This window comes from Protomyctophum bolini, assembly GCF_963924005.1.
Source record: "Protomyctophum bolini genome assembly, chromosome: 4".
NCBI classification, from domain to species: domain Eukaryota; kingdom Metazoa; phylum Chordata; class Actinopteri; order Myctophiformes; family Myctophidae; genus Protomyctophum; species Protomyctophum bolini.
In genome coordinates, this window is record NC_137865.1 from 32,434,260 (window position 1) to 32,506,348 (window position 72,089).

The window sequence follows — 72,089 nt, forward strand, 5'->3', positions numbered from 1 at the left end:
TTGTGCTTCTTATATTGTAATTGACACAAAATCATATAGGTTGGGGTCCTGGGGAGAATCTTCATCTATAGCTGTATATTCTCCATTTCCACCCATTGATATTAATGACATAAGTAGCCTACATTATGGTAGTGTATTTTGGTCAACACTATTTTTAACCAGTACAATAAACCATAATTAAAATGATGTAATCATCCAACAAATCCCGATACCATTGAATCCAATCTTGTATTGGATTCACCCCCTTCCCGGGATTACAGCCACATCCACAGATCAACCGCTGCGAAGACCATGTTGGCAGTGGAATAAAGCGTCCTTAAAGGGTTTTCATGGTATAGCATCTAGTTAGTGGGCCATCTAGAAAGGCCAACTAAATATTTTTGAATTACAAATGATACATTGATATCATGACTGACCCTCAAAACTAACTATTGTAAAGTGACATTGGTTTTATGTGATAAGTGAGAAATATAAATAACTTGTATCCACCATGTCCATGTACTCTGTATGCTCCATTTAAAAATATAGTACAATTGTACCAAACCATCTGAAGAGATAAAGTATATATAAATTTGTGTTTTGCCCTGGGATTAAGATTCAAAACTGTCATGAACTTGAAGCTACCGAAACGTCTTCAGGTTGAGATGATTATTCAATTTGCTAAAGTTCTATAGTAACATTTTAGGCAAGTTCTATATGCTGTTTCTCTGTGATTGTAGTCTCAGTTGTGGAATTGGATTGTGTCCAATCCTATAGAAAGGATAATTGGCTCCTGTGCTATCAGTGTGTTATCTGCTGTGTTCACATTGGCACAGTATTGTGTTCAACTTGCCCTAATGATTGCATAACTACTGTAGTTTCCGAAACCCCAGAGGAAATTTAATTCAAGTCGCAGTAAGGTAGGAACAGGAATGTCATTTGGGAAACCCAGCCATTAACTGTATGAGACCATTCATCACATTCAGACAGGTACTGACCATACAATGAACTGATAATTTATGTTCAAACTTCAAGGTGATTTATCGGACACAAACGGTAACATACACATATCGCTTCACTGAGTGCATTAAGAACTAGGTCAGTGACGTATCTCACACACCTGCCGTATTCTCTGGTATTTGACCAGGTTTACTATTCCAAACATGCAAAATCTAGGTTTCTCAAACAGTGAGGTTAGGTAATATGATAGACAAGACAAAAACAATCACTAAAGCAACTTACTATGTCAATGCTGGGACACAGAATCACTGGAACAGAGTGCCTTGGATCCTCTTCTTTTAATGTTATCACTTAAATGTATCTTGAAAAATATATAAAAGATTATTCCTCTCTTTATTTCAAGGCCCAGATTTATGATTTAAACGGGTAACGCACCATGAGTCAGAGCGCGGTGGTCACAAAGAAAAGTGAAAAAAGGCCCAGATTTAGAAATTACCTCCTTCCACAAAAACATAAATGGGTCCTATCATTCTTTGAGACACACACGGCCTGTGTATTTCGGGCCGTGGCCAAATCCGCCATTATTAGGGACTCTGCACAATTGGAATTGTATTACGGAAGCTACATTTTATGTTTTTTCTTTGTCCTACAGCAACACTATGGTCAAGTATTGTAGTGTCGGGGAACTGCAAAAAACAGCAGCAACATCTATCTATAAATGCACCAAGTCTCTGTCTGTCTGTGTGTAATCCACATAACTCAAGGACCGTTCGACCCACCGACTTCAATCGACATACGCGTGCCACACCACCGCAGGGGGTGCAGTGGCCGGTGTCGAGTCGGTCGGAACCACGGCTGCCCAGGGTCCATATATGGAGCTGGCCTGTTCTGACATCATTCTGACATCTGCATATACTCCATATTTGGGCATGCCTGACAAAGAACCCCATATATGGGCATAAAAGGGACACAGACATAATAAGAAACCGGAGAGAAGAGCAACACTCATTTTGGGGTGCCAACTTTTGTTTAAATACCAAGCTAACTTGGCACGAGCCCTTCAAAGTATAGTCGGCTGACATTCATAAACTGAAAAGTCGATAAAACAACAGTTTAATGAAACTAACGACGAAAACTAGGAATTTTCAACAAAGACCCTGACTTTTGACGACTTCTGCAACACTGGTTCCCATTGTTTTCAACTGACAGTTTAGCCCTATTTCAAAATGGAACAGACCACGTGGCACATCCTGAATGAAAAGTCCCAAAGTCATGCATGTGTAGGCAAAATAATAGAGCATCTAGTGCCTGTGGCTGTGTGTATATTCTTTAGTCTATAATCGGATCCCCATTAGCTTCAGCTGCCGCGGTCACTAATTTTCCTGAGGTCCACATAAAACATCATCACTACATAGAACATACAGTATTCATATAAACTGACACTCGTCACACTATTAAAATGCCAATGATATGTGTGTGACGATGCATACAGTATGTATGTGACGATAGACGCCTGCATGACCTCAGTTTTATAACTGAGAGTATTTTTTATGACATGTTAATGAGAGTCATAAACTCATGACTCAGCGTACGCCGTACAGGCTGTTCTGTCTCCTTTCTGTCATGACTCTGCACTCTCTCCTTACATAATGCAAGTTTCAGATTTCATTCAATTGACCAGCATGGCAGTGAGTCATCCTGGCCTTGAAAGTTCAAGTCAAGGATGAGATGCGTGTTTAATTTATGTGACAATTATAATTAAACATTTAAATGTGACAATTATGCCACATCCCTATAAACTCTTGCATAACGGTGTTGCTTTACGTCATTTAACAGAACAAGGTAACAATGCGTCATGGATGGTGCAACATGTTGTTGCTTGTTCTTCAAACGACGATGACGGATCAATACGTTTGTGAAAATCAGTTTTATTTATTAATAAATAATATATAACAAAAACATAATATAACAGACAAACAATCATACAATACTGGTACACAAAAGTTCAATACAATCAACTTCACAAATGCAGTCAGGAAGACACTTTTCACTTATACACCCACAAAAATCATCCTTAATTTGGCTATCATTTTGGTAAGCTGTGTGCGTCCTTTCTTCAACCCTTTTGCTTCTTACCACTCCTCCAGTGAGAACAGAAAGTTTTCCGTGAATATAGACATGCAGTGTCAACGTTATAGTCCCACAGTCTGTCTGTGTCCCTTTTGTGCCCATACTGTAGCCTATATGGAGATATCTGTATCTGTCTGTCTGGCTCTGTCTGCCTGTGCCTGAATAGTGAAAACTGACTGTGAAAAGTGTACTGGTTAAGTAATCTATTTTCAGGTGTGGGGTTGCCATGGCAATCAATTGGCTGAGGCAGAGGCTGGTAATTGCACAGGTGAGGGGACTTAGGCTGAATAGGCCCACTGGCAAAGCCTGAGCAGAGCCTTTTGTGGTGGTTCTGGAGAACCTTGGGTCCTACCGACTCGATACCGGGCACTGCACTCCCTGCGGCGGTGTGGAACGTATGTGTTGAATGTGAAGTCGGTGGGGCAAATGGTTCTCGAGTTACGTGCATTACAACCATACGCACGGGTCGCACGCACGCAGACACGCAGAGACGTGGCGCATTTATAGTACGATATTGGCGTGGCATGGTTGTTTTTTCTCCTTGAGCCCCATCGTGTCCTTGGAGCTACAGTGGACGAGTGCAATACTGTATGTCCCAATGTCTTTAGGTGTTTAGAGGGGTCACAAATCATCATGAAGTCGTCAGGCGCAGGGATTCTTCATAGAAGGGCTGGCGGTCGTGGACCAGGGGTGTGCTCTCTCCCAGAACAGCCTCCGTGAAGTTGTCTCGACTCCATGCGTAAACGATGCTGTTCAGAAAGCCATGCAAAGACATGAACGCCGCCTGAAACACACCAAAAACAGAAACTTAATCGAAATAAATCATCTTTTGTTTGCTTTTTCCCTTTTCTATAACCCTAACCCTTTGTTTACAGTAGGCCTATTGCTATATGTTCTTAACTAGAGGTTCACGCGCCTTTGGTTCGCTACTATATGCTCACATCTAGTTTTAAGAATACTGTGCTCACATCTAGCTTCAAGAATACTGCGCTCACATCTAGCTTCAAGAATCATTTTTAAAAAAGCAAAAAAAAGGAGAGTTCCTGTTTCTGGGCCATTTTTAAAGGCTGTTTTCTCAGAATATAGGCTGCATCCGCGGTGACTGAGAGAAATAGACTTTTAAGACGGACCGAGTGAGTAATGGCGGCTTTCAGAAACTGAAGCAGGCATGATGTACGTACTATTTGCAAAATTAAAGTAAATAAAAGAAGGTGGTGAAAGGAGTCTATGTTGGTGCCAGAGCACAGATCAATGGCGTGCGAGGGGTGTGGAGTGCCGTCACATGCAATAGAACTGGTAGAATGCAAACTGGCACACATTTTTCCGCCCGTCTCAAATGTGTATTTATAGATGGCAAAGTTCTCACAGTGCATGTGTGTGTGAAATGTTGTTCACAACTACCTGTATGACGTAAAAGACAAAGAGGATCCATTGTTGAACTTTGACCCATGCCGTAAGGTTAGACATAACAATAAGGACAAGTACTGTAAGGAGAGAGGAACATACGTAAGACATTTCTTCTTGACACAAAGGATCACCTACAGTATACTGTATATCCCATGTTCATTTCATATAAAAAAGTACTTCCAACTTGAGATCACTACAAGCCAAAGAGAAATATCGGTTAGCCTAAATCTATCTCCCATAATGTTAAGTAGGCCTATTAAATGTGCCTGGGCCTATGTTTTCCATGTTTCAAAATACACAATAGCCTAAAGTATAGTATGTATACTGTAAATGTACTAACTGCACTTCCAATTTCCAAAACATGTTATGTTTTGCTCATTTTGTGTACATTTTGAAATATACTAACTATATTCAAAGTCTATTGGCGTGTGTTTGCTGTACTTGTACGTGTGTTTACTGTTTTTACCTGGTGCCCAACATATGATGATTACTGCCACCATTTTACGGGTTGTGGAGAACAGGGATCTTAGTCTCCTTCTAGAGCGTCCGTCCCTCTCCACAGGAAAATATCCTTCCTGTTCATGTGTGTATCTGTGATACCAACTGCTAACCTTATAGTAAATGACCTGTAACAAGGGCACATGGGAAAGAAATTTAAATGTACACCTTTTAGCACGCACGCACGCACATATGTATAACTGATATCCTTAATCGCAAATATTTGTGAATTGCTAATGTGAATTCATTACTTACTGAGCAGTACATCAACACTGGTATCACAGCCAGGAAGAGAAAAATATTGACAAATATGTCATGCCATGTCTCCTAAAAACCAAAACGTGACATTTAAGTCATATGGAAGTTTTGTAATTGCAATATTGCATTTGCTTGTTGAAAGGTGCAGCAGCCTGTTGTAACATGGTACTCACATTAAGTTGGCAGGTATCCAGATGATGCCAGCTGTGCAAGAACAGAATACAGCTGGGGAGGCAAGCAGACAATCAAAAGCGTCACAAACCAAATCATAAATTTTTTATAATTTACTCCACATCACAATAACTTCTTAAAAGAGTGACTACACGTCAAAACAAAATGCATATTCACCGGTTGCTGCAGTATTCGCTTATTTCGTCAGTTCTGTTTTCTGCCACAATTTGTAGTGGTGGAACCAGCTGCACCGCGTGCACGACATTTGTAAACACATATGCGATGTACAATGTAATGGGTATAAGCCTGCGTTTGATAAAAGGGCAGAGAGAGAGAGTGTGAGTGTGACAGAAGCAGAAATATAGAGTTCACTCTTTTAGATGGGGGTGTAACTGTACCAACTATGGAATTACTTACCACACAAAGGCATACACTGGTACGGCTAATGTTCTCATCCGACACTGGGCCTGAAAGCCAAGACAGAAAGCAGGTGGAGAGTATGTTAAAGAAGGAGGAAGGGGTTTGTTCATGTATTAAGTATGATTTATAATATAGTATGTATCTGTTAATTTCTGTAAAATTGATTCTCAGTTTATCGCTGGAGAGGTTAAAAAACTTTAACCTAATCTAATGGTATAGCAATAAAAGAGTTTGCAACACATGTGTGCATTCTGACCTCGTCCCGCACATTTTCTCCCTGTGTTCTCCATCCACCCATTGGACCCATGGATTTCCATGCATAAACTACCACCAGCAGAAATGAAACAAAGTAAAATGTCTGGAACAGAAAAAGAGCGTGTGCGCTCACACACACACACACACACACACACACACACACACACACACCACATCAGTTGCATAACAACCCATGCAATAAATCACGCATAGTCGAAGTGAAATGTCTGGTAGGCCTACTGAGAGCATTATGATTCAGATACAGGCACGTACAGTAGTATGTCGTTTGCAGGGAGCAAAGAACCCATACTTATTATTAGTATTTCCATTCAGTATATGCCAAAAGAAAAGAAAATAATGTCCACCATCCATGCAGTTGCTTTGACGTCAGTAGTTATGAAAATCAGTATCAGCCTATTGAAAACAGCTGCTCATTATATCTTTTTCAGTTCGCCTATAGCTTTAACAGAGGTGAGATAGAGAGATGGTGGCCATAGCCATCCATGGTACATAGAGGATCCTGCCTCATATGTACATATTTTATTTGTAGATTTTAGTCCAGTATTTAATACGGCACAGCCACATTTGTTTATATATAACATCAAATAAATGTTAAAAGCTTTATTATACAGTATAATTTATATACCATAATTATTTAAATATAAAATATATACACTGTATACTGAATGAAGTGCTTCTGATTCTGAGACTTTTATCTTCCAAACATAAACACTCAACATGGGAATGAGATAACGTTATCTCCACACATGGCCTTTGTGATAACTGACACATGTTTCACGGCTTTGCTTTATAGAACGAAAGAACCCAGTGTTCTTGTTTTACCTCTATAAAACACCTATTATGTTTTATAGAGGTAAAACGAAAGAACCCAGTGTTCATTCGTTTTACCTCTATAAAACATAAAACGAAAGAACACTGGGTCGTTTTTATTGATAAACGGACACAGACATTCTCTGCTCTACAGGGATTTTCTGTGTCTCGTTAAAGGAAAGAAACAAGTAACTAAAAAGACATTTTCACTATGCAATCACACAATTGCATTTTATAAGACAGTGATAGTCCCCAAACATTTCACACAGTTCACTGTCGAAATTAGGCCTGCTTTATAATTTGTTGCACAGCAGAGCATAAAGTTGAGGTGTGACCATGTGAGGTAAACCCAAGTTTGAGCAGCTTGGACTCCTCATGCATTGAAGGAAGCATGAGGTCAGTCCGTTGCTCTCCCCAGGTTGGCAGAGGGAGTGTAGATCCCAGGATTACATCGATTTTTTAAAGAAAAAAGTTAAAGAAAAAACACGGCCACCTCACAAGGGGCTGTGTTTCTTCTTTAATTCATTTATTTTCCTTTTTTTGTTTATTTGCGACACTTCTTGTTGTGCCCCGTGTTTGCTGTCCCGGTCCAGTGGTTCGGAAACAGAAACACTGACCTTTGAAAATAGATTTTAAATTGATGAGAATCTGTGGCTCACCAATGACAGAGGCAGGACACGTTGACAGATGCCTTTACTGTTGATGGATAGCCAGGACTGGTCAGCTGTTATGTTCATAGCACTGGTGAACATCAGGATGAGGCCAGCCAGAAGGTCTGCCAGGGCCAACTGGACTAGGGGCAGTACCTACACACGCACACACGCACGCACACACACAGTTTAAGTTGATTTTTCAATGGTAAAAATAGCAGTATAGGACAAGATAAGCAAAAGCTTCATACTCCTTTTCGAACAATTACTGTTATTTTATTGGAATTCAAGGGCGTCATTTGGAGCACCAGGGGATGGCAATTTAAATTCAGTTATTTTATGCATATTGTCCCCAACTCTGAATTGTTTTTGCAGATTAATCTGATTTCATCACAATCGATGCCTCTCCATCTACATGTAACGTATTTAAGATAAGCGTTTCAGTGTATGCAACCATTAATTCATTAACCACCTTCAACATGGCATCGTTTGGAAATGTTATTATAGGCGAACATTCTTTTTCTTTTTCTCCCCCAAACAAATAGCAAACATATCCCAACGGCAACGCTCTCAATGCGTCGCCAAGCATCATTTGGAAATTACACCTATGTTGGAATTGATTATTAAGAGCATACCTCCACAGAGCTGCGTTAGCTCACCTGTCCTTTTTACCCTGTACACTAATGAGTGTAGAAGTGGCAACCCGAACAATTATATCATTAAATTTTCGGATGATACTGCCATCTTAGCCCTTCTGGATAAGGATAGGGATTTAGCTGACTACTTTTCAGAGGTACAGAACTTTGTTAAGTGGTGTGACGACAACCACCTTATTCTTAATGTTAAGAAGACACAGGAGATGGTGTTTGACCCCAAGAGCATTGGTGACCACAGGCCTGTGGTCATCCATGACTCGACCATCTCACAGGTCTCCTCATATAAATACTTGGGGATCTGCATTGACAACTCAATGACTTGGAACACACATGTGGACAGTCTCTGTAGTAAACTACAGCAAAGACTGCACTTCCTCCGACGTCTCAGGGTTCATGGTGTTGACCAAAGATTTATGTTAGTGTTCTATCGAGCAGTCTTGGAAAGCCTGGTCAGGTTTGGCATCACAGTTTGGTTCGGTAATCTCTCAGTGCAACTGAGGTCCAAACTGTTAAGATTGGTGCAGACTGCAGGGAAGATCATAGGGGTAAGACAACTCCCCTCTCTTCAGTCTATCTATGAGCAGGCTACATTAAAACAGGCTCAAAAAATTGTCAGTGATGTTACCCATGTTTTAAATGGCGAGTTTGTACTTCTGCCCTCTGGGAGAAGATACAAAGAACCAAAGTGGAAGTACATCAGATTTAAAAAATCATTTGTATCAGCATCAACTAAGATGCTGAACGAGGCTCTGAAACAGCGGTAACTTCGTGAGGCCTGATAATCCACATAATGTGTGCAATTATGTAATGTTGTGTCTTCCTCTGTAATGTATTTGTGTTGTCATTGATGTTTTATGTGTGGCTGCAGCTGGGGTGAAAGCCCAAGACAAATTTCCCTTGTGGACAATAAAGTTTACCTTGACCTTGACCTTGAGAGCAAGCACTGAGTAAACTGAGTTATCAAATACTATACAGGCTTTTAAAAGGAATGTTCTGATTAGTGTTTTCTATGAATATGCACACACAAGTGCACGCACGCACGCACACACGCAAACACTGCAAATGCACCCTCAATCACCTGTTGTTGCAGATGCCTCCATCTTGCTATTGAAACCACCAGGACAGAGGAGCTCCCAATCAAACTGCAATTCAATATAAGTGTCATTAATATGAAATACTAGACTCTCTGGTGTCAAACTATATAAATATGCAATATGGGGAAAACAAGGTAAATTATACACACACAAGGCAGATTTTTCAGATAAGAATTGTCTTTGCCCTGATAAACACGTGACTTCAGTATAAGAAACTGGTAGTAGCCATCTTCACTGAGCTGAGGTGAAACACTATACCCATGTACCTGTCAAAATACTTCCTTAATGTCAACTAGTCCACGATCACAACACCAGAAGGAGTTCCACAAACCACATTCAAACCACATTCGGCTCAAACAAGGGTTTAAATTAATTTCGCTCCTATGCCACTACAATGTTGAACGCCCTACCAACAGTCGTTAAGAAATGGACTAGACTCCTTCAAAACCGCTCTCAAAGAGCACCTACAGGCGTCTGCAATTCGAAACCGGCCCCTGTAAAAAAGTAAAAGTCCCCCCCCCCATTTTTCTATAGGCTACTGTAGGCTACATGGTTTCCCTGTTTTACTACCTGGGTATATGATCTATTATTTTATTTGCAGAGAAGTGTATATTTGTATGTCTTTAAATGAATGAATTTAGATGAATTGAAAATGGACGACCCTTATGTAAACATTTAAGTCTTAGTGCTAAGTAGCGTTTTCTTAGCAGATTTTGTATTGACCTGTAGCCTACTTTCGTTGAACTGCACCCATTCTACAAACTATTAATAAAATGTTCAATCAATCAATCAAAGAATCTCATGGGTGACAGAGAGTAGACATCATTCCAAATTGTGCGCGAGAACATCTGTTCTATACAATTACATGCTGCAGGCATGTGACATACGTCACATACTGTTCCACAGGGTTCACATTGACAAATAACTGACTTTTGTGTCACATAGAACATAACCGGCATTTCAGCATACATGTAAAGATTGAACAAGTTTATAAAATGTGGAAGCATATATTACCTTGGACTAAGAGACACTAAGTATACAGTAGAGAGAGCACGGATCTGCAATAGAAAATGTAGCAAGTTTAAGAAATGCATTGTTATCTTCTAGCATTATCGTGTTGTTATTATGTCCTGATGATACATGAAAAGATTTGGGTGAATATATTGTACAACAGTGTGGTGCCTACCTGATCGCTACTCAGTGTGCCGTTTATATCCATGGTGAATATCCAACAATGGTCAACAACGTGGTATAAACTTATGCTGGGTGTTAGTGAGGGCAGAGTGGCCAGTGTCCACCTGCCCACCTTCATAAAACTGTCTTATTACCAGAGCACACCCTCTTCTGCACCTTGGACCTGAAACGACGTCACATACCAAGTCTATAGCCTAGGTGTAAAGCCTTTGCTCCACCTGTTTGGTGTGTGTGTGTGTGTGTGTGTGTGTGTGTGTGTGTGTGTGTGTGTGAGCGCGCGCGCGTGCGTGTGTGCGTGCATGCGTGTGCGTGTGTTGGACTTTAAAAAATCTGTGTGGGGTAGGATTTCCCCTGATTTGCCTGAATGTAAAATTCCAACAAAAAACCAACATAAACTTAGCAAGGTTTTGGGCTACCACAAGCCGCCAGACGGGCTTTAGTGCACCATGGCATAATTAATAGTCTGTGGACCTCTACTGGAGCGATGGAACACCATTCTAAAATAATATTCCCTAATGTGCTCAAACTTTTTCATGTCAAAGACCTCCAAAATGATGTATTTGGCCACGGATCCTTCACAGTTTTAAAACAAATAGCAGATCTATAGCAAGCTCATAGCTATATGAGCTTGTTGTAGATCTGCTATTTTTGAATAGCCACCGAGTGGCGTGCTATGAACTTGTAGGTCTGCTATTTTTGAAAAATCGTTAAAATGTGCCTCAAATCTTTCACAAAATTGTCATGATTTAGAAAACATTGTTTTTAAATTTCGACGTCAGGCCTAAATGGGTTAACAACTTTTGAAACAGATGCTTTTAATGGGTTAACACGTCAGTCAAAAGCCGTCCACCCAGCATAACAGAGCCACCAGACCTGTTCGTTGTGAGGGTGAAACCTTTGTGCCTGTTCTTGGTTGTCCCGTGTTGTATGTACAGTATGCTCTACAGCCAGTACAGTGGTTCCCAAACACTGGGTCGAGACCCATTTTGATGGGTCACGACACGAGTAATGTACATTTGTCTGTGGGCATGGTGGGATATACTGTATATTGGTTGTCTTTGTGTGTATCTTTCATCATGAACAATGTGGTCTATGTTCATATTTGTTTCCAGCTAATGATAACATTGTACTCCATACCATTGTACCTCCATAAAGCTATCTATCACTGAGTAAACAGAGTTATCAAATATATGGGCTTTCAAAAGAAATGTTCTGTTTGCCATGAATATCCACACATTTTCAGTCCAGTCATTGTATAATATTATGTTTCATAAATGAAAAAAAAATTCAAATACTTTCTGAAGAAGTGAAAATTGTAGATCTACGTCTATTTTCACTATCCCATGGAGACCTCAAATGTCTCCTGGAAGGAAGGAAGTGAAGGATGACTCATCTGACCATCACGTTTTCCCCACATGTCCACACATGACCACTGCTTCCTATGCTAGTTGCATGTAATTTTTCCTTTGCAATGTGTGGTTTATGAACCGTAACCCTACTATAATACTATAATATGATTAATATCCCTCCCTACTGAGCATGTGATATGTGGTTGTTGATGACACGCCTATTCTGTGTCAAAGACAGCTGACATTACATGACTCTGCAAATGCTTTTCATGGGAGGAGAAAGAGAGACAAATGCATAATGACTTGACTTTAGCTGCAGAAGTTACTCTATTTCAAAGTGTATCCATGTAGACACAAAACCCTGTCTTACATTTCCATCATGTGCCAGGAATTGGAACTGCATACATTTGTCTTCTTCTTTCGTGTATCATCAGATGGCCAACTCAGTGTCATGCAGTCATGCCCTCGTCTCCGGTCCTAAGTCAAAAAGGCTAGCTCTGAAGGTGGGCTCAGGGCTGTATAGGGGGCAGCCTAGCCTGCAGTGCCGTCGAGTTCTGATGATCCTCATGGGGGCTACCCGCAGCGGTGGAAAAAAATAAGTTTATGTTTTCACTGGTACTTTGGGTAGGCTACAGAATTGCGTTGGGGGGGGGACTGGCGCGGCCGAGCGGAGTGAGGCCGCCGCCGCGGATTTATTTATTTCCCAAATGGTCTAATGGTCTGTAATGTTAATATAAAATGTCCACGAAAATCTTCATGGGGGCTAAAAGGGGCTATTTAATTCTTCATGGGGGCTGTAGCCCCATAGCCCCCACAGAGTCGACGTCGTTGAGCCTAGGTGATGATGTGGTCGGCAGACTGTTCAGGCTCGCCACACTCGCATGCCGCACTGTCCGTCGTCCGATAGGCCCCACTTCTTCATAGATGACTTGAAGCGTCCCACGGCCACAGCGCAGACGGTTCAGCGAGGTCCATAGCGTGGCATGTCTTCTCCTTTTACACCACCTGCTGGGTCCCGGATGTATTGTTGGATCCGGGAGGGCCCGGCCGTCTCCCACGACTGTTTCCAGGATGCTGCCAGCCAGGCGTCTCTGGACAAGTCCTCAGGAATCAACTGTAGCATCTCTTGAGCTGCCTCGTTGTAGGGATGAAGAGAGTTGAGCCTGCCGGTGTTGTTGTGGCTTTGTGCAGGATGTGCCAGTCGTACTTCTGGGCTTTTCTTGCCAGGGCTACATGTTGTAGTATTGTTTTGTAACCATCAATCTTCCGGAACTTCCTTTTCCCTCAAACCGATTTTTCTCAATAAAAGCTACAGGCTACAAGAGCTTTTATTGTTATTCTTCTGGTTTGAGGGAAAATGTTTGATTGTTCCTGCCTGATGACTACAGAACAATACTACCGTCATCATCCGTTCCAGACCGGTTCACACAGCACTTTTGGAACAGAGACCAGGCTTTCCTGAGTTTCCTCCGAGGTGGAAAGCCTGGTGAGGCGAAGTTAGGCCCGGTCTAAGTGCACGCACTGTCGCTTAGCAACGGCCGCTAAAACACTTTGAACTTATTACAATAGAATATGGAAATTAACTGACATTAATTAAGATGTAGATGTAGTCTACTAATCTTTGTTTTTTAAATGGTGGCTTTCTTCTTCTTTTATTAAAAATAAATAAATTAGGCTATATTTAATTGTGGCAAAAGCCAGGCTACAACTGGTTTGATAGTACCAGTAAGACGCGCAAACGCGGGAAGCGAACGCAGCTGAGACCCTGCAGATCATGTCTGTCTGTCTGTCTGTCTGTCTGTCTGTGTGTCTGTCCCGCTGTTACTGTATATGTGGACCTGGCCCCTTTTGTGCCCATATATGGAGCTGAGTGGACCTGGCCCCTTTTGTGCCCATATATGGAGCTGAGTGATTGCTGATGCAACACACTCCATATTTGGATAGCGGGACAGACACACAGACAGACACACAGACACACAGACATGATCTGCTAGGTCTCATAGTAAGTGCTCACTGCGTTCGCAACAACTGGTTTGATATCAACTCCAACTGTACTTTTCTTTCAGCTGTTTTTATATTTTGACACTTGCTTTGGCAATGTAAACATATGTTTTCTCATGCCAATAAAGCTACCTTTAATAGAATAGAATATTAAACGCGCAGTGTCCACATATTTCCACCAGGAGGCAGTACTGTGGGGAATTCCAACCTTACCCCCATTCCCTCAGTCCCCTGCATGAAGCTGTCATCTCTGCTACACTGTTAATAAAGATAATTCAAATTGGATGACGTCACGAGTTCCACGTTGGCCCGGACGTGGCAGTGCGAGAGGAGACGACACTTTAGACTCAGATTCCAAAATACCTAGAATAAATAATACACCCCGACGGACATTAAACATCCACACAGCTTGTTGTTTGTAGGTGCGAGCGGCAAGACAACAGTTCCACTACAGTGTTATAAGAGAATATAGGCAGTCATGGGGCTCACTATCTCGTCGCTGTTCGGCCGGCTCTTTGGAAAGAAACAAATGAGAATCCTTATGGGTGAGTTTGGCTAAAGGTTAGCATTAGCTTTACTTCATTTTTTTTGCCGTCTAATGAAAGTAAATAGTTTTATTATTATTAACCTTTTGCACAGGAGCCTTGTTAATACATGTTGAACTATCCGCAATTTGTCGCGCGTGAAAAACAAAAATAAAACATTTGTTTATGACAATGTGCGTTGCTTTCCAGGGAAGTTTTTCCAAGCACTTAAGCTAATGCTAACGCTAGCTCACTTTGATGCTTCGGTTTCTTTACTAGCAACACACTGAGTTTAATAACTTAAGTTATGTTGTTGTCATACTCGGAACAATTGATTGTATTTTGTATATAATTCGTTACATTGAGCGTTAATTCCGTGTATATTTATATAGTTTAGCATGGTATCTAGACTTAAAGTTGAGCCACAAGTTATCACTTACATGATGCATTGCTTTCCCCAAGAACACATAACATATCCGGTAAACATTTCTAATTTAAAACTTAACAACTTTATTGGGTTTACAAATGTCATTAACTTGTCGTCAATACCTTTGTACTCAACCTATGTATTATTTATGCTTAATAAAATAAATTGTTGTGACATTGATAAGCATAATCAGTAGGGTAGTTTTCTTTGAATTTATCTCTCTGCTGTCTTCGTCTGGTTAAGCATTAAACATCTGTGAGATAGGCAGGAAATGTGACATTGTGTGATTTACACAAGTTTAGTAAAACAATTTTATTTTTTGTCTGGGGGGTATTTTCTGATGGAAAAATGATTTTGTTCAACCGCAGCTACATTTAAATATGAATTTAAACCCCATTTGATTGACTTGCAGTTGGACTGGATGCTGCTGGAAAAACGACCATCTTGTACAAACTGAAGCTTGGCGAAATCGTAACCACTATCCCAACCATTGGTAAGAGGTGTTTGGTCTGGTGTTATCTATGGTCAAATTAATTTCCATACATGTATATTTTGTTTTAACTTTCAGGCACAGTATGAAGTGTGGAGTATGAAGTGTAGTGCAGTGCTATTAGCATAATTAAAGTATATACGCTTTGGTGAAAAAGTATCAGTGTGACTTGTCACCTGATGTGTATGAATGCTTTCTTCATGTCTAGCCTGATCTCAAAATCTGTACATATTTTATTACACTACTACTGTTTTGACCACAGTGGAGGCGTGCCATTCACCCCATTATCTCACGTGGGGCAAATGCGTGCCCCACAACATTACATTGCAACTCAGACGGTGGTGGCTCTCGTTGCTCAAGTTCCCTTGAGACGACGCCCCTCCGTCGTGGTCAATGGGACGATTTCAGTGTAATATTACGGATTTTAAGATTTTCTAGTAGTGTGTGCGGAATTGCCAATCCGTGTTATTTCATCGCGTTTGGGTGAGATCAGGTTGTTGCACAAGGCACATCGCTTTTTTGTCAAAGCATAAACTATTCTTGATGGTAACATTCTCCTCCCTTTTGCGCTTGCGTAGGTTTCAATGTGGAGACGGTCGAATACAAGAACATCTGTTTTACTGTGTGGGATGTGGGTGGCCAGGACAAGATTAGACCCCTCTGGAGACATTACTTCCAGAACACACAGGTACGATATGACCACTGAAATGCACTCATGGAGGTGCTATACCTGTGCCACATGCTGTGTTATGAGCATGCGACTGCAACGATGACCGTACTGACATTTTCACGATTAAAAAAAATAGCAGATCTTCAAGCTTGTGTGTGGCACAGAGTGCCGCGAAACGAGGTTGAAGATCTGCTATTTTTCAATAGCCAAGTATAACATAATGCTTGGGTTCCCGTCCTGAATGGGTTGACCCGACCCTGGCCCCTGTTTCCTTTTTCTCACTTATACTGGTTTCTCAATGGTACTGTAACACATCTGCTATTTTTTAATAGCCAAGGTATAAAATCATAACCCGACGCTGCCAGATCCAAGAAGCTTGCTACACAAATTGGTACCCAATACCGCCCCCATCTGGCAGCGTCAGGTTAATAAAATCATGCTTTTCAGCTGAATATCTAAAATGACAGACTGTCTTAATGGGTTAAACAGGACCTTACCGTATACCCAATTCATCTGCCAAGTAAGTTTGATTCAAATCAGATTCAAATGTATTGCTGACCATCTCTGAGACAGACACAACTCTAATCCAAATTACAGATGACTCCTTCCACATTTCAACATCCAAGACAGCTTTTACTTGAGTTCTAGTTGAGTTGAGTAAGGAGAGGTTTATAGTTCAGGGAATACCGTAGTTGCATTATATCCTCCTAGCAAATGTGAAACCTGACTTGGTAGGCAGGAATGAGGAAACACAGTAACTGATAATTATGTAACCCAAGTTTCACTTGTTCCCTCAATATAGCACTTTTATTAATACAATTTTAGCATTTATTTACGTTTGAACTAAGTGTAGGTTCTTATGTAGACTTAGATAGTATTTTAGACAGACTTATAACTTTTTACGTAGACAGCACTAGAATTGCATTTTATGTAGTCATAGCACTTTATAGTACACATGTATAATATATAATATAGTATGTATAGTTGACATAGATACTCCACTGTTACGTTCTTAGTTTATACATGATTCATGATAACTACTTTTTATATATGTGATGTATGCCATGCTTTTGTTTTTGCTTAATGTAAGTCGCTCTGGATCAAGAGCGTCTGCTAAATGCCTAAATTGTTCTTCAGAAGAGTTTTATTTTTTATAATTTTTTAAGATGAGACTACTACCAGACTTGCAATAGAAGACTTAAATATAGAATGAGGCACGCTCATCCTGTATTTACACTTGTGTTTCTCTTCATGCCACTGAGAAAGAAAACTACGAATGTACTTTCATCTTGTTCGTCGTTCACACTTAAGTGACACTTAAGTTAAGGAATGGAGCCCGAAAATCGGGTCCATTACAAACCCGGTTCGGCATTTATCGAGACCCGAGTATCAATAAGCGTTTGGCTTGTCGAGCCTCTTATAGGGTGTAGCTGCAGCGGCTGACATCATGGGCTGCTCGCTATAAAGGGGGCTGGGACACGACGGGTGGTTGCGTGGTTCGTCATTGTTTGCCGTGGAATGGGTGAAAAGTTTGGTAACATAAAGAAAAAAGACAAGAGGGGAGCTAAATGCAATAATGTAGCCTACCACAGTTGTTGCATGCACGAAAGGGAGCATTTCAACAATGCATAGACATCTGTCCATAATGCATCGTATTATACCCAAATGCGATACCTTTGCATGTCTGCACCGAGTCAAAACAACATGGGAGCCGTAAGCTGCTGCAGCGGAACAACCATCCTCCTCTTCCACCCAAGGCATGTTGTGCTTGCTGCCCAAGCACGGTATGACGGTGCCATAAGTTATTAATCCAATTCATAATAATACGTTGGGAAAACTCAAATCTCCCTGCCATAGTTATAATACTGTATCTCCCGTGGATCGATTGAATAGTCTCACATAATAAACAATTAACAGTTCCCTCTGTCTGTTAGAAAGGTACTGTATAAGGCCCTAGTACAATGTAGTGCAAAGTGATGTCATGGTTGGTTAAAATAGAGATTATTAAAATATAATATAAAAAATATGCATGTTCTCTGTGTGTGTGTGTGTGTGTGTGTGTGTGTGTGTGTGTGTGACTGTGTACCTACACCTTGTGTACATACACTGTGTACATACACCTTGAACTGTTTATTGGCATACCACCTCTCACAACTGTCCAATAAAAATAAGGTTCTGTTCAGAATGAATTGTCTCCCGTCTTTCCACAAAATAGCAAATGTTCTATAGTGGGCTCGATAAGGACCCGTCTCGTTAAGCCTGCTCGATAAGGTGATCGTTATCAATAAAAATGAACTAGCGCCATCCCTACCTATAATCATGGTACTGTATTGGTAAACATATAACTGGTTTGACTTGATTCTCGCCATGTAGGGTCTCATCTTTGTAGTGGACAGTAACGACAGAGAAAGAGTGACTGAATCGGCCGAGGAGCTCTCCAAGATGGTATGTATTCATTCTATTTAACATGATGCTTAATACTCGATGGTAAAGCTCCAGCCCACCACCATGAAAACTAGATGCCTCTGGTGCATCCGGCCTGGCCGGCAGAGATACTTGTCACTGCACCTTGGCGTCTCCTACACAGTTGGTCAGGGCAGGTAGAAGAACTAGGACGTGTTATTCAGGCTTTGAAACAAACATCATAACGAACCTCTGAAGTTGCAGGCTATTTTCAAAAAGTAATGAGTAATTCGCCAATTTAAATGTCAATACAGGCGTTACAGAGTCAGAAAAAGTAACTACGGTGATTAGGTGTTACTTTGAAAGAGTAGTTGTTGCATACAGTAACATGTTACCTTTTTTAAAGATTTGTTTTAGGGTATTTTATGCCTTTATTGATAGACGGTAGAGAGACAGGGAGTGACACGCGGCAAAGGCTGTCGGGACCGGGAATCGAACCTGGTTTAGCAGCCTAGGTGCCCAGACGGTTGAACTAACCGTTCGGGCCATAACGTGTTACTTTTTTTTTTCAATAATATTTTTCTGATTTGGGGCAAATTTACTGATGTATCCCAACACCTTTTCAGTGACTACTTTTATTTCTTATCGAATTGTCTGTTTTATTGAATTGTCTCTGTCATGTCAAAATGCTGACCTGCTGTAACCATTTTCAGCACCATGTGGTGATTCTTTTTGCTAAATGAATCGAGCCCGATCTCACCCAAACACAGATTGGCTTTTGCTTTAGCTCACTTGGTGGTGGCTCTCATTGCGCCCCTCAGTCGCGGCCTGCAAGGTGGATTTCAGTGTAATGTGTACGCATTTGGGGTTTTTCTAGTAGTGAATATGTACGGAATTGCCAATCCGTGTTATTTCACCGTGTTCAGGTGAAATCGGGTTGATCAATCATCAAATCTGGAGTATCCTAACGAGTCCCATGGCTTCTGTTGATATTTGAACCCTCATTCTCTGTCCCTCCAGCTGCAGGAGGACGAGCTGAGAGACGCCGTCTTGCTGGTGTTTGCCAACAAACAGGACCTTCCCAATGCCTTATCTGTCAGCGAGCTCACCGACAAACTCAGCCTACAGAGCCTCCGTAACAGAACTGTAAGTCCCAGTCCCAATTCCATATTTTTAGCTGCGACCACACGGTTAATACAAGTCACTCTGTCGGCCTGTTTGTCCGAAGTGCAAACTGAGAGCTGGTCACAGATTATCATGGATTACACTTGTTTTCTTTTACTTAACTTCACTACATGGTACAATTATTCAACTGATAAACTATACATTTTGTTATAATTGGGAGGATTTTATTATAATGATGGCAGATGGTCTAATAACTGAAAGGTTGTAGATTTTATGCCCATTGCTGAAACGAATATTACAGCTGTAATAAAAACATTGAATTCATCCCATGTACAGTGGTTTGTTCAGTCAACCTGCGCCACACAGGGCACGGGGCTGTATGAAGGACTGGACTGGCTGTCCAATGAGCTGTCCAAGCAGTGATGTGGGACTGACTGGACAGATGAGCGATGCAGACGGAGTGAGAGAACACCGGAGAACAGGAGAGAAGACTGAACCGTTCACTTTAGAAACGGTTTGGTCTTCAAACACCTGTATTCAAAGGACAAGGCTGGTGGACAATGCAATCAACTTAATTGGAACATCCTATTATCCTTATTTTACACCTTTTATTTTACATTATTATTATTATCCCTTTACATAGTCTCTATTCTTCTCCCCTTTGTTCCCAACCTCGATATTATGGTCTACAACAAGTTAAGTTCCACTTTTCAGTTGATGAGCAAACGGGGGGGCCATTCAAGGAAGTGTCCTGGAGACGGCAAAGAGAATCACGAGTTATATTTTTTGTAAGGCCTTGGCTCCTGCTCAGCCACTGCCACAGTTGGTATAAATGGCTCATAACCACTTCCAACAACATTGGACATTTTCACAGCAGAGGTAAAGGCTCATAACCCTGAGCTTTAGGTTACAGACAACTTGTTGGCTACCTCAAGCTGTATGCTTCCTGTTGCCTACCCCACAGACATTTAACCCTTGCAGACCTGAGCTTTGTAGAATGAGATGGAGAAAGATAAGATTGCAGTGATTTTGCAAGGAGAGTTGTTGCTTCCCCCCCTTTCTGGTAGTACAGAACTACATGGACCTTTTTTCTTTTTTTTAAGTTAATGGAACCAAAAAGGATGAGGAAAGCTGTGCCTTCTGGTCTCTCATAAACAAATCTGTGTAATCCTTTCTTAATCTCATTCTTAGGTAGTCCCTTTCCTCCCTAAAGTAGCTTTAGTATTCATGTTTTGTGTTTTTTTTCTTTTCTTTTTTTTTGTAAGAAAGATTCATGCGATATAAGAAGACATTTCCTTCTGTGCCCCGATTGAAAGCTGTGGTGAAGCCAAACCACGGTGGGAGTGTGCGTGTAAAATGCTTCGTTCTAACAGAGTACGAACCCCAACCAGGATGTTGGCTTTGTTGAATACCTATCTGAAACACTCCTCACCCTCTCTTCCTTCCTTTCTTCCATATCTTTTTTTATAACCACCATGGACAGAATAATTGGATTGAAAACTCTTTCTTCTATTCTCAAAGTGTCATAAAAGATAAACCTTAAAAGAAAAGAGGGAAGATAGGTGCTGTTTTCAGTATTGGCACTGGGTCAGTGTGATTATAGATAAGTGGCATGCTTCTTTTTTTTTCTTCCTTAGATTTGGTAGTGCTTATTGCAGTTCTCTGAAGGCTGATGCTATGTGCTTGATCAATCTTCTACCCCTTCATCTCCCACAAAACACGCATACACAGACAAACCTGCCCACTAACATGGCTGGGCATACATTCCAACCTATGCTTTCTGACGCTGCATGCAGTTGCCACTCTTTAAAACAATGTGCTAACTAATGTTTTACAAAATAAAAAGTCTAAATAAATCACTGTTTTAAAAAACAAAGATGCAACTCCTGTACTCGACTTATTGTTGAAGACGAGCAATGCCTCCTGAGGCAAAGTATTTACTTTATTTTGTACCGTTAATTACTATGACCTTAATGTAAAGTGCTACACTTCAAAAAAATATATAATATCTCAAATGAATTTAACACTTCATGTTCACCCTGGACTTACTGGTCAGTAAAGGTTTTCAGCTGCTTTGCTACCTGTAGTCTTACATAGCCAGGCGATCAGAGATAGAGCAGTCTACTGATCTGTCTGGGGAAATCTAAACTAAATTCAACGGATGGGCTTGGATGCTAGAGAAAATCAGTGGTATGTGCCACTAAAGATTATAATGTATTGGTTTTTAACCACTGAACACATCCTGTTATTTACATCCTCTAAAATATACCCTGGGATGCATCAGGTTGTGTGCACATTAAAAGTGTAATGCATCTGTAAAACAAATTATGGTAGTTTGAGAAAGCGCTTAACAGCTGAAAAGCTATTATTCCTTACAGGCTTGCAATATAAATCTACACCAGAGGGCTGTATTTGGTGGCAACAAAGCATTCACTGGCAAGTAAATAATTTGTTTGTTCAGGAACAGGGTTCTTCCGGCTCTCTGCTCTTGATTGAATAGTTTATTAGAAATGTAAAACAGCAACATAGCGCAGTCAAAATTATGAAAAACGGCTTGCTAAAGTATGCCATCCGAGACCATGGGCTATAAATAATGAAAAAGACGAAAATCACACCGAGACCATGGGCTATAGTCTTTTTTCAAAACCTCAAATTATTTCCGTCACGCTTTTTTTGGGTATGTGTCAAAACCTGTGTAACTAAAAAACATGTGTAATGTCTCTTTATTTAGAAAAAAATATCTTACTTTTAATGCTGTTGGAACACTTCACCCATTGTCAACATTATCTTCTTATGACTAATGCTCACTCGCTCTGTGTGTATGTTTGTACAGTTACACACACACACACACACACACACACATATATATACATATACACGCGTACACACACAGGTGCTGGTTTAGCCCTAGATGTGTAGTGTTGCAATGCTTTTTTTGTGATTATTACTTAAAGATGATATTGAAATCGGAGTAAAAAAGACTTGTAGGTACATACAGGGTATGTGGATGTGGTGGGACGTTTATATGGGGCTTATAATGATTTGTCCGTTCCAATTAATTTATGACGGCTAATCAGGCTTAGTGAGGCTGTTTATGTGTGTGTGTGCGCGTGCATGCAAAGCATCCTGCTCAGTCAGCATTGTGGACATACTGTATTGTGCCTACGTGTTTATTCTGCCGTTGCTTCAAAGTGTTCTCTTTCCTTTCTTGGATAAATTTTGATTAATGTAGATATATTAAAAAAAGATTATGGCTTGACCGTGTCACATTATTACAAAGGTGAGTGAGAAATTAACTATGACATTGTATATAATCTACAGTCTACCTACCTACTTACCTACCTACTGTATCTATACACATAGATATTATATATATATATATTTTGATGTATTTTTGCATCTGAAGCCTTACTGCTCTTTATTGCAGTACGGCGAGGAATAAATTATAAACAACTATCATTTCTGTTTGGATATCACATTGATGGCAGAGAACTGACACTTTACTGCTCTACCTTATGACTAACAGTTGTCAATTTGATGATTTCAGCGGTACCATTTTAAAGGTTCTTCAATCATACATAGTACGTGATGGAATGAATGTGCCATGTGATGTGGCCCATTCGGAACAACATTTCCCAGCATTTCTTTCGGATGCTTCAACAGGCTCACAGCTTGAACCACAAATAGGACCTACTGACTGTTATCAACATTCGGTCTGTTCACGTCCACATCCACACTTACAGCACGTCACAGTGCAGTATCAGACTGATCTGGGGACAGCGTTGACCGTCCGATACAATGACCCTGCCGTTGTTACCGGTGCCTCGGCCCTACTACACCCTGGCCAGGGAGAATCTGGTCAAAGCCATCCCACACAGGATCCTCTGTGCACTGGGTTGTAGAGGACCGCGCTGTCGCTATGAAAGCCCTGCCTGCTGGAGATCCAACCAGCAGGCAATCCTAGGCCTCTTCTCCTCCTGGTGAGACTGCTTGGCAGGAGTTTGTTCAATGACACAGCATATAGACTACTGTCCAGTGTCCAATGCATATATATATATTAGAGACTATATAATGTTGTCTTTAACTTTCTTCTTGCCACTATTTGTATATAGCCTACCTACCGCTTATCTCCAAAACAGACCTGTACTGTACATTTCCGTTATTTAGAATATTTACTTGTCATTTGAATACAAACATGAATATTAATCTCCCGAATGTGTTCCCATCCCAGGGTGACGGACGACATTGTCGCCATGACACGGCCCGCCACGCATCTGATTGAGAAATTCAACATCATACAGCAGTTTCACAGGTATCACTTGATAGCTGTTTCCGCTTTGGATGGTTGCGTTATGTCACCACCATGCATGTGAGAATGCATGCACGACTGTACACAAATCTTCTCTGTCATAATGTGTGTGTGTGTGTGTGTGTGTGTGTTTGTGTGTGTGTGTGTGTGTGTGTGCGCACACCCCTATTTCCCCTGTAGGTTGAAGATCAAAAGCATTATCAACATGCAGCTCCCTGGAGAACACCTTCACTGTGGCCCTGAGCAAGACCCTGAAAGTGGCTTCACCTACTCTCCACAGATCTTCATGGACAATGACAGTAAGATCATATAATGCAGTGTTTCTCAACCTATGTTATAATGCACTGTGCTGTGTAGTAGGCGACTGTTCTACAAACACGTTACATGACTTTGTACCATTGCATGATAGTTTAGCTTTACCGTGTGTGTGTGTGTTGTGTTGTGTTTATTTGCAGTTTACTTTTACAACTTTGGGATGCCAGATTATGGTGTGTCCTCCCTTGTTAACTTGTTTGATGGAGTGAAGGTCCTGGCGTTCGCAATCAAGGAGGGAAGAGTGGCTATACACTGCCATGCAGGCCTGGGGAGAACTGGTAGGAATATCATTCTGGAGCCCGCACACCAGGTGTGCGGGCTCCATCCATCGTCTGCTGAAGTTTCTTTAGCCCAGCACCCAGCCTGTCGATATGCGTGTTCTACGTCCGCTCTAGGAATATCATTCATAACATAAGATGGGTTACAGTACAAGTGAGAAACCAGTACAAGTGAGAAAAACTCTCGGCCCCTTTCTTTTACTGGTTTCAGTAACACTACAGTAACATATTTGTACTAGATAATATATCATGAACATGGCCGTGCGTACTAGATAATATGAACAGTACTGTATAGACTATAGATCATATATAATTTTAACATTATGTAATGCATACTACTAGATAATATATATATACAGTAATAACATGTATAGAAGAAACAGAATATGAATAGTATGCATGTAGAAACATTATGAACTGTATGACTTTATGTACATTTATCCTGAAACGTAAACAATCAAAATGTAGACAAAATTCAATTTAAATGTACTGTATACATTGTCCTGAAGGGGAACTTTGTTTTAGATTCTAAATTAAAACAGTATGCTGCACAGTACTGTGCTATGTCTAAAATGTAGATGCAGCCCTGCAGCACAGACACAGTAATACGGAGAGGAAACACAATAATATAAACAGCCTCACACACATATAATAACCTATTTCAGCTATAGATCTTATACACGTCCTTCTGGCTTTCTCTGCAGGTGTTCTGATAGCTTGTTACCTAATCTACACCCTGCGCATCAGTGCTTCCGAGGCCGTCCACTATGTTCGTATTAAAAGGCCTCGTTCTATCCAGACCCGGGGTCAGATCAGTCAGGTGTTTGACTTCGCCCGCCTGCTGGTCACACAACTGACCCAGTACCCGGACATCAGCTTACGACACGGGGATCCCTTTACCCTGCAGCACTACCTGAACCGCCAGACACTATTGCTGCATGGGCAGGAACTGCGCACCCTCAGACACACACCTAAGGTCATCTATCAGAAGCTTTCAACTGGTTTAATATGTAGTCTACAGTACTGTATATGCTGCTATGAATAGAGGGTATGCGCATGCATAAAACGAGTGGCAAAGTGAGTTTAACGCCGTTTAACAGGACTTTTATTTTTAATAGGACTTTTCTGTATGGATGTATGGGCCTTCAAGGCCAGAAAGTAGTGTTTTGCCACTCAGTATAGCGTTTCTGCATAACTTCCGGGTATGATGATGATGTCACGCGCATACCCTCTCCATCTCTACTACTGATGTTAACTAGTTAAGCCCGATTAAAAATGTTCACATATAGCTCATCTACAAGCTCACAGTGTGTTGCATTGTGAATTTGTAGTTCTGCTTTTTTCACACTTTTTGAACATTTTTTTAAACGCTTCACAAAATTGCCCAAAAAGGGACGCCATGGTGAAAGTGGTTAATATCAATAAACTTTATTTATTCAGACTCAGGTCCAGTTAAAAACATAAAGTACTACATACAAACAGGAACACCCCTATCCCTGCAGTTTTACAATAAACAGTCATACCAGTGCTTTCAAAAAGCAGACCGATACCTATATACTCAGGCTGGGGTTCTGAGACTCATTGAGCCAACACATACATTTGTACATCAAATTTCTCAGTAATGCTAACTCCCCCCTGTCAGGTGTAAAGGAGCAACTTGTACACTCAGGCATGAGGGAAGCATGAGTTCAAGTCCGTTGCTCTCCCCTTGTCCCCCATATATGGGGACTAGGTTGGTGGAGGGTGTGTAGAGCCCAGGATCACATTAGATGATTGACACAGGGGTGAAAAATGGGTTACAAAATCGTGGGATAAAAAATATATTAAAAAAAAAGTTTCTCAGTAATGCATGAAAAGTATACACACCCACATTACAGAATAACAACTCACTTGCACTGCTCCACCTTGGCTTTTTCAACAGTATACTCATGCAATCATAAGCAACCTGCAGTTTATACATGCTCGCTTTCCTGAACTTTGTTCCACAAGGGGGCAGTATACAGGGGAGTGCAGTATGCTCTGAAAATGGCGTTGGGCTTCACAAACATCCTCCCTAACTCTCACAGACCATTATCATCACGACACTACCCCATTCCTTAGTGCGCTGCAGTGACCAGGTCATATTCCATGCATGTGCTAATTTAATAGCACAGTCTATTCAGAGTACATGAAACCTAGCGTCCTTATTCAAAGTATTAGTAGGCAAACATTCAGCGATCTTATGCATTCCCGCTCTTAAAGGAGCACTTGACCCATATCCAACCTTATCTTCATTATAAGACGACACACCACGACTGCCCTCTCTCAGGGATGGCCTGTTCCAAGCTAACAGAAACTATACAGCCTTTGACTTTCCAGGAAAGTGAAGGTTGAAATCTAGTTTGAAATGATCAAACCCGCCTACCGACGATGACACGGGTAGGCAGGTTTCTGACCGGACCACAGCCCTCCTCTGAGACACAGTGAATAGACAGAAATGGTGCCATCTTATAATGAGCATTAGTGAGGACTGACTATTTTCAAGCTACGAAGATAGCTTGAAAATGGGTAAAGTGGTCCTTTAACGGTAATCATCGCTTTGCCGATCAGCTATTTTCAGTGAAAGCTTTCCCCACAATAACAGAAAACAGAAAAGACACTAGCATAGAGCCCTGGTATGGGGGACTCTACTCAACCATATATGGGTATAAGTGGTTAATTTGATGTTTAATGCACTTTACTAGGTGGTGTACCTTCTATGTGTGCGTCTGTCTTGCCTGTCCCTGGGACTCACCGCCCCACCAGAGTTACATGCCGAGTTGGAGAGGAGATCAACGATACGGATGTTGGGGCAGACCGTGAGGGAGACACTGGTTTCCAAACAGTACATGTCACTGTTAAAGGAGGTCGAGAGGTTGCGCTCGGGGTCTGTGTCCTCCTGGGACAAGCCAGTGGGTTCTCTGGAGAGGAAGAGAGATTTGAAGTTCAAGCGCAGCCTCAGTGACTCTGACCTCAGCAGCACCACAGCAAATAAGGCAAGTGTTAGTTGACACACCTAGACACTAATAACCTTTTCTTTTATAGCGTCGATTTTTTTGTTTGTTGGCTAAGTCAGCTCCTCATGACACTGGCCACCTCTAGTTAAATGGCCATTGTCCTAATTGAAAGATAGCACGCTGATCTCGCCCCTTTTAGTAAAATCAATGTGACTTAGGTATTTTTTGGGCCAAAATTTTAGTAGTACATAACTGACAGACAGTTTGTATAAATACAGTGTATTAATAGACAAATTGTTATAAATGTTTTGCTGAAATGATTAAAGGGAAATTCCACTCATTTTCAACATTTTACTATGTCATTAATATAGAGCTGTTAAAAAATGTCCCCCCATTCTGTGTTTCCTAGAACTGGAGGTCTGAAAGAAATCATTAACATTAACATCTTGATGACATCATCAAGATGTGATTCACCAAGTGTCAATCATCGTTAAGTGGTGATGGTCTGTTAATTATTCAATTAGTCAATTAAGAGTCATATTGTGACTCTGGCCGTCACATTCCTCCACCCATGGAGAAAGCCGACCAAGATAGTTTTGTTTTGGATCATTTTTGTCTTTTTCCTAAAACCTTAAAAAATGACATAGGCCATTAGTTTAAGAAGGCGACGATAAGTGAAATCAATGAAAGAGTTTTTTCACTTTTCTTTCCCGTTCTTTTTACTTTGGCTCCTATAGCATCTGAATCCGGGGGCGTACTGGATACCAGTCATGGGAGATAAAAGAGATTGGTGTGGACAGGACCTAATAAGAGCGGATTTGAGACCCGTCAGTCCCTGTGTCATCTCTTCAGCCATTAAAAAGGATCCTCTCATGTCCAAAAAGCCAGCAGATGGTGGTGTAAACACCAACCGTGTTAAGAGGACAAAGTACAGCACTGCTAAAAAGCAACCAGGGATCTCAAAATTCAACTCCATAGCTGAGGTATAACTGTAAGGCTAGTTTTGTAAAGAAATACATTAAGTGAAGGCCTGCCTGTGTTGTCAACAATGTGCCAAAAAAGGTTTTAATTTTGGATTCTGGTTCCTGTTATCCGTAGCTGTATGGAAACAAGTCAAATCTAGGAGCAACATTAGTGGCACTTTCTATTGCCAGGGCAATGGCAGACAAGGACCCACCAGGAGAAAATATTCTACAAAAGACTGCTTTGCTGCAGGTACAACTATTCGTCTTATAACATATATTCACAGTAAATGATTTTCCATCGCCATTTTAAAAGCCTGAACTCAAGCACTATATTGTTTCAACAGGAGGAGATGAACACCAGTGAATGTGGATGGGCTTTGCTGGTCACAGAGACAGATCCTCAGGTTCTAAGCCATCTGCTGTGGACCTGGCTAGAGAAACTTAAGGTGTGAATTAATGAAAAAACTAACTGGAGACACCCTAGCCCTGATACACATAGGACCCTTCAGTCCTGCAGCCTGAGGGTCCTCCTGGATCAGGGCTAATATATGGTCCCCTGATGTTGACCTCATTCTCCAGTCTTTCTCCCTGCCCACTCCTCACTGTCTTTATGGCTTTGACTATTTAAAGATTCAGGTAACCTGTGCATCAGTGGTTAAATAGATCTACCATATGCCATGTCGTTGCTGTCGGGAGGGAACCACCTAACTAAAATAATTAGGTTATAAATCAATGCTATTCAATAGCCTTTAAGTCTGTGTGTTGGTTCAAAAAAATCCAACCAATGAAAAGTGTTAAAATGCGCTTCTGACAATACCTCTTAACTTTGAGGCAGTATTTCATTTCCTGAAAATGTAACATTTTGGAGTTAGGTGGTTTCTGCCCGACAGCAGAGATATGGCAGAAATATTTAAGGTTACCTTTGTTTTTGTTTTTTTCCAGCATCTCACTCTTTCCTCTCTTCTTCTACAGGAGCCTATTTTGAGAGGTGAAGATATAGAAATGTTGATTTCTGCAGCTAACAACCCGTACCCTCTCAATGTGCTTAAGAAGGTATAGGAGAACAGTCTTCTTTCCATCTTCCAGAGTACTCAGATTTCTAGTGTACACAAACAAAGATTTGAAGTGTAGGTGAAAGCCAGACAAAGTGGCATAATAACCATACACTTTATTGACCGGGGTTCCCCCAGGGGTCTATAGGTTACTAATGTTCCCCTCTAAGCTCAATCTATACATCAACTAGAACTGCACTCTGCCGAGTGCATACTTGCTTGTTGCACACTAGTAGGCCATAAATGGCCTACTAGTGCGCAAGCAGAGCGCGCAAGTACTTTCGACTGCTGGAAAGTATCACATCTCAGTATCTCTGTGAAGGAACGTTTGAAATGTATAATCATTACGTGTAACTATTTGCTACCTAACTACTTTTTTACAGAAAAATGAATCATTGATATGTGATGAAAAAAAAGGTATATAAACTGAATTAAAATATATTATACAGTATAATTATTTTATTACTTATTGTAAATTGTCAATTGTTTTAAATGTATTTCATTTTGTACTATAGTGATATTAATACTAAATCATGATCAGAGTAATATGTGTCTCTAACTTCAATTTCTGTAATAATACTTTCAAATTTGTTGAAATATACATGATCTAAAATACTTCCGAAATCTGTAGTTGGATTTGTATTTAATTGTTTAAAGCCTAATCTTGACATGAAGGTCTTTATATTTATATCTTTTTCAGTATAATGGTCTTCATTGAAATCTCCTATTATCATAATTGTGGAAGTCGGAGATGATAGATACTTTACCATTTTCTTGAGAAATGTGTTTAATTCCGTAAGGTTTGTTTTAGGTGATCTGTACATAAGAATGATATATAGATCTTTATTTTTTACATGTATACATACGTGTTCTACTTTTTCTAATATCTCGATTTCTTTTTGAATTATTTCAATGGCAATATCTTCTTTTATAGCAAACATAACTCCCCCACCTATATCATATTCTCTGTCATTCCTGATTGTTTTGTAATTGGTGTTCATTGTTTTAAATTTAAAAGTAATGTTATTATTTTTCTTTAAGTGTGTTTCAGTAAAAGCTATTAGATCCAACATTTCGAGTTGGGAATCTGAGTTTATATCTTGTAAATGTGTTAGATAACCTCTGATGTTCAACAATCCAATTTTTAATGAATGTTTTAATGGTAATTGAGTTATCTTCCGTATATTTGGATTTTCTAGAGGTGATTGTCGTAATCGTATCATTTCTCTTTCTACATTCTTATCTACTTTGATCTTTTAGGACTAAAATCAAGTATATATAGATCTCTTATCCTTTTCACTCGACTGAATGCTACATAGGCTTGTCCCGGGTTAAAACGTGAGCCCTTCATAGATACGACAATCTCTTGTATAGTTAAACCTTGAACCTTATGAATAGTTAATCCCCAAGCTAATGTCAACGGGAATTGAAACCTATTTGTTGATCCTGTTCTTCTGCCTCCATGGAAAATTATAGCTTCATGTCTGTATATTGGAACTGCTTCTGGGTAATTTTTATATTTACTATTAGACTTCGCATTAAGACCAACATCTTTGTCTTGGAATTTAACAAGTATTACTGTAACATAGGTGTCGTTTTTCTCAAAGTCAATATACTCAACAAGTCCTCTGATACCGTTGACTAATCCATCAGATACCATTACATTAGTAGTCAACATCACTTGTGCACCAATTGCTATACTGAGTGTTGTTGGTAAACCTCCTGTTTGTGATAGTTTACTTTTTGTGCAATCCAGATCAAATAACCGTGTGTCTTTATCTTTTCTACTATCTTCTGCCTTTATATGAAAAATAGTAATAGTAAATAGTAAGTGATGACGTAAGAGATATGGTCATCTGTGTAGTCTGGTCCCAGCAGACCAGGCACAGATTTACAAATTACAAATCACATTACAACTACATACAGAGTATGTAGTTGTAATTTGATTAGCAGTATACTGTGGTTACTTGGTTCCAAAAAGTGAAGACAAGTTTTCTTCAACGGTAAATCTGTGCCTGGTTTGCTGGGACTAGTTACAACATTACGTCATCCTTGAGAGAGTACATGGTGTGTATATGACGTAATGTTGTAACTTGTAACTTGTAACTAGTCCCAGCAAACCAGGCACAGACTGTATGTAGTTGTTCTAGTTACAACTAGAACTGCACTCTGCCGAGTGCATACTTGCTTGTTGCACACTAGTAGGCCATAAATGGCCTACTAGTGCGCAAGCTAGAGTACTTTCGACCGCTGGAAAGTATCACATCTCAGTATCTCTGTGAAGGAACGTTTGAAATGTATAATCATTACGTGTAACTATTTGCTACCTAACTACTTTTTTACAGAAAAATGAATCATTGATATGTGATGAAAAAAAAGGTATATAAACTGAATTAAAATATATTATACAGTATAATTATTTTATTACTTATTGTAAATTGTCAATTGTTTTAAATGTATTTCATTTTGTACTATAGTGATATTAATACTAAATCATGATCAGAGTAATATGTGTCTCTAACTTCAATTTCTGTAATAATACTTTCAAATTTGTTGAAATATACATGATCTAAAATACTTTCGAAATCTGTAGTTGGATTTGTATTTAATTGTTTAAAGCCTAATCTTGACATGAAGGTCTTTATATTTATATCTTTTTCAGTATAATGGTCTTCATTGAAATCTCCTATTATCATAATTGTGGAAGTCGGAGATGATAGATACTTTACCATTTTCTTGAGAAATGTGTTTAATTCAGTTTATACATACAGAGTATGTAGTTGTAATTTGATTAGCAGTATACCGTGGTTACTTGGTTCCAAAAAGTGAAGCCAAGTTTTTTTCAACCGTAAGTCTGTGCCTGGTTTGCTGGGACCAGTTACAACATTACGTCATAGTTGAGAACTGGGACCAGAGTACATGGTGTGTATATGTATGACTAGCTCTCAGTGATGACGTAAGAGATATGGTCATCTGTGTAGTCTGGTCCCAGCAGACCAGGCACAGATTTACAAATTACAAATCACATTACAACTACATACAGAGTATGTAGTTGTAATTTGATTAGCAGTATACTGTGGTTACTTGGTTCCAAAAAGTGAAGCCAAGTTTTTTTCAACCGTAAGTCTGTGCCTGGTTTGCTGGGACCAGTTACAACATTACGTCATCCTTGAGAGAGTACATGGTGTGTATATGACGTAATGTTGTAACTTGTAACTTGTAACTTGTAACATTACGTCATATACACACCATGTACTCTCTCAAGGATGACGTAATGTTGTAACTGGTCCCAGCAAACCAGGCACAGACTTACGGTTGAAGAAAACTTGGCTTCACTTCGAAGAGACCAAGCGAAATGATTACTTGCGCGCTCTGCTTGCGCAAGTAACTACATACAGAGTATGTAGTTGTAATTTGATTAGCAGTATACTGTGGTTACTTGGTTCCAAAAAGTGAAGACAAGTTTTCTTCAACGGTAAATCTGTGCCTGGTTTGCTGGGACTAGTTACAACATTACGTCATCCTTGAGAGAGTACATGGTGTGTATATGACGTAATGTTGTAACTTGTAACTTGTAACTAGTCCCAGCAAACCAGGCACAGACTGTATGTAGTTGTTCTAGTTACAACTACATACAGAGTATGTAGTTGTAATTTGATTAGCAGTATACTGTGGTTACTTGGTTCCAAAAAGTTGTTACAAGTTACAAGTTACAAGTTACAACATTACGTCATATACACACCATGTACTCTCTCAAGGATGACGTAATGTTGTAACTAGTCCCAGCAAACCAGGCACAGATTTACCGTTGAAGAAAACTTGTCTTCACTTCGAAGAGACCAAGCGAAACGATTACTTGCGCGCTCTGCTTGCGCAAGTAAAAATAGACAATTACAAGCTCACAATCGTTCCAATCAACAAGCATTGTGAGCGTTCACATACGTAGCTTGACGTAGCTTTCAGTCAGATATTCTTGAGCGGCTTCATGCTATGCTCAAAGGCATAGGGGGTAATACTCTGCAACAGTGTTTGCAAGACCCACATAGGCCCATATGCTGATGTGGCAGTCAGCTGAGCAATTGGGCGGGGTATTTAAGCTCACCTAGACTGCATGCATTACAATTTACAATTTACAATTACAATTTAGGCATTTAGCAGACGCTCTTAATCCAGAGCGACTTTCAATGTCTGCCAACGACTTCATTAACTGATTCTTTAGCAACCCACAGCGCCAACGACGTCTTTATCGTCTTTTTCAGATGTGTATAACATTGGGCAAAAATAAATAAAAATAAAATAAATTATAGAAACTGGCGCTCAGGGACTTTTTGGCACCCCATAGTGGCGAAGAATGAGTTAACGCAGATAATTTAATATTATGGCTGATTTCCGACATTGACTGCAGTACTCTATTTGTGTTTTCCAGGCTCCGCGACACACCATCTCATGTCTGTTGAGCTGTGTGGGTATGGTAACCAGTCTGTGCCCACATAAAGAGGATGCAGTGCTGCAACGTATGATGCGGTCACTTACCAGGGTAAGTGTGTGTGTGTGTGTGCGCGCGCGCGCGTGCGTGCACGCTTTGGTCGGTGGTTCTCAAAGTGGAGTGGGGACCCCCAGCCAGGGGTCCTTGAGGGGGTTCCAGGGCGTCCCCAGCAAAATGTTTTCATACAGCATCCAGATGAGTTTAACCAAAAATTCTGATCGACAAGCTCACAACTTAATTTGTTTTAAAGAAATTGTAATATTTTTGAAACACAAATCTGACACAAAATATTTTCAAATGGGGGTCCGCAGCCAAAACATATTCATTTGGGGGTCCTTGACATGGCAAATTTTGAGAACCGTTACTTAGGTCACAATTGGGGGAATTTAGTCACTGACTGTACACACCGTAGGTCGCAGTTTACTATGAAAATCTGCATCTCACAGGTTCGACTCCCGAGCCAGACGGCCTTTGCCACGTGTCGGGGTCACTCCCCATCTCTCTCCCCCTTTCCGGTCTGTCTACTGTTCCCTATCAATAAAAGGCATAAACAAGCCCCAAAAACAAAAAAAGAAAAAAGTCTTACTGGTATGTACTGTATAAACTAACTAATGTATAACTAGCCTGTTTCTCTGTTAACCCAATAGCACCACCAAGAGGAAATAGAAAGCCTCACAGCTTTGATGAAGATCTTCAAGAGCTGCTTCAGATACACACTCCACAATTAGACTTCCCTCACCAGAGCCTGCAGCTACATGTATGCTGTCACTGTCACTGCCAAGACCACAGATCAAATGATCATGTTTTCTTTTTCTGTTTCGTATGTCAGGGGTATGTCAGGGGTTCGTAGGTATGTCAGGGGTTCCCACATTCTTTCCACTCCAGATCCAAAAGAGAAATTTGGTGAATCCCAGAAAGCCAAACATTTACATTATTAATTGTTAATCCCTATTTAATAGTGAAAATAGCTAACTAGCTACTAGCTAAACGCATCACATTGTGACACGTTGTGACCTTGTAAATCTGCTATTTTCATTTATTTTATGAATTTTTCTTTATTATTTTTTAGAAAATTAATACGTTTATAAATATATATATGTTTGATTACATTTTGTAAAATGTATAGGAAATGTAACGCATAGAAATGGTTGTCCACGAAATGGTTCCTTACCATATAGGTCCTGTCTCATTGTTTACTATAGGAAACACTGGTTCTGACAGTGGGGGAAAAAGGAAATGTGGTTTGACAATTGGGTGTACACAGTAGGCTTATATACAGTATTATAAAAGTTGCAACAAAACAAAACAAAACAAAACAGCTGACTGGTGACTAGGCTACATCAAATGTGGGGTTGATACATTTGAAAAATATATAATATCATCTTGATCATTAACAATGAATAGGCGCCTTTTGTTTTTCAGTTGATTCTTTTATACACTTTGGTTCTGTAGCATTAGTCTACTAATACCAAATTGTGTCTCAAACATTGTGACTGACTAATTCAGTGCAGTAGCCTACTCTCAAGATAGGGATAGGCCCAGAGGTCGGTAGCTATTAGCCTTAATAGCCTACACCTCACTGTGCTTTTGTTTATGTTTTCTGTGCTTTGTGTATTATTTGAGTGAATTGACTATATGGACATTTCAATAAAAAGTTTTTTTTAAGTTCACATATAATATGCCTTCTTCAGTATTGTTTTTAAGACTTGGCTGACAACGTTTCCATAGTGATGGTAGGCTATCTGACTTGGCTGAGCTTGTCAGGTAGCCTACCATCACTATGGAAACGTTGTCATAGTGAATTTGACAAGTCTAACAATCTAAGTTCATTCACACACTGAACAGCATGCACCTGTATAGGAGGACACAGCCATAACACCGGTAAGTCACTAAACTATCCAATCAAGCCCAGCATTATGGAATGTGTTTGATTATATAATATAACAACTTCATTTCAGATTATATGACGCACAGGCAATCACAAAATTCTCGTTTTGGCACTTGGTGGATATGGTTTATTTTGGTGTGAGCGAGTGAGTGTTTGCTACTTTCAGCTTATGCCTGCACACAAATGTAGGCATAGGCCTTTTTTAATCTAAAGGCATGAAAGGGGGCATAACTATAGCACAGCGTCATGCCTGCACAAATGGTAACCAATCTGGGAACATCTACTGTAGGTCATTTGGTCAAAATAAAGAAAGTGTATCTGTCTGACTCTTGAGAGATTATAGCCTACTAGCCTACAACATGCATGTGGCATATCAATTTGAACTAAGCCTACTAATTTGTTTTAGCCTATATATTTTATAAATCTTGCTTAATGAAATCCTGGAAAATGTTATAATAAAATAATATAATGTACAATGCATGTGCTCTCTCTCTCTCTCGCTCTCTTTGTAGTTAATCATGTCAGTCACTAATATTTGGGTTGGTTCCTGGAGGCCCCATAAACCCAGAGGTCCCATAGCAGCTCACTACAGCAGCCCAGGGCCAAAATATGCTCTACCTGGGTCTACAGGTAACCACAAATGTACCAATGTACACAATGCAATAAATGTTCTTCTTTAAAAAATACTGAAAAGGCCCTGCGGTATTCTGCTCTGCTAATGTAATATAGGCCTACCTGCAGTACTCTGTCCTCTCCCTATAGGTGTTAACTTTCACGACCCCACAAAACGGAAATTGCCAGCATTCAGTTTTGGGACACGCCATTGCCAACTCAGATCTGACAGCTCCCCTGGACCGAGATATCTGGTCCCTTCCAACGTCACCAGAGTTGGCCGAGTTGGTACTCCTGCATACTCACTCTATGGACGCACCCGGGACCCGCAGCTGTTCCAGACCCCTGGGCCAGGTTAAAAGAAAGAAAATGTGCTCATAAGTTGGTTTAGAAAAGGCTGTAGGCCTATCGGCAGATTTTAAAACATGAATTAAATGTAGAAAACTTCAAAGGTAGGCTACTGGTGGTTTCTAGACGTTCTTGCAGTAGGCCTATATTCCTGGAGTTGTGTGTGTGTGTGTGTGTGTGTGTGTGTGTGTGTGTGTGTGTGTGTGTGTGTGTGTGTGTGTGTGTGTGTGTGTGTGTGTGTGTGTGTGTGTGTGTGTGTGTGTGCGTGCGTGCGTGCGTGCGTGTCTGTCCTTCACACATCTTGAGAGCCATTGATCTGATCGACTCAACACTTGGCTGGCTTGTGTATTACTAGTGTAGAGTATAAGGAAGTGTAGTGTTGAGTTGAGTGTGAACTGTGATTTGATTTATGTATTAGATCCCCATTAGCTTTACTGTGAATCAAAGCAGCTACTCTTCCTGGGGTCTCAAACACATAATCAAAAAACATTTATTTCCATATTATTACATTCATATACTATACACTAGTATACATTCATACAATACAATACAAATCATCAACTCATGATCCATCTACTACATTTGATAGCTAGCTCTACAGACTAGTACAATCCAATCTTCAACATTGACATCAAAACAAATATATTATAATGGGTAGCTCATACGTATGTATCTCCTTCACATCTGAACAAAAACAACTTCAACTTCTTCTTAAAACTCATATAGTTAACCTCATAGTCTAAAACAGTATAGGTAATTAGTTCCCCTGTGAACTCACTGTGAACTGGTCCACTTTGAATTTGCACACGTTCTGAAAAGTCAGACGGGCACTGCACTAGTCCTATATAACCAGCAAGACGCCCTGAGCGCATCCGCCTGGGTGACGGCAGACTGCTGGGCGAGCGCTGGCACTTTGGCATGGGGTGTCAGATCAACATATAGAATGAATTCTGTACTAGCTATATATGGAGCGTGTCTTGAGTGTACAGGGTTTGATGAGGTCAGATCAACAAGAGATGCTGGCCGGCTCCACATATATGCAGATCTAGGTGATGATCCAGTATTCTCCATATATGGTTATCCAGGGTTAGATGAGGTCAGTGTCGTGATCTTCATATATGGACATGGCCATGGTGGCGTGACGTGTCACGAGGCGTGATATCATGAGGCGTGGCCATATATCGAGGCGTTAAGGGTCTCCATGATGTCACGTGATGTCACAAGGCATGATGGATTGGCAACCATATGGACGGACGCAAGATGCAGGATTTCATAGTAAATGCGACCTTCGGTCGCAAATACACATTTTATCTATACTAGAATTGTACCATTTCAGCAGTGTGGTCAACATTTCAATAGGCTGATGAAGAAAACACTTTGCTTGGAGTGAATGAAACAAAGTAAATGAAAGGTTGTGTTATATTGGACAAAGATAATGTTTTTCTTGGAGTTTTTACAACACATTCTTTCATGTGAATTTATAATTAAACTAGGAATACAGTAGGATGGTTAATTTAGAAATACTTTTTATTTCATTTATTTTTTACAATTTACACACATTATGTTCATGCAGTGTAGCACAATCTACGTTGACTGATAATTTGTCTGGTGTTTTAGATTGCTACTCCACGGACAACTCTGGAAAATCAGTTTACCACTGTGCTCCTGCTTACTCTATATTGGGCAGAACCAAGGAGTTTCACAATGACCAAACACCAGGTAATTACAGAGTTACACTGTTGAGCTAATTTATACAACAACAGAAATGCATCACATTTTCCAAAAAAATATATTTTGTTTTTGTCAAGTGACACAGTTGTGCAACAAAATGTAAATTAGGCTTTACACTGAACCACTGAAGGAAACTACAAAACGGTTACTTTGCAGGATTCAGATTCAAAATTAAGTGAGGTGACGTGGAAGTTTGAGATGTTTCATCTGGTTTCCAGGCTAGAACCCCAAAAAGCAAAAACAATTACGATTTCTACCGCTGCTGGTGTGAATTGGACGTTACATTATTCTAGTTTTCGATGGGATTGTTATTACACACAATTACACAAAATACTGTGGCGTGGTGTGGGACAGTAATGCTTGTCATTTGTCCCTGCACTGTATTTCTCCAAGGCCCTGCTGCCTACCTTCTGCCTGCCGTGCTCGGGCCCAGAACTGTGACCAAGACCACTGCTCCCAACTATACTCTATGTGGGCGCAACAAGATTGGCAGCTTCCATGAGGACCTGCAAAAGGTCAACAAAACATGGAAAAGAGTATCTTTTGCATATAGTCTACTTTGGTCAGGAGTCAGGACCAATATCTTATACTGGATTTGACTACTATTAAGTGTGATATGAGTGACTTTGCATGATTTAACCTTTGCAATACTGTCCAGAACTGAGAGCTGAGAGCTGCCTGTCTTTGTAACAGGGATGTGGCATCCCTGTGACAGGCCTGTGAATTGTGATATCATACTGATGTACGGGCACTGTCTAGTGAGCTAATCTAGTGAGCTAATTTAAGGCTTCCGGTGGACGATCTCTTCAAAATAAGAGTACCTCTAGAGTATTGAAAAAAAGTTTAATTTGCACATTAAAACTACAAATTAAGCATTTAAATGATGCTATAAGACACACATTATGTTTCTGTGTAAAAACAAGTAATTAAATAATAATAATAATAATAATAATAAAGTTATCTAAATGGATAAATGCTATTCACTGGAGTGCATGGACTTCATAAAGTGGACACTGGACAAAAGACGGCTCCGCGAGGCAACTATCTGGACATACCCACACGTCCGGGGAGATGTCCTCTACCACACCCCACTCTCCGCTAAGCGGGAGAGGTGTAAAATTCAGAGCAGCAGACCTTCTATTGGGGTCAACACTCAAAAAAGTGCCGTTTCCAGACCCAGAATGGACACTGGACAAAGAGGCCTCCGCGAGGCAACTATCTGGACATACCCACGCGTCCGGGGAGATGTCCTCTACCACCCCACAGTCTCCGCTAAGCGGGAGAGGTGTAAAATTCACAGCTGGAGCCTTTCTACTGGGGTCAATGCAAAAAAATGTACCGTTTCCGGACCCAGAATGGACACTGGACAAAGAGGCCTCCGCGAGGCAACTATCTGGACATACCCACGCGTCCGGGGAGATGTCCTCTACCACCCTACAGTCTCCGCTAAGCGGGAGAGGTGTAAAATTCACAGCAGCAGAGCTTCTACTGGGGTCAATGCAAAAAAAATACCGTTTCCGGACCCAGAATGGACACTGGACAAAAGACGGCTCCGCGAGGCAACTATCTGGACATACCCACGCGTCCGGGGAGATGTCCTCTACCACCCCACAGTCTCCGCTAAGCGGGAGAGGTGTAAAATTCACAGCAGCAGAGCTTCTACTGTGGTCAATGCAAAAAAATGTACCGTTTCCGGACCCAGAATGGACACTGGACAAAAGACGGCTCCGCGAGGCAACTATCTGGACATACCCACGTGTTCAGGGAGATGTCCTGTACCACACCCCAGTCTCCGCTAAGCGGGAGAGGTGTAAAATTCACAGCAGCAGAGCTTCTACTGTGGTCAATGCAAAAAAATGTACCGTTTCCGGACCCAGAATGGACACTGGACAAAAGACGGCTCCGCGAGGCAACTATCTGGACATACCCACGTGTTCAGGGAGATGTCCTGTACCACACCCCAGTCTCCGCTAAGCGGGAGAGGTGTAAAATTCACAGCAGCAGAGCTTCTACTGTGGTCAATGCAAAAAAATGTACCGTTTCCGGACCCAGAATGGACACTGGACAAAAGACGGCTCCGCGAGGCAACTATCTGGACATACCCACGTGTTCAGGGAGATGTCCTGTACCACACCCCAGTCTCCGCTAAGCGGGAGAGGTGTAAAATTCACAGCAGCAGAGCTTCTACTGTGGTCAATGCAAAAAAATGTACCGTTTCCGGACCCAGAATGGACACTGGACAAAAGACGGCTCCGCGAGGCAACTATCTGGACATACCCACGTGTTCAGGGAGATGTCCTGTACCACACCCCAGTCTCCGCTAAGCGGGAGAGGTGTAAAATTCACAGCAGCAGAGCTTCTACTGTGGTCAATGCAAAAAAATGTACCGTTTCCGGACCCAGAATGGACACTGGACAAAAGACGGCTCCGCGAGGCAACTATCTGGACATACCCACGTGTTCAGGGAGATGTCCTGTACCACACCCCAGTCTCCGCTAAGCGGGAGAGGTGTAAAATTCACAGCTGGAGCCCTTCTACTGGGGTCAATGCAAAAAAAATACCGTTTCCGGACAGAAAGTTAGAAATAAATACCTTTTAATTAATCATTCAATCAATCAATTCAATGGAAAGAAAAAGGCATACAGTTTGCTTACGGTGTTTCTCATTCACTGTTACACGAAGAAGAAAAAATATTTGTTCACTCTTCAGAAATAAAACGCTCATTTAAAAGTTTCCAAATCCCTACAATATTTGTTTTTAAACATCACAATTTGTCTTAATGTGGACTGAGAAGCTACTTTAATAGTTTAGTAGTCACAGATTTGATCAATTTACTGCATGTGTGTGCGCATCTGTGTTAATACAGCAAACATTATTCAAACACATGCAAAACATGCAAAAACTACAAAGTCAATCAGTGCAAACATCACTCAAAAGTACGAAATGGTACTATAAGTGCAACGTACCTATAAGTGCATACATTACTCAAATGTATAAAAAGGTAAGACGTGCAATGTACCAAGTGCAAACGTTACTCAAATGTATAATATGGTACAACATGCAATGTACCTCAATGCAAACGTCACTCAAATGTATAATATGGTACAACATGCAATGTACCTAAGTGCACACATCACTCAAATGTATAAAAAGGTATAGTGCAAAGCATCACTGCAAATATAAAGTGCAAACATTGTACACACACACACACACACACACACACAAATTGATCAAAAGTTAGATGTACTTTTAAAGCAAAACCAGCTCAGTCTAAACATTTCAAACGTTTGTTTTTAGATGATCACAGTAAGCACTATTGGATTAAATCACGTGGGGAGGTGTCATTTGGCGTCCCTCGCATCCTCCATTGGCGGCGAAGTTCTCCTACAACATAGATAAAACAGAGCCTTTTAGTGCAGTGCAGTACTTAAACTATGTACTCATAGCAATAATCTTTTTCCTGTCAGCTCATACAATATGATATCTCGCTTTTCAGTCTCTGTTTGGAAAGTGTTGAGACTCACATCAAACAGAACAGCTTTGGAAAATAAACAAGTGTACAGACCACAGCTACTGGTATCAGTTTGTGTTATGAAATGAGGGCAACTGTCATAACACTCATATCTAAATGTGATATTCATACCTCTACCATGAATTGCAAAATACTGTAAGGCTAAGTATTTTTGCAGTGGACCAAATACATTAACCAGGTCTTGTTCATACCTACGGACTGAATCCATTAGAACAACATCTAAGACTATGCTATCACCCTCCACTGTCTTTTTAGAGAAATCTACGACAATTGCTCCCCAATGAGTCTTTTGGAGGTTGACTGGCAATATTACCAACTCATAGCTCCACCAATTCTGTGATGTTCTTGGTACATCTGGTAGTATGCTGATGTCACCACAATAAAGACTCATTAACTGTTGGCTTACAAAAATGCTGGGACAAATATATGCCCTTTTGTCAACAGCAACAGATAGCAAGAGCTGATGGTACTGATCAATTGTCTTATCACACAGCCACCCGTTAGCTTTCTCTACGCAAGCTAAGTCAGGTGAAGGAGTTACCTCTAGCTTTGGAATGGGTGTCACTTGTGTGCGTTGATTGCATCTGTCTGTGCATTTATGCATTTGTTTGTCCTGACGAAACTTGATTATTTCTTCACTTTTTATTTTCTCGTATGACACGACATAGAAACTACTTGTGCCTAATGTATCTGTGTGCTGTTGAGCGGATGCTCTTTGCATCAGCTCAAAGGTATAGCCTGCTGTGTCATTCGATTCATTTGTCCAGATATGCCATTTAGCATCTTTACGGATGTACAATGACGCATATGGTGGCCTGTCGAAAAATACACACATACTGGTCAAAGCATACTTATTTTGGTGGTACAGACAGGATAAATTGAACGTAGTTGGAATTTTTGTGCCAACTCTTAACAGGAGAAGTAAGGTCTGTGGGCTGTTAATTACTTCATATGTTGATAAGCTCTTTTCCTGCTGACATGTTTCACATTGTTCAGATTGAGCAGGTAATATTTGTGCAATAGTGTCTAAGATGCCTTTTTGTGACACGTCAAGTGGCTGCACTATGAATTGTGACATGTTCTTTGTAGATGGCAAGGCCTTGTCACCACATTGAGTACAACTATACAGACTAAGCAATACAAGCAGCTTGTACTATTGTACTTGTTTGTTGTAGTGTTTTGGCATTAACTAAAGTGCTGAAGATGTACATAGCCAAATTATACCTCTTATCTCTGTGTATGTATTGTTGTTTGCAAATGTGACTTGCCTGTTTCATCAAATTACTTTTACATGCCCTTATGGTACAGAAATCTAAATCTTTGTTATCTGCCTTTCCTACCACTATTCTCCAGCAGCGTAACAAGTACATACTCATGCTATCTTGATTGAAGATACGCATACTGGCTTTTAAAAGCACTTTGGACCTGTCACTATTAATCTGAATCGGTGTTGTGTTTGTACCAAATATCTCCTTCTCTTTGCATCTCAATTGTGTGAGTAGTTCCTCTATAGCCGATTGAGTATGTTCTTCAGAGATCATGAATGCAACAGGAGTTGATGAATTAAACGAACTTACTATAATTTCATAATACAAAATCCTTTTCTCTGTTAGTTTAGTCTTAATGATCCCCCCTGTGGCATCCCATGACGCGGCACATTGTGCGGTCGCATTGTGCCACAGTTTCACTCCTGCTTCACTAAAACATATAACCTTAAGGGGACTAACTTTAATAACTTGAATGAATCCTTTTACAACAACACTGTCTGTGTCTTTATCCTCCCATTCTTTTTTAAGGTCCATCAAAGCTTTGATCTCACTGTTATCCTTCCATCCTAGTTTCCGCTGTTCATATTTGACCTGCCTGTACAAAGAAGTGTCTTTGCCAACTCCACTACGATTTCCAGCTATTAAAGACCTTGGGTCTGCATTGTTCACTGCCTCAATGTAAGCATTATGTGCAAATCGGTTCTTCATTTTTCTACCCAAGTTTGCACGCTCTGTGCTTCTAATATATCTACCTCTCAATTTGTCCTTTGTGTGATGTATGTTGCCAGTGTAAGCTATATGAAATATGCCGTCTTCGAATGAATAGAGATGTATTTTAAAGGTCATCTCACATGAAGTATGCCGACAGGCGCCAATGATTGTCAGACATGGCTTGCTTGATTTTCTAACGACAGCGGTAGAAAAGTAGTGATTAACAAAACGGATTATACAGTATGGATTCGATTCCTTGACTTTGCTGGCAAACAGCTCTTGCCATTCATACATCTTCAAATATTTATTTCCTTTGACTCTTAAGGAGTTTACAGTGTCCCATTCTGAAGACTTCAAAGTAAAGGTAGTAGGTTCAATGGCACTGTGTTTGAAGGGTCCTAATGTAGCACTAGATAGTCCCATGACACTCTGAACAGTACCATCATCTAGACTCAGAGTCTGTACAGACTGATGTACAGTGCTATACGAGTGATCTATTTCTACAGCATCTAGACTCAGAGTCTGTACAGTGCTATACGAGTGATCTATTTCTACAGCATCTAGACTCAGAGTCTGTACAGTGCTATACGAGTGATCTATTTCTACAGCATCTAGACTCAGAGTCTGTACAGTGCTATACGAGTGATCTATTTCTACAGCATCTAGACTCAGAGTCTGTACAGTGCTATACGAGTGATCTATTTCTACAGCATCTAGACTCAGAGTCTGTACAGACTGATTCTGTACAGTGCTATACGAGTGATCTATTTCTACAGCATCTAGACTCAGAGTCTGTACAGAATGATTATGTACAGTGCTCTCATGAAATGCGTGGTGCACAACAACTGGCTTTATAGGCACATGAACACTGCTGGTTTGATTTAAATGTGATTCATCTACACTAGTGCTGTCTTCCTGCACATGAACACTGCTATTGTTCTAATGGATTCAGTCCGTAGGTATGAACAAGACCTGGTTAATGTATTTGGTCCACTGCAAAAATACTTAGCCTTACAGTATTTTGCAATTCATGGTAGAGGTATGGCTATCACATTTAGATATGAGAGTTATGACAGTTGCCCTCATTTCATAACACAAACTGATACTAGTAGCTGTGGTCTGTACACTTGTTTATTTTCCAAAGCTGTTCTGTTTGATGTGAGTCTCAACACTTTCCAAACAGAGACTGAAAAGCGAGATATCATATTGTATGAGCTGACAGGAAAAATGTATTGCTCTGAGTTCATAGTTTAAGTACTGCACTGCACTGAAAGGCTCTGTTTTATCTATGTTGTAGGAGAACTTCGCCGTTTTTGCATGTTTTGCATGTGTTTGAATAATGTTTGCTGTATTAACACAGATGTGCACACACATGCAGTAAATTGATCAAATCTTTGTCCAGTGTCCATTCTGGGTCCGGAAACGGTACATTTCTTTGCATTGACCCCAGTAGAAGCTCTGCTGCTGTGAATTTTACACCTCTCCCGCTTAACGGAGACTGTGGGGTGGTAGAGGACATCTTCCCGAACGCGTGGGTATGTCCAGATAGTTGCCTCGCGGAGCCGTCTTTTGTCCAGTGTCCATTCTGGGTCCGGAAACGGTACATTTCTTTGCATTGACCCCAGTAGAAGCTCTGCTGCTGTGAATTTTACACCTCTCCCGCTTAGCGGAGACTGTAGGGTGGTAGAGGACATCTCCCCGGACGCGTGGGTATGTCCAGATAGTTGCCTCGCGGAGGCCTCTTTGTCCAGTGTCCATTCTGGGTCCGGAAACGGTACATTTTTTTGCATTGACCCCAGTAGAAGCTCTGCTGCTGTGAATTTTACACCTCTCCCGCTTAACGGAGACTGTGGGGTGGTAGAGGACATCTTCCCGAACGCGTGGGTATGTCCAGATAGTTGCCTCGCGGAGCCGTCTTTTGTCCAGTGTCCATTCTGGGTCTGGAAACGGCACTTTTTTGAGTGTTGACCCCAATAGAAGGTCTGCTGCTCTGAATTTTACACCTCTCCCGCTTAGCGGAGAGTGGGGTGTGGTAGAGGACATCTCCCCGGACGCGTGGGTATGTCCAGATAGTTGCCTCGCGGAGGCCTCTTTGTCCAGTGTCCATTCTGGGTCTGGAAACGGCACTTTTTTTAGTGTTGACCCCAATAGAAGGTCTGCTGCTCTGAATTTTACACCTCTCCCGCTTAGCGGAGAGTGGGGTGTGGTAGAGGACATCTCCCCGGACGCGTGGGTATGTCCAGATAGTTGCCTCGCGGAGGCCTCTTTGTCCAGTGTCCATTCTGGGTCCGGAAACGGTACATTTTTTTGCATTGACCCCAGTAGAAGCTCTGCTGCTGTGAATTTTACACCTCTCCCGCTTAACGGAGACTGTGGGGTGGTAGAGGACATCTTCCCGAACGCGTGGGTATGTCCAGATAGTTGCCTCGCGGAGCCGTCTTTTGTCCAGTGTCCATTCTGGGTCCGGAAACGGTACATTTCTTTGCATTGACCCCAGTAGAAGCTCTGCTGCTGTGAATTTTACACCTCTCCCGCTTAGCGGAGACTGTAGGGTGGTAGAGGACATCTCCCCGGACGCGTGGGTATGTCCAGATAGTTGCCTCGCGGAGGCCTCTTTGTCCAGTGTCCATTCTGGGTCCGGAAACGGTACATTTTTTTGCATTGACCCCAGTAGAAGCTCTGCTGCTGTGAATTTTACACCTCTCCCGCTTAACGGAGACTGTGGGGTGGTAGAGGACATCTTCCCGAACGCGTGGGTATGTCCAGATAGTTGCCTCGCGGAGCCGTCTTTTGTCCAGTGTCCATTCTGGGTCTGGAAACGGCACTTTTTTGAGTGTTGACCCCAATAGAAGGTCTGCTGCTCTGAATTTTACACCTCTCCCGCTTAGCGGAGAGTGGGGTGTGGTAGAGGACATCTCCCCGGACGCGTGGGTATGTCCAGATAGTTGCCTCGCGGAGGCCTCTTTGTCCAGTGTCCATTCTGGGTCTGGAAACGGCACTTTTTTTAGTGTTGACCCCAATAGAAGGTCTGCTGCTCTGAATTTTACACCTCTCCCGCTTAGCGGAGAGTGGGGTGTGGTAGAGGACATCTCCCCGGACGCGTGGGTATGTCCAGATAGTTGCCTCGCGGAGGCCTCTTTGTCCAGTGTCCATTCTGGGTCCGGAAACGGTACATTTTTTTGCATTGACCCCAGTAGAAGCTCTGCTGCTGTGAATTTTACACCTCTCCCGCTTAACGGAGACTGTGGGGTGGTAGAGGGCATCTTCCCGAACGCGTGGGTATGTCCAGATAGTTGCCTCGCGGAGCCGTCTTTTGTCCAGTGTCCATTCTGGGTCCGGAAACGGTACATTTCTTTGCATTGACCCCAGTAGAAGCTCTGCTGCTGTGAATTTTACACCTCTCCCGCTTAGCGGAGACTTTAGGGTGGTAGAGGACATCTCCCCGGACGCGTGGGTATGTCCAGATAGTTGCCTCGCGGAGGCCTCTTTGTCCAGTGTCCATTCTGGGTCCGGAAACGGTACATTTTTTTGCATTGACCCCAGTAGAAGCTCTGCTGCTGTGAATTTTACACCTCTCCCGCTTAACGGAGACTGTGGGGTGGTAGAGGACATCTTCCCGAACGCGTGGGTATGTCCAGATAGTTGCCTCGCGGAGCCGTCTTTTGTCCAGTGTCCACTTTATAAAGTCCATGCACTCCAGTGAATAGCATTTATCCATTTAGATAACTTTTTTATGTTATTTAATTACTTATTTTTACACAGAAACATAATGTGTGTCTTTACAATAACTGTAATGTAATAATAATACTAATAATGTAATGTAATAATTATTTAATTAACGAATTAAATAACCTTATCTTATTCTGAAGGCAACCGGATGTCTTAAATTAGCTAGCTCTCAGACAGGAAGTTCTAAATTAGCTCATAAGACGGAGCCTGATGTACATATCTTTGTTCCGAGTTTCCGACGTACTAACAGTCCCACACTACTTTGGTCCGACGTCCGACTCCTTCCCCAAACCCTAACCTAATCCTAACCGCATGCGGAAGCAATGTGTGTGTCTTCTTAACCGGCCAGCGGCCACGCATGTGTCTTTACCGGCCACACAGAGCCACGGGTGAGTCTTAGCCAGGCACGCATGTGTCTTGTCTTGACTGGAGCCACGGGTGAGTGTTAACCGGCTAGGCGGCCACGTAAGTCGGACTGTGTACGTCAGACTAACGTCTGCCCCCCACACTGATGACTGATTACTTGATACTGAGTTACTGACACGACTCATCGGTTTTATGAGATTATTACATTTTAAGAATAACCTTAATGATAAACACTGTAACTTACAACAATTTTTGGTTCATTATGTTTAATGTCTGATTTTCATTTAGATTCTTAAATTATATAATAATACATTATAATAATAAATAATTATAATAATAATAATAAATGTGTTGATAATTTGGTTGATGATTTATTCTACTTAGTACTTACCTTTGTGCACTTCATGTTGTCCTCTCCAGACCCCTGGTCCTGGGACGTACCAAGTGGTGGACCCCTGCATCTACAAATACAAGCCTCCCCACTACAGCATGACAGGACGCAACATTATGCCTGGCGACGGCACAAGAACACCTGGCCCTGGCTCACACCACCCTGAGCAAGTGAGACATTTCATACAGAATCATAACCATCATTCACTTTTTAAAATAAAATAATTAAGATGAATGTTCTCTGCAATACACATGAGTGAAAGGACACATTCGTTGTGTGTGTGTCTTTGGTTCTTTGAAAAATAAAAACAATGCAGACATATTTTATTTTATTTCTCCATTTCACAGTATTTTCAGTGTTTTTCTTCATTCACTAACTGAAACTTTTTGTATTTAGGTGACTTTCACAAAATTCAAAGCACCGAGCTTCACCTTTGGAGTGCGCCATTCACAGTATGTTGCACCTTTAATTGAGGATGTGGTGGAACGAGCACTTTGAAGCCTGATTCATACTTCATTGCACAATGGTGTTGCAAGTCAAAAATAGCCTACTTACTCTACAACAGGGGTGCCCACACTTTTTTGACTTGAGAGCTACTTTCACAATGACCATCTCAACAAGATCTACTCACCCAAAAAAGTATTATCCCATTGCTGAAAACAGCAGCACTGGCATTACATACTATAAGACAAACACACTAGGAATGGGAAATAGAGAGAGGAAAATGGAATTCGTAGTTATTTGTATATGACTTTGTATTTGTTTTGTATTGTGTGTTTGAGCTGAAAGGCTCTTATAATCAATCAGTCACCTTAATTCAAGTAGTTATATTTAGGGGCATGTGGTCTACCTGCAAAGCCTTTGTGATCTACTGGTAGATTGCGATCTACCTTCTGGGCACCCCTGCTGTACATGGACCCTCCGGCAGCTGAACTTATAGCATTCACTGGGACTGTTACATCATTTGTGTGTTACGTTATAGTACGCACACCAAAGTCCTTGTGGCGGTGCCGGCATATGTATTGTCCTAATATTGTATTAGGACAACAGGTAAGACCTCGATCTGACCTGCTGTCCAAATACAATATTGGCACTCTGGCTATTGTCGTGTGCGGCCATACCTTCTTGTTTTCTCAAGATCCCCTTGGCAGCAGAAGTTAACATACAGAATGATCCTCTGATAGACAGACAGACAGGCTGGCATACAGAGCCCCGCTGCAATAATGTATAGGCTAAAGAGCTACTGTACATTTCTACTGTACTTTTACTTAAGTACTGTATACTTAAGTACAATTTTGAGGTATTTTGCACATTAGTATTTCCAATTCCCAATACTTTTACTTGTAGTCTTTCTGTGCTGTTTTCTGTGTCGAGTTATTAGAATTTCTATTTCCTTTCTCTTTTAATAAAAAAAAGTATTTTATTTCTCCTTGCCTATTGCCCTAGTTCTTCACTAGTGGACTGTGTGTACAAAATGTGATGTGGCGTCATGTGACTTATTTCCGGTATCATTATGGTAGCATGTGCTTAACACTGTTTACAGCCTTCTATGCTGTAGATCTGTCCAAACTAACAGGAAGAAAATTATGGCAGATTTTCTTCGTTGGTTAGTTTGTCGATGTCAGGCCTAAATGGGTTAACCTGTGGGCTGCTTTAAAGGTGTGGCTGTATGTATGCTCAGGGGTGTTCAACCAGTGGTCCAGGGACCACCAGTGGGCCTTGGGGTGGTCCCCCCCCCCCCCCCCCAACGGGTCCATATGGTTCCATTCTATAGGATGGAGAGCTGGTAACAATTTGGTCTCATTGTAGGCTCTCAAGAGGTATAATTCATTATTGTTAAACATCTGCATTACTTCATTTACACAAAATTTACCCATTTAGAGACATCATCACAGCATGGAATTGTAGACAACATCTTATCCAACGACAACTCATTCGTACTCATTCATACGTGTTGGTGGCCTGTGATTGATATTGATTGATTGAAGTATTTATTAACAGTTTGCAGAATTACAGAACATCTCAAGCACAACTGTGAGTGGACGACCAATAAAGCACTAGACTTGTTTACCTTGATTGAACAACATAACATTTACATACAAACACTTCTAGAGAGAGAGAGAGAGAGAGAGAGAGAGAGAGAGAGAGAGAGAGAGAGAGAGAGAGCAGGTGAAACTACATGTTTAAAGTCTGACTGGGAAACCGACGTTTTGCTTCCATCTAGTGTTCACCAGCAGACACTGCATGTGTCTGAAGATTATTATGGATGCAGCAGTTCTTGACAAACCTTTTCATATTATATAATTTGTGGGTCCTTGTCAAGGACCCACAAAATTATATAATGTATACAATATCTATTTGTCTGTCTGTCCGTCCGTCCGTCTGTCGTGTGTGCGTGCCGTGCGTGTGTGCGCGCCGTGCGTGTGTGCGCGCGCAGGCGTGAGGCTTGTAAACCCACACAGCTGTGATCCATTCACTGTGACGGACCGGCGGTCTAGAGCCGGATACAGTAGGCGGGGCTTATGATTTAAAATGGAGGCGCATGCGGGGCATAGTAGTGTGTTTGGGGCGTAGCTGCTGGAAGGTAAGATTTGTTTGAGAACCGCATGGTTTTTAGCCAACATTAACTCTGTTATTGTTTAAACATTAGTGTTGTTAGAAGGATTGTTGGTTGTTTATTGTGACTCTAAAAGGACAACAATATGAGGAATGTGTTGGTACTTTTTGAGACACAAACAAATAAACAAACAAATGGTGGAAAGTAAATAATTACATCTACTGAAGTACTGTGGACAATATATTGTACTTTTATATTCTATTATTTGGACACTTTACTAGTTATTTTGTAGATGTAAAAATCCTTTTGGCTACATTGCAATTTACCACTGGCTACAACCACATTATGGCCATTTGGAAGTAGCTGATCTACAATCTCACAATGCATTGTGATGCAATGCATTGTGAGATTGTAGATCTGCTATTTTCAGATGTTTTTTTTTCTTTCAAACATTTGAAATGTACTCATTCTGCGTAATGAGTACATTTGGTCATTTTTTAAGTGCATTTTGATGCCATACCCTTTTACTTTAGTACATAATGGTAACACAAGTTGTAACTGGCTCAGACACATTCATAAGATTAAGCTAAATGTCTCTGCTGGATGGAAAACTCAAATGTGTCATGGACACCGGGCTCACTTCCTTCCTGAACTACAATTCCCACAATGCTTTGGTCCACTGCTCCTCCTTGTGGATAGGGGGAGGGCTGTCTTACTGAGACAATATTTAGTCCAGGAAGGAAGTGAGCCCAGTGTCCATGACATCATGGACTCTTTGAAATACTAAAATATCTAAATGCATAAAAACTCCAGGAAAGTGTTTTTTGTCTCCCAAACATCATTAAAATAAGATCTGGTTGCAAAAGAGAAATGCAAGAATTTCCTAAAGATGTATTTTCTACAATGTATAAAATCTGGATAAAGAGTAATGTTGGCGTATGTTTGTGTCTTACAGGTTGATCATGTGACCTTGGTGTCATGCGGTGACCTTGGCTGCAGTCATCAGGAGATGGCTGGTATTGGTAATAGAGTGTCTACTCGGCTGAGCTGAAACTTATAACGGTGTCAACGAACGCTCCCTGAGATTACGAGGCGTACGGTGCTCGGGACGTATTGTGCCATACAACCTACGCGGCTCTATTAATACCGGCTATCTTCAACCGAGCGACGGACCTATGTACCAGGTATGTACCTGGATTACATGTGGCTGTAGTAGAAACAAGGGCTGTGTCACCATTACATGTCAAGTTGACCATTCATTGTCATACATATGATTTTACATATGTTTGGGTGTAAAACCTTTTTATGTGTTTTTAGTATTTCAATGTGTCCATGATTTCATGGACACTTCCTACCCAGACTACAATTCCCATAATGCTTTGGTGCACTGCTCCTTGTGCATAGGGGAGGGCTGTCTTACTGAGACAACATGTAGTCTAGGGAGGAAGTGAGCCCAGTGTCCATGAGATCATGGAGCCCATGGACACTTTTGAAATACTACATATCTAAAAACGACGATTACCCACATAAAAAACCCAGGAAAGTGTTTCTTGTCTCCCAAACATCATTAAAATAAGCTCTGGTTACAAAAGGGGTGAAGTCGCCGTTTAATGGGTTGAATCATTAAAGCTGCTATAAGCAATATGTCAAATGTAATTACTTTTTTATTTTTTGGTATTCAGACTGCCAGCAATTGGTAAAACAATATCTTGTCTCTGACACATCTTGGGGCCACAATCTGCATTCAAAGATGTTTCTAGCTTTGTCATTGGTCGATTTGCCTGTCTACTTCCTGATTGGTCAGTCATTTTGACCGGGTTCTTTTTTTTTCTCTGACCAATGACAAAGCTTCTAGGAACATCTTTGACTGCAGATTGTGGCCCCTAGATGTATCGCAGAGACTAAATCATTTTTGGGAGTGTTTTACTCATTGCTGAATGAAATAAAAATCATTCAAATTGACATTATTGCTTATAGCAGCTTTAATCACAATTTGTGACAATAATAAAGTAAGATATTGGTGACACAGCTTTCAGTGACTGTTCCAAAATGTCATCCTGTAGGCCGACAACTAAATATATATATTTTTTTCTTGTCATTTCAGAACGTGAAGCTGACAAGGCGACGTCGGTATTGAAGGTACAGTGCTGTTGCCACTCCTGGGTGCTGTTGTCAGTGAAGGTTAGTAATGAACCTTTTGATTCCTGATGCTTGTGTAAGTGGGCTACATGCTACCATACCATAGGTTGTCATTTGTTTTATGTAATTTGTGTATAATGCCACTCTACATCACATGCCACAATGTGATTTATGTATTGTTTAACATAATTCACGGGTAAAGCTGTCACGTCACGTCACATCACATTATGTATGTTCTGTTGTAGTCTTTCTGTGCCGTTTTCTGTGTCGAGTTATTAGAATTTCTATTTCCTTTCTCTTTTAATAAAAAAAAGTATTTTATTTCTCCTTGCCTATTGCCCTAGTTCTTCACTAGTGGACTGTGTGTACAAAATGTGATGTGGCGTCATGTGACTTATTTCCGGTATCATTATGGTAGCATGTAGCCTGCTTAACACTGTTTACAGCCTTCTATGCTGTAGATCTGTCCAAACTAACAGGAAGAAAATTATGGCAGATTTTCTTCGTTGGTTAGTTTGTTTTGTTTAGTGCTGATATTGAAGGTAAGTGGGCGTAGTTTATTATCTTTTGATGTCGGGCAGAAACCTTGTATCTCCATAGTTCAACCTTTTGTAAATTAATTTCCTTACTTGGTCATGCTACAGTGTCACACACTAAAGTAGCAAATAGCTGATCTACAAGCTCACGATGCAAAGATCATCCATTATTGAATATAACCTATTGGTATCGAACATGCACGGTTTCTACCCCAACCTTTCATCTTCTCTTCTATTCTTTGCTTTAATAAAGTTATTGTTTTTTCTGGTCTCAGAGTTTTTAATCGCATTTTGCTTTATTTTTCATAAGTAATTTCTTTCTTTCCTTCTTTCCTATGTATCACTAGTGTATGTGGTGCGTGTGTCGGGTCGTGTCTCTCATACAGTTTCTAATCATTTGATTGGAGCTGTATCGTTTCACGTCATTTGCGTTGTGTCATTTGCCGGTAAAGCGCCATCACGTCAGTTCACATCAGATATGAACACAGGCCGGTATGTGATGTGCATTTATGTGATATTTTTATGTGATTATTTCACAAATTGCGGATAGCTCGTTGCACGCCATGCACTCTGTTCATTGCTCTTGTGTTCTAATGTCATCCTCAGTGTTGTATGTATGTTGTGTTCTCATGTTCATAGTGTTGCTGTATTGCTGACAAATACTGTGGTCCAAAGAATGCTTCTGCCATTGCATAATTTGCACCTCGTATAATTTGTCAATCGTCCACAAATGGCATAAATTGTAATGTATATTTAAATGTGGGCAATTATTTTGAAAACATGTAGATTTTAAAATGGAAATGTGGGACAACTGGCTAGAAAGACTGGCCACAAACCTAAGGCCAACTGCTTGGGCGGAGACCAAGAATCTTTTTGTTTTGTTCATGTTCATAAAGCGCTCCAAGTGCTTTAAGTGAGAAGTCCAGCAGCAAACCTCTAGGTCATAAGAGCATTGTTTGTGCTATATTATCAGATCCAATTTGTGAGTATAAAGCTTCATCTAAGCCCACATCACATATGAACACAGGCCCGGTATGTGATGTGTGTTTATGTCTCGTATCATTTCACATTGGTGAGTAAGGCTTCATCATGTCATCCCCACATCACATGATGAATTTAGGGTTAGGGCTAGGGTTAGGTATGTGATGTGGATTGATGTGATGTATGTCTTTTATAATGTGCGAGTGAAGCTTCATCGTGTCAGTTCACATCACATTATGTGGTGTGTATTGATGTGATTTATTTATGCTGCCATTTGCAGCTAAAACTTAATTCATGCCGGTCAGTAGGCGAGGCATTGACGATGGGCCTATGACCCAAAGGTTTTCTGCTGCACTTTTCACTTTTAGCACTTTGCAGCTCTTTATGAGCACGGAAAAATAAAATATTTTCTTAGTTTATGTCTGAGGAGTTTTCCTTAGTCTTCTCTATTTCAATTGTAAGACATAATCATGGCTATCATTTATAGTCCATTATGATTCAAATTATTATGAATGTGATTGCTTTTGGACCTGTAAATTACAACAAAACAAACTAAGGCACTGGTGTGGTACTACTGGTTTACCAGAATGGGGTTCAACTCCCTGCGGTGCCCTCAATTTGTTGTATTTACATGGTTCATTTTCTGCTCATTGTTGCCTTTTCAGAGATGATAACCCCAGGTTCTTTACTGCGTTTGTACTCCCTACATTTGGGTTAAAAGTCTATTTAGGGACAAGCCCGAAGGTACTCTTGGTTTTCTCTTCTCCTTCCACCAAAAATGGCAGTCCACGGTCACACTCGGCAGTCAGTTGGGGGTCCATATTAGAAGTCCATGGAACTTTTTTTCAGTATGCCGTTTTTCATTTTGGAGGATTTGAAAAAATAGACTAATCGTTCCAAGATCATGGACTATAGCCCATGGTCTCGGAATGATTTTCGTTCCATAGTGAGGCGGCATAGCTAACCTATCGTTCATTTTATGACGTAAGCGCCAAATTTGGCAGAAGATGACAGATATATTGGTAACGAAACTGGATATTGGGCCATCCCAAATTCTTATTCTGGTGGGTGTGGCAGCCATTTTTCAAAATGGCCGCCAGTGGTTTTGTCAAATCTTCCTAAACGTCCCTCTAGCAGCTACAATATTTGCTGTAGAAGACTGAAATGTTGCATGAAGGTCATGTGCTTTCAGACCAATTGGCTAAAAGGGGTGGGGGAGATGCAATGGGAGTGGCCTATCATAAAATGTGCATAACTTCCAAGTAGACATACAAATTTTGTTTTCATTATTAATTTTTTTTTCAAAAATGATGAAAAACGGCGCGCTATAGAATGCCGTACGATATAGGCTATAGCCCATGGTCCAAAATGATGAGAAACGAGGCTAACTTTTTTTTTCAAAAAACATGGGCTATAACCCATCGTTTTTGTCATTTCGTCATTTTTTTTCAAATCCTCAAAAATGATGAAAAATAGTATGCCGTACGATATGGGCTATAGCCCACGGTCCAAAATGATGAGAAACGAGGCTAACTTTTTTTTTTCAAAATTTCGCGCACGTGTAACCAAATGGATCCTTACAGATCCAACACTGTTTTTTGTTAATCATCGAATGAAATGTGGGAGGTCGGCAAGAGAAAGTTAAAAAAATCAAAGCAAATACCGGTAATTCGAAAATGTTATTTTTGTGCTTTTGTATTTCTCTTCTTTATATATTACTTTACTGTTGAAATGTAAAATTTACATTTCAACATTTTGTCATTTCGTCATTTTTTTCAAATCCTCAAAAATGATGAAAAACGGCGTGCCATAGTATGCCGTACGATATGGGCTATAGCCCACGGTCCAAAATGATGAGAAACGAGGCTAACTTTTTTTTTCAAAATTTCAAAAAACATGGGCTATAACCCATCGTTTTTGTCATTTCGTCATTTTTTCAAATCTTCAAAAATGATGAAAAACGGCACGCTATAGTATGCTGTACGATATGGGCTATAGCCCACGGTCCAAAATGATTTAACGAGGCTAACTTTTTTTTCCAAAATTTCAAAAAACATGAGCTATAACCCATCGTTTTTGTAATTTCGTCATTTTTTTCAAAAATTATGAAAAACGGCGCGCTATAGTATGCCGTACGATATGGGCTATAGCCCATGGTCCAAAATGATGAGAAACGAGGATAACTTTTTTTTTCAAAATTTCAAAAAACATGGGCTATAACCCATCGTTTTTGTCATTTCGTCATTTTTTTAAAATCCTCAAAAATGATGAAAAATAGCGCGCTATAGTATGCCGTACGATATGGGCTATAGCCCACAGTCCAAAATGATGAGAAACGAGGCTAACTTTTTTTTTCAAAATTTCAAAAAACATGGGCTATAACCCATCGTTTTTGTCATTTCGTCATTTTTTTCAAATCTTCAAAAATGATGAAAAACGGCGCGCTATAGTATGCCGTACGATATAGGCTATAGCCCATGGTCCAAAATGATGAGAAACGAGGCTAACTTTTTTTTTCAAAATTTCAATAAACATGGGCTATAACCCATCGTTTTTGTCATTTCGTCATTTTTTTCAAATCTTCAAAAATGATGAAAAACGGCACGCTATAGTATGCTGTACGATATGGGCTATAGCCCACGGTCCAAAATGATGAGAAACGAGGCTAACTTTTTTTTTCAAAATTTCAAAAAACATGGGCTATAACCCATCGTTTTTGTAATTTCGTCATTTTTTTCAAATCTTCAAAAATGATGAAAAACGGCACGCTATAGTATGCCGTACGATATGGGCTATAGCCCACGGTCCAAAATGATGAGAAACGAGGCTAACTTTTTTTTTCAAAATTTCAAAAAACATGGGCTATAACCCATCGTTTTTGTAATTTCGTCATTTTTTTCAAATCCTCAAAAATGATGAAAAACGGCGTGCCATAGTATGCCGTACGATATGGGCTATAGCCCACGGTCCAAAATGATGAGAAACGAGGCTAACTTTTTTTTTCAAAATTTCAAAAAACATGGGCTATAACCCATCGTTTTTGTCATTTCGTCATTTTTTCAAATCTTCAAAAATGATGAAAAACGGCACGCTATAGTATGCTGTACGATATGGGCTATAGCCCACGGTCCAAAATGATTTAACGAGGCTAACTTTTTTTTCCAAAATTTCAAAAAACATGGGCTATAACCCATCGTTTTTGTAATTTCGTCATTTTTTTCAAATCCTCAAAAATTATGAAAAACGGCGCGCTATAGTATGCCGTACGATATGGGCTATAGCCCATGGTCCAAAATGATGAGAAACGAGGATAACTTTTTTTTTCAAAATTTCAAAAAACATGGGCTATAACCCATCGTTTTTGTCATTTCGTCATTTTTTTAAAATCCTCAAAAATGATGAAAAATAGCGCGCTATAGTATGCCGTACGATATGGGCTATAGCCCACAGTCCAAAATGATGAGAAACGAGGCTAACTTTTTTTTTCAAAATTTCAAAAAACATGGGCTATAACCCATCGTTTTTGTCATTTCGTCATTTTTTTCAAATCTTCAAAAATGATGAAAAACGGCGCGCTATAGTATGCCGTACGATATAGGCTATAGCCCACGGTCCAAAATGATGAGAAACGAGGCTAACTTTTTTTTTCAAAATTTCAAAAAACATGGGCTATAACCCATCGTTTTTGTCATTTCGTCATTTTTTTCAAATCTTCAAAAATGATGAAAAACGGCGCGCTATAGTATGCCGTACGATATGGGCTATAGCCCATGGTCCAAAATGATGAGAAACGAGGCTAACTTTTTTTTTCAAAATTTCAAAAAACATGGGCTATAACCCATCGTTTTTGTCATTTCGTCATTTTTTTCAAATCTTCAAAAATGATGAAAAACGGCACGCTATAGTATGCTGTACGATATGGGCTATAGCCCACGGTCCAAAATGATGAGAAACGAGGCTAACTTTTTTTTTCAAAATTTCAAAAAACATGGGCTATAACCCATCGTTTTTGTAATTTCGTCATTTTTTTCAAATCTTCAAAAATGATGAAAAACGGCACGCTATAGTATGCCGTACGATATGGGCTATAGCCCACGGTCCAAAATGATGAGAAACGAGGCTAACTTTTTTTTTCAAAATTTCAAAAAACATGGGCTATAACCCATCGTTTTTGTAATTTCGTCATTTTTTTCAAATCCTCAAAAATGATGAAAAACGGCGCGCTATAGTATGCCGTACGATATGGGCTATAGCCCATGGTCCAAAATGATGAGAAACGAGGATAACTTTTTTTTTCAAAATTTTAAAAAACATGGGCTATAACCCATCGTTTTTGTCATTTCGTCATTTTTTTCAAATCCTCAAAAATGATGAAAAATAGCGCGCTATAGTATGCCGTACGATATGGGCTATAGCCCACAGTCCAAAATGATGAGAAATGAGGCTAACTTTTTTTTTCAAAATTTCAAAAAACATGGGCTATAACCCATCGTTTTTGTCATTTCGTCATTTTTTTCAAATCTTCAAAAATGATGAAAAACGGCGCGCTATAGTATGCCGTACGATATGGGCTATAGCCCATGGTCCAAAATGATGAGAAACGAGGCTAACTTTTTTTTTCAAAATTTCAAAAAACATGGGCTATAACCCATCGTTTTTGTCATTTCGTCATTTTTTTCAAATCTTCAAAAATGATGAAAAACGGCGCGCTATAGTATGCCGTACGATATGGGCTATAGCCCACGGTCCAAAATGATGAGAAACGAGGCTAACTTTTTTTTTCAAAATTTCAAAAAACATGGGCTATAACCCATCGTTTTTGTAATTTCGTCATTTTTTTCAAATCCTCAAAAATGATGAAAAACGGCGCGCTATAGTATGCCGTACGATATGGGCTATAGCCCATGGTCCAAAATGATGAGAAACGAGGATAACTTTTTTTTTCAAAATTTCAAAAAACATGGGCTATAACCCATCGTTTTTGTCATTTCGTCATTTTTTTCAAATCCTCAAAAATGATGAAAAATAGCGCGCTATAGTATGCCGTACGATATGGGCTATAGCCCACAGTCCAAAATGATAAGAAACGAGGCTGACTTTTTTTTTCAAAATTTCAAAAAACATGGGCTATAACCCATCGTTTTTGTCATTTCGTCATTTTTTTCAAATCTTCAAAAATGATGAAAAACGGCGCGCTATAGTATGCCGTACGATATGGGCTATAGCCCATGGTCCAAAATGATGAGAAACAAGGCTAACTTTTTTTTTCAAAATTTCAAAAAACATGGGCTATAACCCATCGTTTTTGTCATTTCGTCATTTTTTTCAAATCTTCAAAAATGATGAAAAACGGCGCGCTATAGTATGCCGTACGATATTGGCTATAGCCCACGGTCCAAAATGATGAGAAACGAGGCTAACTTTTTTTTTCAAAATTTCAAAAAACATGGGCTATAACCCATCGTTTTTGTCATTTCGTCATTTTTTTAAAATCCTCAAAAATGATGAAAAATAGCGCGCTATAGTATGCCGTACGATATGGGCTATAGCCCACAGTCCAAAATGATGAGAAACGAGGCTAACTTTTTTTTTCAAAATTTCAAAAAACATGGGCTATAACCCATCGTTTTTGTCATTTCGTCATTTTTTTCAAATCCTCAAAAATGATGAAAAATAGCGCGCTATAGTATGCCGTACGATATGGGCTATAGCCCACAGTCCAAAATGATAAGAAACGAGGCTGACTTTTTTTTTCAAAATTTCAAAAAACATGGGCTATAACCCATCGTTTTTGTCATTTCGTCATTTTTTTCAAATCTTCAAAAATGATGAAAAACGGCGCGCTATAGTATGCCGTACGATATGGGCTATAGCCCATGGTCCAAAATGATGAGAAACAAGGCTAACTTTTTTTTTCAAAATTTCAAAAAACATGGGCTATAACCCATCGTTTTTGTCATTTCGTCATTTTTTTCAAATCTTCAAAAATGATGAAAAACGGCGCGCTATAGTATGCCGTACGATATTGGCTATAGCCCACGGTCCAAAATGATGAGAAACGAGGCTAACTTTTTTTTTCAAAATTTCAAAAAACATGGGCTATAACCCATCGTTTTTGTCATTTCGTCATTTTTTTAAAATCCTCAAAAATGATGAAAAATAGCGCGCTATAGTATGCCGTACGATATGGGCTATAGCCCACAGTCCAAAATGATGAGAAACGAGGCTAACTTTTTTTTTCAAAATTTCAAAAAACATGGGCTATAACCCATCGTTTTTGTCATTTCGTCATTTTTTTCAAATCTTCAAAAATGATGAAAAACGGCGCGCTATAGTATGCCGTACGATATAGGCTATAGCCCATGGTCCAAAATGATGAGAAACGAGGCTAACTTTTTTTTTCAAAATTTCAATAAACATGGGCTATAACCCATCGTTTTTGTCATTTCGTCATTTTTTTCAAATCTTCAAAAATGATGAAAAACGGCACGCTATAGTATGCTGTACGATATGGGCTATAGCCCACGGTCCAAAATGATGAGAAACGAGGCTAACTTTTTTTTTCAAAATTTCAAAAAACATGGGCTATAACCCATCGTTTTTGTAATTTCGTCATTTTTTTCAAATCTTCAAAAATGATGAAAAACGGCACGCTATAGTATGCCGTACGATATGGGCTATAGCCCACGGTCCAAAATGATGAGAAACGAGGCTAACTTTTTTTTTCAAAATTTCAAAAAACATGGGCTATAACCCATCGTTTTTGTAATTTCGTCATTTTTTTCAAATCCTCAAAAATGATGAAAAACGGCACGCTATAGTATGCTGTACGATATGGGCTATAGCCCACGGTCCAAAATGATTTAACGAGGCTAACTTTTTTTTCCAAAATTTCAAAAAACATGGGCTATAACCCATCGTTTTTGTAATTTCGTCATTTTTTTCAAATCCTCAAAAATTATGAAAAACGGCGCGCTATAGTATGCCGTACGATATGGGCTATAGCCCATGGTCCAAAATGATGAGAAACGAGGATAACTTTTTTTTTCAAAATTTCAAAAAACATGGGCTATAACCCATCGTTTTTGTCATTTCGTCATTTTTTTAAAATCCTCAAAAATGATGAAAAATAGCGCGCTATAGTATGCCGTACGATATGGGCTATAGCCCACAGTCCAAAATGATGAGAAACGAGGCTAACTTTTTTTTTCAAAATTTCAAAAAACATGGGCTATAACCCATCGTTTTTGTCATTTCGTCATTTTTTTCAAATCTTCAAAAATGATGAAAAACGGCGCGCTATAGTATGCCGTACGATATAGGCTATAGCCCACGGTCCAAAATGATGAGAAACGAGGCTAACTTTTTTTTTCAAAATTTCAAAAAACATGGGCTATAACCCATCGTTTTTGTCATTTCGTCATTTTTTTCAAATCTTCAAAAATGATGAAAAACGGCGCGCTATAGTATGCCGTACGATATGGGCTATAGCCCATGGTCCAAAATGATGAGAAACGAGGCTAACTTTTTTTTTCAAAATTTCAAAAAACATGGGCTATAACCCATCGTTTTTGTCATTTCGTCATTTTTTTCAAATCTTCAAAAATGATGAAAAACGGCACGCTATAGTATGCTGTACGATATGGGCTATAGCCCACGGTCCAAAATGATGAGAAACGAGGCTAACTTTTTTTTTCAAAATTTCAAAAAACATGGGCTATAACCCATCGTTTTTGTAATTTCGTCATTTTTTTCAAATCTTCAAAAATGATGAAAAACGGCACGCTATAGTATGCCGTACGATATGGGCTATAGCCCACGGTCCAAAATGATGAGAAACGAGGCTAACTTTTTTTTTCAAAATTTCAAAAAACATGGGCTATAACCCATCGTTTTTGTAATTTCGTCATTTTTTTCAAATCCTCAAAAATGATGAAAAACGGCGCGCTATAGTATGCCGTACGATATGGGCTATAGCCCATGGTCCAAAATGATGAGAAACGAGGATAACTTTTTTTTTCAAAATTTTAAAAAACATGGGCTATAACCCATCGTTTTTGTCATTTCGTCATTTTTTTCAAATCCTCAAAAATGATGAAAAATAGCGCGCTATAGTATGCCGTACGATATGGGCTATAGCCCACAGTCCAAAATGATGAGAAATGAGGCTAACTTTTTTTTTCAAAATTTCAAAAAACATGGGCTATAACCCATCGTTTTTGTCATTTCGTCATTTTTTTCAAATCTTCAAAAATGATGAAAAACGGCGCGCTATAGTATGCCGTACGATATGGGCTATAGCCCATGGTCCAAAATGATGAGAAACGAGGCTAACTTTTTTTTTCAAAATTTCAAAAAACATGGGCTATAACCCATCGTTTTTGTCATTTCGTCATTTTTTTCAAATCTTCAAAAATGATGAAAAACGGCGCGCTATAGTATGCCGTACGATATGGGCTATAGCCCACGGTCCAAAATGATGAGAAACGAGGCTAACTTTTTTTTTCAAAATTTCAAAAAACATGGGCTATAACCCATCGTTTTTGTAATTTCGTCATTTTTTTCAAATCCTCAAAAATGATGAAAAACGGCGCGCTATAGTATGCCGTACGATATGGGCTATAGCCCATGGTCCAAAATGATGAGAAACGAGGATAACTTTTTTTTTCAAAATTTCAAAAAACATGGGCTATAACCCATCGTTTTTGTCATTTCGTCATTTTTTTCAAATCCTCAAAAATGATGAAAAATAGCGCGCTATAGTATGCCGTACGATATGGGCTATAGCCCACAGTCCAAAATGATAAGAAACGAGGCTGACTTTTTTTTTCAAAATTTCAAAAAACATGGGCTATAACCCATCGTTTTTGTCATTTCGTCATTTTTTTCAAATCTTCAAAAATGATGAAAAACGGCGCGCTATAGTATGCCGTACGATATGGGCTATAGCCCATGGTCCAAAATGATGAGAAACAAGGCTAACTTTTTTTTTCAAAATTTCAAAAAACATGGGCTATAACCCATCGTTTTTGTCATTTCGTCATTTTTTTCAAATCTTCAAAAATGATGAAAAACGGCGCGCTATAGTATGCCGTACGATATTGGCTATAGCCCACGGTCCAAAATGATGAGAAACGAGGCTAACTTTTTTTTTCAAAATTTCAAAAAACATGGGCTATAACCCATCGTTTTTGTCATTTCGTCATTTTTTTAAAATCCTCAAAAATGATGAAAAATAGCGCGCTATAGTATGCCGTACGATATGGGCTATAGCCCACAGTCCAAAATGATGAGAAACGAGGCTAACTTTTTTTTTCAAAATTTCAAAAAACATGGGCTATAACCCATCGTTTTTGTAATTTCGTCATTTTTTTCAAATCCTCAAAAATGATGAAAAACGGCGCGCTATAGTATGCCGTACGATATGGGCTATAGCCCATGGTCCAAAATGATGAGAAACGAGGATAACTTTTTTTTTCAAAATTTTAAAAAACATGGGCTATAACCCATCGTTTTTGTCATTTCGTCATTTTTTTCAAATCCTCAAAAATGATGAAAAATAGCGCGCTATAGTATGCCGTACGATATGGGCTATAGCCCACAGTCCAAAATGATGAGAAATGAGGCTAACTTTTTTTTTCAAAATTTCAAAAAACATGGGCTATAACCCATCGTTTTTGTCATTTCGTCATTTTTTTCAAATCTTCAAAAATGATGAAAAACGGCGCGCTATAGTATGCCGTACGATATGGGCTATAGCCCATGGTCCAAAATGATGAGAAACGAGGCTAACTTTTTTTTTCAAAATTTCAAAAAACATGGGCTATAACCCATCGTTTTTGTCATTTCGTCATTTTTTTCAAATCTTCAAAAATGATGAAAAACGGCGCGCTATAGTATGCCGTACGATATGGGCTATAGCCCACGGTCCAAAATGATGAGAAACGAGGCTAACTTTTTTTTTCAAAATTTCAAAAAACATGGGCTATAACCCATCGTTTTTGTAATTTCGTCATTTTTTTCAAATCCTCAAAAATGATGAAAAACGGCGCGCTATAGTATGCCGTACGATATGGGCTATAGCCCATGGTCCAAAATGATGAGAAACGAGGATAACTTTTTTTTTCAAAATTTCAAAAAACATGGGCTATAACCCATCGTTTTTGTCATTTCGTCATTTTTTTCAAATCCTCAAAAATGATGAAAAATAGCGCGCTATAGTATGCCGTACGATATGGGCTATAGCCCACAGTCCAAAATGATAAGAAACGAGGCTGACTTTTTTTTTCAAAATTTCAAAAAACATGGGCTATAACCCATCGTTTTTGTCATTTCGTCATTTTTTTCAAATCTTCAAAAATGATGAAAAACGGCGCGCTATAGTATGCCGTACGATATGGGCTATAGCCCATGGTCCAAAATGATGAGAAACAAGGCTAACTTTTTTTTTCAAAATTTCAAAAAACATGGGCTATAACCCATCGTTTTTGTCATTTCGTCATTTTTTTCAAATCTTCAAAAATGATGAAAAACGGCGCGCTATAGTATGCCGTACGATATTGGCTATAGCCCACGGTCCAAAATGATGAGAAACGAGGCTAACTTTTTTTTTCAAAATTTCAAAAAACATGGGCTATAACCCATCGTTTTTGTCATTTCGTCATTTTTTTAAAATCCTCAAAAATGATGAAAAATAGCGCGCTATAGTATGCCGTACGATATGGGCTATAGCCCACAGTCCAAAATGATGAGAAACGAGGCTAACTTTTTTTTTCAAAATTTCAAAAAACATGGGCTATAACCCATCGTTTTTGTCATTTCGTCATTTTTTTCAAATCCTCAAAAATGATGAAAAATAGCGCGCTATAGTATGCCGTACGATATGGGCTATAGCCCACAGTCCAAAATGATAAGAAACGAGGCTGACTTTTTTTTTCAAAATTTCAAAAAACATGGGCTATAACCCATCGTTTTTGTCATTTCGTCATTTTTTTCAAATCTTCAAAAATGATGAAAAACGGCGCGCTATAGTATGCCGTACGATATGGGCTATAGCCCATGGTCCAAAATGATGAGAAACAAGGCTAACTTTTTTTTTCAAAATTTCAAAAAACATGGGCTATAACCCATCGTTTTTGTCATTTCGTCATTTTTTTCAAATCTTCAAAAATGATGAAAAACGGCGCGCTATAGTATGCCGTACGATATTGGCTATAGCCCACGGTCCAAAATGATGAGAAACGAGGCTAACTTTTTTTTTCAAAATTTCAAAAAACATGGGCTATAACCCATCGTTTTTGTCATTTCGTCATTTTTTTAAAATCCTCAAAAATGATGAAAAATAGCGCGCTATAGTATGCCGTACGATATGGGCTATAGCCCACAGTCCAAAATGATGAGAAACGAGGCTAACTTTTTTTTTCAAAATTTCAAAAAACATGGGCTATAACCCATCGTTTTTGTCATTTCGTCATTTTTTTCAAATCTTCAAAAATGATGAAAAACGGCGCGCTATAGTATGCCGTACGATATAGGCTATAGCCCATGGTCCAAAATGATGAGAAACGAGGCTAACTTTTTTTTTCAAAATTTCAATAAACATGGGCTATAACCCATCGTTTTTGTCATTTCGTCATTTTTTCAAATCTTCAAAAACGATGAAAAACGGCACGCTATAGTATGCTGTACGATATGGGCTATAGCCCACGGTCCAAAATGATTTAACGAGGCTAACTTTTTTTTCCAAAATTTCAAAAAACATGGGCTATAACCCATCGTTTTTGTAATTTCGTCATTTTTTTCAAATCCTCAAAAATTATGAAAAACGGCGCGCTATAGTATGCCGTACGATATGGGCTATAGCCCATGGTCCAAAATGATGAGAAACGAGGATAACTTTTTTTTTCAAAATTTCAAAAAACATGGGCTATAACCCATCGTTTTTGTCATTTCGTCATTTTTTTAAAATCCTCAAAAATGATGAAAAATAGCGCGCTATAGTATGCCGTACGATATGGGCTATAGCCCACAGTCCAAAATGATGAGAAACGAGGCTAACTTTTTTTTTCAAAATTTCAGAAAACATGGGCTATAACCCATCGTTTTTGTCATTTCGTCATTTTTTTCAAATCTTCAAAAATGATGAAAAACGGCGCGCTATAGTATGCCGTACGATATAGGCTATAGCCCATGGTCCAAAATGATGAGAAACGAGGCTAACTTTTTTTTTCAAAATTTCAAAAAACATGGGCTATAACCCATCGTTTTTGTCATTTCGTCATTTTTTTCAAATCTTCAAAAATGATGAAAAACGGCGCGCTATAGTATGCCGTACGATATGGGCTATAGCCCATGGTCCAAAATGATGAGAAACGAGGCTAACTTTTTTTTTCAAAATTTCAAAAAACATGGGCTATAACCCATCGTTTTTGTCATTTCGTCATTTTTTTCAAATCTTCAAAAATGATGAAAAACGGCACGCTATAGTATGCTGTACGATATGGGCTATAGCCCACGGTCCAAAATGATGAGAAACGAGGCTAACTTTTTTTTTCAAAATTTCAAAAAACATGGGCTATAACCCATCGTTTTTGTAATTTCGTCATTTTTTTCAAATCTTCAAAAATGATGAAAAACGGCACGCTATAGTATGCCGTACGATATGGGCTATAGCCCACGGTCCAAAATGATGAGAAACGAGGCTAACTTTTTTTTTCAAAATTTCAAAAAACATGGGCTATAACCCATCGTTTTTGTAATTTCGTCATTTTTTTCAAATCCTCAAAAATGATGAAAAACGGCGCGCTATAGTATGCCGTACGATATGGGCTATAGCCCATGGTCCAAAATGATGAGAAACGAGGATAACTTTTTTTTTCAAAATTTTAAAAAACATGGGCTATAACCCATCGTTTTTGTCATTTCGTCATTTTTTTCAAATCCTCAAAAATGATGAAAAATAGCGCGCTATAGTATGCCGTACGATATGGGCTATAGCCCACAGTCCAAAATGATGAGAAATGAGGCTAACTTTTTTTTTCAAAATTTCAAAAAACATGGGCTATAACCCATCGTTTTTGTCATTTCGTCATTTTTTTCAAATCTTCAAAAATGATGAAAAACGGCGCGCTATAGTATGCCGTACGATATGGGCTATAGCCCATGGTCCAAAATGATGAGAAACGAGGCTAACTTTTTTTTTCAAAATTTCAAAAAACATGGGCTATAACCCATCGTTTTTGTCATTTCGTCATTTTTTTCAAATCTTCAAAAATGATGAAAAACGGCGCGCTATAGTATGCCGTACGATATGGGCTATAGCCCACGGTCCAAAATGATGAGAAACGAGGCTAACTTTTTTTTTCAAAATTTCAAAAAACATGGGCTATAACCCATCGTTTTTGTAATTTCGTCATTTTTTTCAAATCCTCAAAAATGATGAAAAACGGCGCGCTATAGTATGCCGTACGATATGGGCTATAGCCCATGGTCCAAAATGATGAGAAACGAGGATAACTTTTTTTTTCAAAATTTCAAAAAACATGGGCTATAACCCATCGTTTTTGTCATTTCGTCATTTTTTTCAAATCCTCAAAAATGATGAAAAATAGCGCGCTATAGTATGCCGTACGATATGGGCTATAGCCCACAGTCCAAAATGATAAGAAACGAGGCTGACTTTTTTTTTCAAAATTTCAAAAAACATGGGCTATAACCCATCGTTTTTGTAATTTCGTCATTTTTTTCAAATCCTCAAAAATGATGAAAAACGGCGCGCTATAGTATGCCGTACGATATGGGCTATAGCCCATGGTCCAAAATGATGAGAAACGAGGATAACTTTTTTTTTCAAAATTTCAAAAAACATGGGCTATAACCCATCGTTTTTGTCATTTCGTCATTTTTTTCAAATCCTCAAAAATGATGAAAAATAGCGCGCTATAGTATGCCGTACGATATGGGCTATAGCCCACAGTCCAAAATGATAAGAAACGAGGCTGACTTTTTTTTTCAAAATTTCAAAAAACATGGGCTATAACCCATCGTTTTTGTCATTTCGTCATTTTTTTCAAATCTTCAAAAATGATGAAAAACGGCGCGCTATAGTATGCCGTACGATATGGGCTATAGCCCATGGTCCAAAATGATGAGAAACAAGGCTAACTTTTTTTTTCAAAATTTCAAAAAACATGGGCTATAACCCATCGTTTTTGTCATTTCGTCATTTTTTTCAAATCTTCAAAAATGATGAAAAACGGCGCGCTATAGTATGCCGTACGATATTGGCTATAGCCCACGGTCCAAAATGATGAGAAACGAGGCTAACTTTTTTTTTCAAAATTTCAAAAAACATGGGCTATAACCCATCGTTTTTGTAATTTCGTCATTTTTTTCAAATCCTCAAAAATGATGAAAAACGGCGCGCTATAGTATGCCGTACGATATGGGCTATAGCCCATGGTCCAAAATGATGAGAAACGAGGATAACTTTTTTTTTCAAAATTTCAAAAAACATGGGCTATAACCCATCGTTTTTGTCATTTCGTCATTTTTTTCAAATCCTCAAAAATGATGAAAAACAGCGCGCTATAGTATGCCGTACGATATGGGCTATAGCCCACAGTCCAAAATGATGAGAAACGAGGCTAACTTTTTTTTTCAAAATTTCAAAAAACATGGGCTATAACCCATCGTTTTTGTCATTTTGTCATTTTTTTCAAATCTTCAAAAATGATGGAAAACGGCGCGCTATAGTATGCCGTACGATATGGGCTATAGCCCATGGTCCAAAATGATGAGAAACGAGGCTAACTTTTTTTTTCAAAATTTCAAAAAACATGGGCTATAACCCATCGTTTTTGTCATTTCGTCATTTTTTTCAAATCTTCAAAAATGATGAAAAACGGCACGCTATAGTATGCCGTACGATATGGGCTATAGCCCACGGTCCAAAATGATGAGAAACGAGGCTAACTTTTTTTTTCAAAATTTCAAAAAACATGGGCTATAACCCATCGTTTTTGTAATTTCGTCATTTTTTTCAAATCCTCAAAAATGATGAAAAACGGCGCGCTATAGTATGCCGTACGATATGGGCTATAGCCCATGGTCCAAAATGATGAGAAACGAGGATAACTTTTTTTTTCAAAATTTCAAAAAACATGGGCTATAACCCATCGTTTTTGTCATTTCGTCATTTTTTTCAAATCCTCAGAAATGATGAAAAATAGCGCGCTATAGTATGCCGTACGATATGGGCTATAGCCCACAGTCCAAAATGATGAGAAACGAGGCTAACTTTTTTTTCCAAAATTTCAAAAAACATGGGCTATAACCCATCATTTTTGTCATTTCGTCATTTTTTTCAAATCTTCAAAAATGATGAAAAACGGCGCGCTATAGTATGCCGTACGATATAGGCTATAGCCCATGGTCCAAAATGATGAGAAACGAGGCTAACTTTTTTTTTCAAAATTTCAAAAAACATGGGCTATAACCCATCGTTTTTGTCATTTCGTCATTTTTTTCAAATCTTCAAAAATGATGAAAAACGGCGCGCTATAGTATGCCGTACGATATGGGCTATAGCCCACGGTCCAAAATGATGAGAAACGAGGCTAACTTTTTTTTTCAAAATTTCAGAAAACATGGGCTATAACCCATCGTTTTTGTAATTTCGTCATTTTTTTCAAATCCTTAAAAATGATGAAAAACGGCGCGCTATAGTATGCCGTACGATATGGGCTATAGCCCATGGTCCAAAATGATGAGAAACGAGGATAACTTTTTTTTTCAAAATTTCAAAAAACATGGGCTATAACCCATCGTTTTTGTCATTTCGTCATTTTGTTCAAATCCTCAAAAATGATGAAAAATAGCGCGCTATAGTATGCCGTACGATATGGGCTATAGCCCACAGTCCAAAATGATGAGAAACGAGGCTAACTTTTTTTTTCAAAATTTCAAAAAACATGGGCTATAACCCATCGTTTTTGTCATTTCGTCATTTTTTTCAAATCTTCAAAAATGATGGAAAACGGCGCGCTATAGTATGCCGTACGATATGGGCTATAGCCCATGGTCCAAAATGATGAGAAACGAGGATAACCTTTTTTTTCAAAATTTCAAAAAACATGGGCTATAACCCATCGTTTTTGTCATTTCGTCATTTTTTTCAAATCCTCAAAAATGATGAAAAACAGCGCGCTATAGTATGCCGTACGATATGGGCTATAGCCCACAGTCCAAAATGATGAGAAACGAGGCTAACTTTTTTTTTCAAAATTTCAAAAAACATGGGCTATAACCCATCGTTTTTGTCATTTTGTCATTTTTTTCAAATCTTCAAAAATGATGGAAAACGGCGCGCTATAGTATGCCGTACGATATGGGCTATAGCCCATGGTCCAAAATGATGAGAAACGAGGCTAACTTTTTTTTTCAAAATTTCAAAAAACATGGGCTATAACCCATCGTTTTTGTCATTTCGTCATTTTTTTCAAATCTTCAAAAATGATGAAAAACGGCACGCTATAGTATGCCGTACGATATGGGCTATAGCCCACGGTCCAAAATGATGAGAAACGAGGCTAACTTTTTTTTTCAAAATTTCAAAAAACATGGGCTATAACCCATCGTTTTTGTAATTTCGTCATTTTTTTCAAATCCTCAAAAATAATGAAAAACGGCGCGCTATAGTATGCCGTACGATATGGGCTATAGCCCACAGTCCAAAATGATGAGAAACGAGGCTAACTTTTTTTTTCAAAATTTCAAAAAACATGGGCTATAACCCATCGTTTTTGTCATTTCGTCATTTTTTTCAAAACTTCAAAAATGATGAAAAACGGCGCGCTATAGTATGCCGTACGATATAGGCTATAGCCCATGGTCCAAAATGATGAGAAACGAGGCTAACTTTTTTTTTCAAAATTTCAAAAAACATGGGCTATAACCCATCGTTTTTGTCATTTCGTCATTTTTTTCAAATCTTCAAAAATGATGAAAAACGGCGCGCTATAGTATGCCGTACGATATGGGCTATAGCCCACGGTCCAAAATGATGAGAAACGAGGCTAACTTTTTTTTTCAAAATTTCAAAAAACATGGGCTATAACCCATCGTTTTTGTAATTTCGTCATTTTTTTCAAATCCTTAAAAATGATGAAAAACGGCGCGCTATAGTATGCCGTACGATATGGGCTATAGCCCATGGTCCAAAATGATGAGAAACGAGGATAACTTTTTTTTTCAAAATTTCAAAAAACATGGGCTATAACCCATCGTTTTTGTCATTTCGTCATTTTGTTCAAATCCTCAAAAATTATGAAAAATAGCGCGCTATAGTATGCCGTACGATATGGGCTATAGCCCACAGTCCAAAATGATGAGAAACGAGGCTAACTTTTTTTTTCAAAATTTCAAAAAA

At 39.6% G+C, this 72,089-nt stretch overlaps 4 protein-coding genes across 4 annotated transcripts; 3 read left to right on the plus strand and 1 right to left on the minus strand.

The window, feature by feature from the left end:
• Positions 1-2,868: 2,868 nt before the first annotated feature.
• LOC308314086 (uncharacterized protein) lies at positions 2,869-10,620 on the minus strand. Its single transcript, XM_080761493.1, has 12 exons — positions 10,496-10,620; positions 10,324-10,367; positions 9,294-9,357; positions 7,569-7,715; positions 6,080-6,181; positions 5,821-5,870; positions 5,581-5,709; positions 5,406-5,457; positions 5,230-5,301; positions 4,943-5,102; positions 4,471-4,553; positions 2,869-3,853 (listed from the first exon to the last, which is right to left on the minus strand). Exons 1-12 carry the CDS (start codon positions 10,526-10,528, stop codon positions 3,701-3,703), a joined length of 1,089 nt encoding a protein of 362 aa, XP_080617619.1. The 5' UTR covers positions 10,529-10,620; the 3' UTR covers positions 2,869-3,700.
• A 3,514-nt stretch (positions 10,621-14,134) lies between these two features.
• Positions 14,135-22,751, plus strand: LOC308314797 (ADP-ribosylation factor 4). Its single transcript, XM_080762496.1, has 6 exons — positions 14,135-14,398; positions 15,217-15,297; positions 15,873-15,982; positions 18,338-18,409; positions 19,388-19,513; positions 19,829-22,751. Exons 1-6 carry the CDS (start codon positions 14,332-14,334, stop codon positions 19,913-19,915), a joined length of 543 nt encoding a protein of 180 aa, XP_080618622.1. The 5' UTR covers positions 14,135-14,331; the 3' UTR covers positions 19,916-22,751.
• Positions 22,752-23,290: 539 nt separating this feature from the next.
• Positions 23,291-34,600, plus strand: LOC308314550 (protein tyrosine phosphatase domain-containing protein 1; the record flags this gene model as incomplete). Its single annotated transcript, XM_080762180.1, has 11 exons — positions 23,291-23,472; positions 23,724-23,804; positions 23,982-24,100; positions 24,257-24,394; positions 25,099-25,370; positions 27,118-27,408; positions 28,107-28,352; positions 28,468-28,584; positions 28,679-28,780; positions 33,813-33,923; positions 34,520-34,600. 11 exons carry the CDS (start codon positions 23,291-23,293, stop codon positions 34,598-34,600), a joined length of 1,740 nt encoding a protein of 579 aa, XP_080618306.1.
• Positions 34,601-36,278: 1,678 nt separating this feature from the next.
• Positions 36,279-48,946, plus strand: cimap1b (ciliary microtubule associated protein 1B; the record flags this gene model as incomplete). Its single annotated transcript, XM_080762181.1, has 6 exons — positions 36,279-36,390; positions 36,523-36,726; positions 38,338-38,439; positions 38,845-38,966; positions 48,478-48,618; positions 48,845-48,946. The coding sequence occupies 6 exons, from the start codon at positions 36,279-36,281 to the stop codon at positions 48,944-48,946; spliced, it is 783 nt and encodes a 260-aa protein (XP_080618307.1).
• Between the last annotated feature and the right edge of the window lie 23,143 nt (positions 48,947-72,089).

What these genes read in the sequence shown, in the direction of transcription:
- LOC308314086 (XM_080761493.1), bottom strand. Translation starts at nt 10,528, where the DNA reads ATGGATATAAACGGCACACTGAGTAGCGATCAG. An exon ending in CATCATATGTTGGGCACCAG is followed by an intron (nt 4,554 to 4,942) that starts GTAAAAACAGTA and finishes CTCTCCTTACAG; the next exon opens with TACTTGTCCTTATTGTTATG. An exon ending in TTGTCTTTTACGTCATACAG is followed by an intron (nt 3,854 to 4,470) that starts GTAGTTGTGAAC and finishes GGTGTGTTTCAG; the next exon opens with GCGGCGTTCATGTCTTTGCA.
- LOC308314797 (XM_080762496.1), top strand. Translation starts at nt 14,332, where the DNA reads ATGGGGCTCACTATCTCGTCGCTGTTCGGCCGGCTCTTTGGAAAGAAA. An exon ending in ACAAATGAGAATCCTTATGG is followed by an intron (nt 14,399 to 15,216) that starts GTGAGTTTGGCT and finishes ATTGACTTGCAG; the next exon opens with TTGGACTGGATGCTGCTGGA. An exon ending in AGAGCCTCCGTAACAGAACT is followed by an intron (nt 19,514 to 19,828) that starts GTAAGTCCCAGT and finishes TCCCATGTACAG; the next exon opens with TGGTTTGTTCAGTCAACCTG.